Genomic DNA, 72,089 nt, shown 5'->3' on the forward strand with positions numbered 1-72,089 from the left:
TGCAGCATGAAGCTGGTGTTAAACGCCAGTTTGCGTCATCTAAACTCGAATAAAGTATGGACTATTATATATTTCTAGAAAGCCCTGGATGTCTACTTTCCAACACAATTAAGAGCGCGTCATTTGGAGTTCTGTAGCTCCAGAAAATCTATTTCGAGTGCAGGGAGGTCAGAATCCAACAGCATCTGTAGTCCTTTTTCAGCCTCCTATCAGATTTTTGCTCAGGTCCCTCAATTTCAGCCAAAAAATACCTGAAATCACAGAAAAACACACAAACTCATAGTAAAGTATAGAAATGTGAATTTTTCATAAATACTAATAAAAATATCCCTAAAAGTAGCTAGATCCTACTAAAAACTACCTAAAAACAATGCCAAAAAGCGTATAAATTATCTGCTCATCATAACACCAAACTTAAATTGTTGCTTGTCCCCCCGAGCAACTGAAAATTAAATAGGATAAAAAGAAGAAAATATACTATAAATCCCAAAATATCAATGAATATTAGTTCTAATTAGATGAGCGGGACTTGTAGCTTTTTGCTTCTGAACAGTTTTGGCATCTCACTTTATCCTCAGAAGTTTAGAATGATTGGCATCCATAGGAACTCAGAGTTCAGATAGTATTATTGATTCTCCTAGTTAAGTGTGTTGATTCTTGAAGACAGCTACTTTTATGAGTCTTGGCTGTGGCCCTAAGCACTTTGTTTTCCAGTATTACCACCAGATACATAAATGCCACAGACACATGACTGGGTGAACCTTTTCAGATTGTGACTCAGCTTTGCTAAAGTCCCCAGTTAGAGGTTTCCAGAGCTATTAAGCACACTCTTTTTGCTTTGGATCACGACCGTAACCACTCAGTCTCAAGCTTTTCACTTGGACCTTCATGACACAAGCACATGGTTAGGGACAGCTTAATTTAGCCGTTTAGGCCTGGATTTTATTTCCTTGGGACCTCCTATCCATTGATTCTCAAAGCCTTGGATCCTTTTTACCCTTACCTTTTGGTTTTAAGGGCTATTGGCTTTTTCTGCTTGCTTTTTCTCTTTCTTTCTTAAATTTTTTTTCGTAAGCTTTTTCTTCACTGCTTTTTCTTGCTTCAAGAATCAATTTTATGATTTTTCAGATCATCAATAACATTTCTCTTTTTCATCATTCTTTCAAGAGCCAACAATTTTAACATTCATAAATGACAAGATCAAAAATATGCACTGTTCAAGCATTCATTCAGAAAACAAAAAGTATTGTCACCACATCCATATAATTAAACCAATTTCAAGGATGAATTCGAAACTCATGTACTTCTTGTTCTTTTGTATTAAAAACATTTTTCATTTAAGACAGTGAAGGATTCATGGAATTATTCATAGCCTTAAGACATAGTTACTAAGTACTAATGATCATGTAGTAAAGACTCAAAACATAGACAAACATATAGCATAAAACTGAAAAATAGAGAGATAAGAATAAGGAAGTTAAGGAATCAGTCCACCTTAGTGAGGGTGGCCCCTTCTTCTTGAAGGACCAATGGTGTTCTTGAGCTCCTCTATGTCTCTTCCTTGCCTTTGTTGCTCCTCCCTCATAGCTCTTTGATCTTCTCTAATCTCATTGAGAATGATGGAGTACTCTTAGTGTTCCACCCTTAATTGGTTCATGTTATGACTCAATCCTTCTAGAGAAGTGTTGAGTTATTTCCAATAGTTGTTTGGAGAAAAATGCATCCCTTGAGGCATCTCAGGGATTTCTTGATGATGAGCTTCCTCATGCGTCTCTTGAGATCCATGAATGGGCTCTCTTATTTGCTCCATCCTCTTCTTAGTGATGGGCTTGTCCTCTTCAATGAGGATGTCTCCTTTTATGATAACTCCAGCTAAGTTGCATAGATGGCAAATGAGATGAGGAAAAGCTAGCCTTGCCAAGGTGGAGGGCTTTTCGGCTACTTTGCAGAGTTCTAGAGAGATGACTTCATGAACTTCTACTTCCTCTCCAATCATAATGCTATGGATCATGATGGCCCAATCCACAGTTACTTCAGATTGGTTGCTAGTGGGGATGATGGAATGTTGGATGAACTCCAACCATCCTCTAGCCACAGGCTTAAGGTCCAGTCTTCTCAATTGAATCGGCTTGCCTTTTGAGTTTTTTTCCATTGAGCTCCTTCCACACATATGTCCATGAGGACTTGGTCCAACCTTTGATCAAAGTTGACCCTTCTAGTGTAGGGGCGTGCGTCTTCTTGCATCATAGGCAAGTTGAACACCAACCTTACGTTCTCCAGACTGAAATCTAAGCATTTCCCCCGAACCATTGTAAGCCAATTCTTTGGGTTTGGGTTCATACTTTGATCATGGTTCCTAGTGATCCATGCGTTTTCATAGAACTCTTGAACCGTTAAGATTCTGACTTGTTGAATGGGATTGGAGAGAACTTCCCATCCTCTTCTTCTAATCTCTTGTCGGATCTTCGGATATTTGCCCTTTTTGAGTTTAAAAGGGACCTCAGGGATCACCTTTTTCTTGGCCACAACTTCATAGAAGTGGTCTTGATGGGCTTTTGAGATGAATCTCTCTATCTCCCATGACTCAGAGGTGGAAGCAATTGCCTTCCCTTTCCTCTTTCTTGAGGTTTCTCTGGCCTTAGATGCCATCAATGGTTATTAAAAAAACAAAAAAATCTATGCTTTTACCACACCAAACTTAGAATGTTGCTCAACCTCGAGCAAAAGAAGAAAGAATAGAAGAAGAAGAAGATATGGATGAGAGGGAGAGGTGTGGGTTTTGGCCAAGGAGGAGAAGAGAGGATTGTGTTGTGTGAAAATGAAGAAGGATGGAGGGGTTTAAATAGTGGAGGGAAAGGGGTTTGGGTTCGGTCATTTAGGGTGGGTTTGGGTGGAAAAGAGATTTTGAATTTGAAGGTAGGTGGGGTTTATGGGGAAGAGTGGATGGATGTGATTGGTGAAGGGATAATGGGGAAGAGAGATTGAGGTGATTGGTGAAGGGTATAGTGGTATTGGATTGTGTGAAGAAGAGAGAAGTGGGGTAGGTGGGAATCCTGTGGGATCCACAGATCCTGAGGTGATTCTGTGGGATTCACAGATCTTGAGGTGTCAAGGATTTCTCATCCCTGCATCTTTTAGGCGTGTAAAACGCCCTCTATATCCAATCCTGGCATTTAACGCAAGACTGCAGCTTGTTTCTGGCATTAAACGCCCAAATGTAGCCTGTACTAGCCTGATACTTGTTTCTGGTGTTAAACGCCAGATTGGTGCTTGTTTCTGGCGTTAAACGCCAAACAGATGCTTGTTTCTGGCGTTTAAACGCCAGACAGCTCTTCCTCTAGGGTGTGCTTTTTCTTCTGCTATTTTTTATTCTGTTTTTAATTTTTGCAATTATTTTGTGACTCCACATGATCATAAACCTAATAAAACATAAAAGAACAATAGAAATATAGATAAATAAAAATTGGGTTGCCTCCCAATAAGCACTTCTTTAATGTCAATAGCTTGACAGTGAGCTCTCATGGAGCTTCACAGATGATCAGAGCATGATGAGGGCCTCCCAACACCAAACTTAGAGTTTGAGTGTGGGGGTTCAATACCAAACTTAGAGTTTGGTTGTGGCCTCCCAACACCAAACTTATAGTTTGATTGTGGGGGCTTTGTTTGACTCTGTATTGAGAGAAGCTTTTCATGCTTCCTCTCCATGGTTGGAGAGGAAGATCCTTGAGCTTTAAACACAAGGTAGTCCCCATTCAATTGAAGGACTAGCTCTCCTCTGTCAACATCAATCACAGCTCCTGCTGTGGCTAGGAAGGGTCTTCCAAGGATGATGCATTCATCCTCATCCTTCCCAGTGTCTAGGATTATGAAATCAATAGGGATGTAAAGGCCTTTAACCTTCGCTAACACGTCCTCTACCAATCCATAAGCTTATTTTATTGACTTGTCTGCCATCTCTAATGAGATTCTTGCAGCTTGTACCTCAAAGATCCCCAGTTTCTCTATTACGGAAAGTGACATAAGATTTATACCTGGCCCCAGGTCATACAGAGCCTTCTCAAAGGTCATGGTGCCTATGGTACAGGGTATTAAGATTTTACCAGGATCTTGTTTCTTTTGAGGTAGAGTTTGCTGAACCCATGTATTTAGTTCACTAATGAGCAAGTGAGGTTCATCTTCCCAAGTCTCACTACCAAACAACTTGGCATTCAGTTTCATGATGGCTCCTAGATATTGAGGAACGTGCTCTTCAGTTACATCTTCATCCTCTTCAGAGGAAGAATAGTTCTCAGAATTCATGAATGGCAGAAGGAAGTTTAATAGAATCTCTATGGTCTCTATATGAGCTTCAGATTCCTTTAGGTCCTCAATAGGGAACTCCTTTCTGTCTGGAGGACGTCCCATGAGGTCTTCCTCATTGGGATTCACGTCCTCCCCTTCCTCTTTGAATTCGGCCATTTTGATTATATCAATGGCCTTGCACTTTCTTTTTGGATTCTCTTCTGTATTGCTTGGGAGAGTACTAGGAGGAGTTTCAATGATTTTCTTACTCAGCTGACCCACTTGTTCCTCCAAGTTTCTAATAGAGGACCTTGTTTCATTCATGAAACTTAAAGTGGCCTTAGATAGATCAGAGACTATGTTTACTAAGCTAGAGGGGCTCTGCTCAGAATTCTCTGTCTGATGCTGAGAAGATGATGGAAAAGGCTTGCTATTGCTAAACCTGTTTCTTCCACCATTATTAAAGCCTTGTTGAGGCTTCTATTGATCCTTCCATGAGAAATTTAGATGATTTTTCCACTGCCTCCAAGCCCATTGTTCCCAAGCCCACTGCCCCCAGCCCACTGTGACACAGCCCATTGCTCCCAAGCCCATTACCCCCCAGCCCACTGCCTCCAAGCTCATTGTTTCCAAGCCCACTGCCCCTCAACCCACTCCCTCCAATCCCATTCCACGAAAATCAACTGCCTTTAATTTTAATGTCCACAAATCATGTTCACAGGCGAAGTCCCCTAAATCTCTATCCCAACCAAATCCCATTACATCTAAACTCATATCTCAGAAAGTTTTCTCTCAACCCACTCCCTCAACCAACAATGCACAAATAAAAAAAGACATCGCATCAAAGAAACAATCCAAGCCTATTAACTTTAAATTCAACACATCTACAAAAATGCATGGAAGGTATATCACAAGATCACAAGGCTGGAGGAAACAAGCAAGAAAGGAGCCAGTTCACTTGAATGTTGATAGCTCATCTGATTCTTATGAGTCTGCAGAGGACAGTTTATACAAGCCACACATGCCACTTGACTCTGTGGACTCAAACAGTGACAACAATGATGATGTTGGTCCTACCAGCGATAGGAGAAAAAGGAAGACTGGCAGTGACAATGACAAAGGCAAGAAAAATGTTATTAATGATGAAGATACTTCTCGTCCCCCTTCAGTGGATGCATCTGATTATGAGAAGGAGGTAGATGATGATGAGAAAGAAGAAAACTTGCAATGTATGTAACGTATATTACAATTAATGTGCATATGTATTGATTTTATTCTTTTTCTGTTGGTGATGTAATGCATGAATCTGTATGGCAGTGTCTTTTTCTGATGATAGCTGGAAATCTGATGAACTGAAGACTCCACCAGACTCTGAGGATGAAGCAAACCCAGCTGTGAATCCCATCTTCAATGATATTGCCAAGTTTGGACATGTGAGATTAGAGTTAGGTATGGAGTTTACCACTAGGGATGCTTTTAAGAAAGGGGTTAGAAATTATATATTGCAAGAGGGTAGGGGTGTAAGGTACAAGAAAAATGATACTACTAGATGTAGGGTGGTATGCAAGAATGAAGATTGTCCCTGGATAGTGTTTTGTTCTTATAGCAAACCGAATGGATGTTGGCAGATTAAGACCTTTAATGATGATCATACATGTGAGAGAACTTTCAAGAATAGATGTGCAACTAGGTCTTGGGTAACTGATGTACTTGTTAAGAAGGTTAGGAAGCTCCCAACATTTAGATACTGTGAGGTTTTTAATTACTTTAAAGCAAAAACTGGAATACAACTGTCTACGACTACAATTACAAGAGCTTTGGGTGATGCAAAGAAAATAGTGAGGGGTGATAAAGCTGTAGAATATGCTAAACTCGGAGATTATGCAGAGGAGCTGTTGAGATCTAATCCGGGTTCAACTGTCAAGTTACGTGTTAGTCCAATGCCTAACGGAGAAGGTGTATTTGAAAGGTTTTATGTCTGTTTGCATGGATGCAAGAAAGATTTTGTGGGTTACTGTAGATCCTTGATAGGACTTGATGGAGATTTTTTGAAGACCTATTATGGAGGATGGCTGCTGTGCGCCATGGGTCAGGACGCGAATAATCATATGTACCCAATTGCATGGGCAATTGTTCATGTTGAGAATAAAGACAACTGGAAGTGGTTCTTGGAGCTCTTGCATGAAGACATTGGAGATCAGACAAAGCATGGTTGGTGCTTCATCTCTGACATGCAGAAGGTAACCTATATGCTTCAATTAGAGGCACGTTATATGATTTTAAGGACCATTTTGAATTAATGAACAAAATTCGAAGGACTATTTTGTATATTAATAATTGATTCAGAACAATAATTCATTTTAATTTCAATTTGTTTCAAATAGCATTGTACTAGCCTTGCTGGATTTGTACTAGCCTTGCTGGATTTGTATAGTATAGAAATTTGGTTAAAAACTTGATTAGCCTTGCTGGATTTTTTATGCAATAAACTTCATTTAGTCTACTATTGTTATTCCAATTGCAGAATTTAAGAATCCTTAAGCGCATAAGTTCAAATTAGACCCTGTTTTTCAATTTATTATTATATAACTGGTAAAAATCAAGAATTTGTTATTTGCTCATGTTTTTAAGTGACTCTTCTATTATCTTGTAGGGTTTAATTCCAGCATTGCGTGAGGTTATGCTAGGTGCGCATCACCGCTTCTGTGCGTGGCACCTTTGGCAAAACTTTCGAAACAATGGAAGGACTCACACTTGAAGATTTTGCTTTGGAAGTGTGTTAGAGCAATGACTGTCCAGGAATTCAACGGACATATGCAGTCTATAAAGAGGGTGAATGAGAAGGCGTGGGCATATTTAGACAAGTTTTCTAGGCAGGCATGGACCAGGGCTCACTACAAGGACTTTCCAAAGGTTGACAAGTTCTGCAACAACATGTGTGAGGTGTTCAACGTTGTCACCAAACCATATAGATGCAAGCCCGTCTTGACTTTACTGGAGGAGGTTAGGAGGTATGCCATGATTAGCATGGCAAGGAACAAACTGAAACTCTCTAGCCATGTGGGACACTTACCTCTAATTCAACAAAGTAGACTTGCAAAGAAAAGGATTTACAGCAGGTATCATACACCAATGTGGTCTGGAGATGCGGCTGAAGTCATGTTTGAAGTGCATGGTGAACCACATAATGTGGTGGTTGATTTGGGAAACCAAACATGTAGCTGCAGGTCTTGGCAGTTATCGGGTAAGTTATATTTTATTTTATTTTTATTTTTTGTGTAATTGCACGGTAGTATACCCATCAACGGACTTAGTTACTCAAATTTATTATGTGCTAGGGTTACCTTGTCATCATGCAATAGCTGCAATTTCAATCACTACCACCACATTAGAATACCTCCATTGCTTACCACCTGTAAGGAGCAAACCCCGTGGCAGGCCATCACATTATGCAAGAAAAAAAGATGCACATGAGGCACCTTTTCGGGGGAGCCAAGAGCGCACTGCAACAAAATTGAAGAGAAAATATGACAAATTCACCTGCGAGACATGTGGAGATGTTGGTCACACAACAAGGAGTTGTAGAATAGCAAAGAAACAAAAGGCTGATGAGCTAGTAGCTGCTGCAAAGGCTGCTGAAGATGCTGCAAATAAGGGTGACACTGGTTCTAAAGGTAACGAAGGTGAGGTTGTTACTGAAGAATGTGAGGTTGGTGCTGAAGGAGGACAAGAACCTACAACTCAGGTAATAATAGTATTAAAAACATTAATCAAAATCAGAGCTTGAGTTAATAAATCTGGAAACAAACAAATCCATTTTCTTGTTAACTTGAGAGGATATGTTTTTGGTCAGCTAATATGATTATTATTGTTATTGATATCTGATGAGCGGATAATTTGTACGCTTTTTGGCATTGTTTTTAGTATGTTTTTAGTATGATCTAGTTAGTTTTTAGTATATTTTTATTAGTTTTTAGCTAAAATTCACTTTTCTGGACTTTACTATGAGTTTGTGTGTTTTTTTGTGATTTCAGGTATTTTCTAGCTGAAATTGAGGGACCTGAGCAAAAATCTGATTCAGAGACTAAAAAGGACTGCAGATGCTGTTGGATTCTGACCTCCCTGCACTCGAAGTGGATTTTCTGGAGCTACAGAAGCCCAATTGGCGCGCTCTCAACGGCGTTGGAAAGTAGACATCCTGGGCTTTCCAGCAATATATGATAGTCCATACTTTGCCCAAGATTTGATGGCCCAAACCGGCGTACAAAGTCACCCTCAGAAATCCCAGCGTTAAACGCTGGAACTGGCACCCAAATGGGAGTTAAACGCCCAAACTGGCATAAAAGCTGGCGTTTAACTCCAAGAGAAGTCTCTGTACGAAAATGCTTCATTGCTCAGCCCAAGCACACACCAAGTGGGCCCGGAAGTGGATTTTTATGTCATTTACTCATTTCTGTAAACCTTAGGCTACTAGTTTTCTATAAGTAGGACCTTTTACTATTGTATTTTAAATCTTCGGATCTTTGGAATCTTTTGTTCTTGAGATCTTTTGATCACTTTGGGAGGCTGGCCTCACGGCCATGCCTAGACCTTGTTCTTATGTATTTTCAACGGTGGAGTTTCTACACACCATAGATTAAGGTATGGAGCTCTGCTGTACCTCGAGTATTAATGCAATTACTATTGTTCTTCCATTCAATTCCGCTTGTTCTTGTTCTAAGATATCACTTGTTCTTCAACTTGATGAATGTGATGATCCGTGACACTCATCATCATTCTCACCTATGAACGTGTGACTGACAACCACCTCCGTTCTACCTTCGATTGGGTGAATATCTCTTGGATTCCTGATTGCACGATGCATGGTTGATCGCCTGACAACCGAGTGCTCGTCTGACAAACGAGCCAACCATTCCGTGAGATCAGAGTCTTCGCGGTATAGGCAAGAACTGATGGCGGCATTCAAGAGAATTCGGAAGGTCTAACCTTGTCTGTGGTATTCTGAGTAGGATTCAATGATTGAATGACTGTGACGTGCTTCAAACTCCTAGCAGGCGGGGCGTTAGTGACAGATGCAAAAGAATCGCTGGATTCTATTCCGGCCTGACCGAGAACCGACAGATGATTAGCCATGCTGTGACAGAGCATAGGAACATTTTCACTGAGAGGATGGGAGGTAGCCACTGACAACGGTGAAACCCTACATAAGCTTGCCATGGAAAGGAATAAGAAGGATTGGATGAAGACAGTAGGAAAGCAGAGAGACGGAAGGGAATGCATCTTCATGCGCTTATCTGAAGTTCCTACCAATGAATTACATAAGTACCTCTATCTTTATCTTTATGTTTATTTCGTTCATCACCATATCTATTTGAGTTTGCCTGACTAAGATTTACAAGATGACCATAGCTTGCTTCATACTAACAATCTTCGTGGGATCGACCCTTACTCGCGTAAGGTTTATTACTTGGACGACCCAGTGCACTTGCTGGTTAGTTGTGCGAAGTTGTGTAATGCCATGGTATTGAACACCAAGTTTTTGGGGTTCATGACCGGGGATTATGAGAGTTGTGAAAAGTATTGTTCACAATTTCGCGCACCAATATCATAGGCTGCAAAGACTATAAAGAATGCCAAGAAAGGACATCTGAGAACTAAAAGTGAGAGACGCATAGACAAACTCTCTGTCAAGAGGACAACTTCATCCACTGTTGCTACTGCTGCGGCTGCTCCACATCCAACTGAGATTTCAAGAGAGACTATTCAAGGAGCTAGTGCAGCAACCTCTGAAAAATTGGCCTCTTTCTTGAAATTTGTTCCAACTCCAGGATTCAACCCACCAAGACAAAAATGTCTAACTAGCACAAAGTGTAGTGGCTTATTGAGCTTATATTGTTGTAGTTGTATGCTATGGTTAAACAATCCTGTCTTTTTGTAATGTCACCTTTGAAACCTGTATGCATGGCCTTTGAATGTTGTTATGGCCTATGATGTTTTGGATTGTGATAGTATGTTATGCACAATGTGCTTTAGCACAAACAACACTTGTTCCATATTCCAGAATTAGTTATGTTAAATTAATGAAGTTTTTGGTTTAGTTCATGTTATGATTTATCTCTTTCTGGTTTAGTTTAACACAATTTTGTAGAATAAGTGCAGCATCAAGAGTTGAACTCGTGTCAAATTAGTGTTTCATTTCATTTCATTCCATCTTCATCAAGACATTACATACCACTTAAAATTTCATAACATAATCATCATTTGTTGAATATAAACCCCAACAAACTAAAACCTAAACACACACCAAAAGTAACTACAAAAGCCAGCAGCACCATTGTCATCATCTTCACGGTCTTAACACCACTCTCCAAGCTTGTCATCCTCCAACTTAACTCATGCAAAACTTTTAGTGGAATGGGTGTTGCACAAACTTATTCTTCATCCATCAGCCCAGCGAAAAAAATTACAATGAATTCCATACTGCAAAGTAAAAAATGCAGGTGAATCCAAACTCAAACTCAAACCATCTTAACATTTTCTTCATAGCCATAACCTTACCTCATAATTGGGACAACCATAAAATGGTCTACCAGGATTTTCTGCCGTTGTTGAGTATTTCATCACCGTTCAAAGCCCGCAATTACAGAAAACAGCGTTCTTACCTCCCCTATAGTGCATTCCTTTGTTGCCATAAGGTCTGCCTGCATAGTTGTTCCTACTTGAGCTACTTTGGCTTCTCTCGCCACCACCCATCATCACTCACACAGACAAGAAATCAATTTAGGTTTTAGGGCGAAGAAGAGAGGTCGAAGAAGAGAAGGAGACTCGAAGAAGAGAAGGAGAGTCGAAGAACAGAAGAACATAGCATACAGTTTGAAGAAGGGAAGACAATTAGGGTTTTATAATTGAAATGGACTAATTTGGGTAATATTAGGCAATTCCAGATACCAATTTGAATCAAATTCAACCTTGGCACACATCAGCACACACACAGTTGGAATGCTCACATGGCAGTTAACGTTCTACATCAGCAACGTTTAGACGACACTTCTGTGAGGGACTAACGGAGACACACGTTTCGGAATTTAAGGGATTTAGTTGGTCATTTACAAAAATCAAGGACTAAATTGAATACCGATTTGAAATTCAGGGACCATTTTGGGCATTCACTCATTGTAAAATCTTATAAAACAGCTACACTAACTGCACTGACATCTGCTGCATTGACTTACAGTTGTCAACTAACTTAACGCCTTTTTTAACCAACTTGTCAACAGCAGAAACTGCCATTTTCTGCCATTTCTATCCGATAATGTAGGCGGCCTAACCTAACAATTGCGTCAATGGCTGACTTCTCGGCTTGAACTCACGACATTGAAGTTCAACTGTTGCTTCAAGGCTTCCCTTCCAGCTAGGGTGATTATGGAAACTAATTATAATGTTACCAAAGGCACATTTTAGTGCAAAATCTTAGTATTGTCTGTGGGCAATAACTTGTTTATTAAGCTTAGCAAGATGGAAGTTTTTATTTGTGTGACAAACCCTATATGTGATAAGCACTGATAGGAGCAAAGAGAAAATGTAAGCAAACAAAACAAAACTGAATAGAAACTCACCCTTCAAATGAGAGGGTATATGAATCTGTATATCATTTCTCTGTAATCTCTATGGCATGTCTGTGTCATATAATTTGTTAATCAACAATTAAATGAATCTTCTATGTTACCCTGTGGATTTGTAACTCCATGGAATGCATTAACAGTAATTTCTGACACTTAGTAAAGTATACATCTAGTTAAATTAGATCTTCTAAGAACCTATAAGATGTACAATTCATCAATCAAAAGATTCTTTAAGAATGGTTGCTAATATCTGACATGATCAATAAATCAGTAACAGAAATCAGAGTTCTGATCTCTACTTTTGTTCTCATTTTTCTCATGGTCCTCTCATCTTTTCAACAAAGTGACGCCTCTTTTCTTCCAACTTCTCGCTCATCCTCTTTTGCAAATCAAACATCTTTTCCCTCTTCCCAATTTTTTTCCGTTCAGATGGACTAACTTGTTTATCCATAAGCAGAGAATAGAGTGTTTGTGGTTCATAGACGGTAATATCCTCCGTCTTCTCTTCCCGTGTTTCATCTCTATTCTCATTCTCTATGGAAGATGCTGGAAGTTCTTTCAAATCCTCAGTTTTTTGCATTATGTAAGCCTCTAGAAAAGGTGTTGACAGTTGATCAAAACTTTGGCTGCTGCTCTTTAATAGTATTGGACAAGAGGAAGACGATGCTCATCCGAAAGAAAACGATTTCCTAACTGGTTCTACTATAGACTTGGCCCCATGTTGGTTTTGGGGTGTTAGCCACCATCAACTAATATCCTTGTGCTAGTTTTATCATTTGAAGCAGAGGTATCGTGTCCACATTCTTGTTTAACCCACATGTATGGAGCAACAGTCCGAGGAATCCAATTCTCCTTTTCAGCCAGCATGCATTAAATGCTTATGCACTCAGAGTTCGGGAGCACTAAAGTTTCTCGGAATGCTTCCTGTAGAGATACTATAATCTTTTCAGAAAGACATGCAAAGTTGAAGGCTTGTCAGACTATACAAGTTACAACATAGAGAACAAGGAACATGCACCCTCTAAGCAAACTTTAAAAGAGAAAGAAACATAGATATATCTAAAGCATGTAAATTCTGAAAACAGCAGCAGGTTAAACATTGATCTTTAACCAAAATTCATTCATAACTTAACCAAATGGAATGGGGCTATCATACCTTAAGTTGATTGACCAGGAATAGGGCGATGCATGCATTAGTTATTTTGTGATCTCTAACACATGATTCCAGGTTGAAGTCTATATCAGGCATAAATGTGAAACCATACCACAAATTATCAGAAGGAGGGGGTTTTAGTTGTAAACGCATTTGGATACTATCCTTATTGCCAAAGTGAGAGGAACCTTTAGAAAGAAAAAAACCCGTTACTTCGACCATAACAAAGCTATAGCTGTTTATAATTATGATAATGATTCGATGTGTAAACATGTGTATCTATCAACATAAAAATGCTCAAAGACAAGATTTGTAGTGACATAACTTTAAGAGTTTGTCTTATTATAGGTAAAAAAAATTCCAGAGGTAACCGAAATACGGACATGTTAGAATATAATAGAATTAAAGATAATTTACACAATCAGTCATACTAGTTGTTTTTCTCTGTTGTTTATTATTCTTATAAAGATCTCTTGCCCTCATGTACCTATGTATTCTCCCATTTTTTTCAGGTTGAATAAACAGAATTGTGGGAAAAAAAAGTACGGAATAATAGATACTACCTGTGAAACATGCTTGGGAAGAGAATTTAACATAGATTTCCATTTTGATCCATAACATGAGGAAGATGTACTCCTAGAAACTTTAGACACGTCTGCATAGGACAAATTGACATCTTTAACTTTAATGCTTTCCACGGCACTGATTTTGGGGGGGAGGAATAATACAGTAAAAATGTGACAAATCACTACACGAAGAAAATTCAAACTAAGTATTTGATTTAACGGTATTTTTGTGCTTACCAGTGTTCCCATTGACATCTACTTTGGCTCTTGTGAATCATTCACTCCGTCTCCAAGATTCAACTGATTGTTAAGATCTTCAAGATCTGATGGGGCAGCCCCAGCATTGCTTGAGCATTCCGTCCCCTTATCGTTCTGTGGTTCACCAACTTCAAGCCTTGTTTCAATCTCAACTACTGCACCTCCAGAATATTCAATGTCTGCCTCAAAGGTGCATACATCATTCATTTCCATAGGAAGAACCCTCATTGCAACGATAGAGGGTGGAGTAGTCCCCATATTGATGTCTGTACAGATAACTTCACCAAAATAAGTAGGTGTTCTCACATTGGTCAATACCTTCTGTCAAAAAATAGAAAGGGCTAACATTTATCTTATAGAAACCACAATCAAGTGAAGGTTTCAGTGAGGATTTCTCTTTAAAAATAAAATAAAACACCAATGTTTATCTCATGACAACCGCGCAAAGGAATGAAGTCGGTTTTAGTAATTCTACTCAAAAATTGAGGAACTCGGGAGGAAGATCCATCAGGCTTACTGGACTTTTCTAAGGCATCAAAACTTGATCCTGCTGATGGTCTCATGATAAAAGGATGATATTCAATATTTAGTGATGCTAGATATCGATGACACTCTTCGTACAACTGACTAGACCACTTAAGTTTTTCACTCTGAGCGCGTGAAGCCATATGGAGGGACTTACACCATGCTTCTTTTTCCCATGACGTCTCAAGATATATGTAAAGCAATTTGCTTCCATGGTATACCACAGATTTGTTGTTTTCAACTTTTATCGAGTATCTTTTTACCCTACAAAACCCAACATAAAAAAATGACCTTGAAGCGCCATATTTTCTAAGTAAATAAGCAAGAGTACATAACAAAGTGTTTCTTTCCACATCAGATGAAGTATGATACCCATGTTCCAAGCAGCAACAACTTTTTCTTGTTTTTCTCATTAAGATGTATGTGAGATGTAAAGGAAGTGAGATATCCCCATTCGAATTCAAAGTCAGGAAAACTCATAATAAACCCATTTTCAACTTTGTTTTTCTTTCAATGTGAATTATATGTTCAATCAAGATGATATGCATTTTCGTATGCACTGATTTAAAAGGAATGAGAGAATGTATGCTGGTTTTCTGCAGAGAAATACAGCTCACTAAATCAGATTCTAATGAATGTTGTAATATAAATCATTGGCCTAATACTCTATATCAAGCTAGCTCATTAAGCTCTCACATTGTAACATATCCACAAACAATTGAAATTCTTAATTTAAACATTCAAAACCAAGACATCTCAATCCCTCTCTATCTTTTGCTCTTTTTTTGGTCTTCATTTTTAAGATGTTCATATAACTAATTTCTAATAAAGATATTTGTAAAGAGAGAAAGTGAAGAGTTAATTGACTCTTGATTATTCTTCCTAAATTTTGTCTTATATGTAGTTTATATATTTGGGCATTTCATAAAGCTTGAATTCCTGCATAAAGTAATAATGATTTATGGATGTATAGCAGAGTTATCCCTGCGCCAATGTTAGCAAGAATCTTTGGATTCTCACCTGAGATCAAATTTAATGCAATTATCATCCACAAGCTACAACATCAGAGATGAAGAGACATATTTCTTTCCTTTGACTTATACATAATTTCTATTCTTCACTTGGCAAAAGTTGGTTTGCACTTTACACTCCTCAACTATGACTATATTTTCTTTCCTGCTGCCCATGTCTTAATTGAAAAAAAAAACTGTGTTAAGAAGTTGGTAAGAGTTGACAAGCTCCTATTACTCTGCTTGATAATGTCATTCATCAAACAAGTATATAAACTCCTAACTCTTAATAAGTAAAATATTTTATTTAAATGCATTTAATTTTTTAAAATAAACTATTTGACTTCATTAAGTGGAATGGCTATTAGAGAAGAATTTCATCACAAAACATGTTGCACTGTGTTGCCAATGACGACAGATAAGTCTTCTGGGAATCAAGTTGATGTGAGCCAAGATGATGATGCTGATGATCTAGAAACGGAAGGATTCTATGCTTCTCTTGATGCTGAGACCAATGTTATTTCATTTTCTCCAAATGAAGAGACCAAGGAAGCACTAGACTTCATCACCAATAATAATGATGCTTCAGTGTGTTCTTGGATGCTCAACATTGCAGCATCATCAAAACCAGCTTAGATTATCTGTCCAGTTTGTCTGCTAATGATGTTTTATCAGGTGCAATGAGAGCATTGATATCTGAAGCTTCAACTGTGTTTTCACATTGTAGTAGTAGCTACATTGAAGCAAATATGAAAGTTGAGTCCACTTTTTCAGAGCTGTTGAGGGCTGATAACTTAAAATCTGACCTTGAAAATAACAAGAATCAGTTCAATGATATGGTGGCGTCAGAAAAAGAACTGCGGCAAAAGTTGGCACGTTTGGAGGAAATGAAAGAGGAGCTAGAAAAGCAAATCAGAACTACTAATGCTAATATCATCGCTTCTCGAAAAGAACAGAACATGACTTGAAAGAGAAAGAGAGATGTCTACGTGGAAGGAAAGGCACTGAAAGCTCAAATGGATGTGATGAAGGAGAAAGTACCACGTTTGCAACATGAGCATGACTTGGCAAAGGAAAACGAGGAAGAAATCAAAGCTGAGTTTGGAGAAAAATTTAAAAAGATTGTTGTAAAGTCAGCTCTACAAGATTAGCAAGAGGAGTTTGGTTTTGTCCTTAAGTAACAAGTACATGACAAAAGTTTTAATTTCTATTAAGTTCACTATATCATATGTTTTCTTTTCTGATATAGTGCTAAGCCTATAGGATAACAATTTCACAACTTTAAAAACCGAAAAGCAAACTATTTCAAATAAGCTGAACTAGTACTAAACCATTCTTTTGCATCACAGTTTTGAAAATATAAAGAAAAAGAGTACATCCTGTTTTCACTTCAAAAAATAATTTCAGCTCTGCAATTTCTGTCTTATTGGACATTTCATTTCACTGTCCAACCTATAAGTGATAACTACAATAGAACAATTTGCAACTAGTAAAATAAGCAAGATAATCATAGTAAAATATAAAGAAAAATCAAAACGAATAAGAATAGAAATCCAACTTTTGTATTTTAGTTCAAATTTCAAAAAAATTATATTTTTATAAACTGATGGATGTAAAACGTAACATTAAATGATTTCTAAAAGTTTATTAAAAATTATCATTTGACTCGTTAGCATTTAAAAAATTATTATCGGGACTATTGATGTTGAAAAAATTAATATAAAATATAACTTTCTAAAATGGCATAGGAGTTAAAACTATAATTTTTTCAAAGTCAGAAATAACAGATAGTTATACAAGATATAATTGTTGTGAAATAAATAAAAGATATAAAATAGAGATGTATAAATAGAAGACTCTATTATTAATATAATTAGCTCAATAATAATTTATATATATATATATATATATAATAATAATATTATATGTTGTAATGTGTATATATATACAAAGATAGAAAGAAGTATTAAAAATAAAGAGAGAGAGAATTGCATATGTTTATTGTTACTATCTCAATATAATAAAGATGATTAATATTGCTATTAATATTATATGTAAAGAGTAATAGAAAAGAGAATTTAAAATACTAATAAAATAAAAGAAGAGAAGGAATTGTAGTAGAAATATAAAGAGAAGAGTATTTGATTGCAACATAAAGAGAGAATTGATCTTTATTTTGTATTATTGTTGTGTTATACGTAAAGGCTATGAAGCCTTATTTATAGTAGTACAAAATCAACCTTCATTAAAGGTTGGTCTTCAAATTTCTTCCTTGAAAATAAATCTCTTTGCATGGGAAAGATTATTAGCCGCCCAATTGATAAATGGGCATTCATTTCATGTTTATCCCAACATTCCCCCTTGAATGCCCATTAAGGATTATGCCTCGTTAAAACCTTACTAAAGAAAACCCAGTGGGAAAAAATCTTAGTGAAGGAAAAAGAGTACAATATCCTTTGTGATGGGGACTGCCTCATTAAAAACCTTGTCAAGAAAAACCCAATGGGAAAAAAACCTGACCAAGGAAAAAAGAGTACAGTCTCCGCCTCTTGCCGACATCATTTAATGTCTCGAAATCAGTGCATCCCAATCTCATGTACCAATCTTTCAAAGGAGGATCTTGGGAGTGACTTTGTGAATAAATCTGCCAGATTGTCACTTGAACGGATCTGTTGGACATCAATCGTCCCTTGATTTTGAAGATCATGGGTGAAGAAGAATTTGGGAGAAATATGCTTAGTTCTATCACCTTTGATGTATCCGCCTTTAAGTTGAGCAATGCACGCTGTATTATCTTCAAACAAGACAGTTGGAGCTATCTTATGATTAATCAGTCCACATGATGACAGAATATATTGAATCAGACTCCTCAGCCAAAAGCACTCGCGACTAGCTTCATGAATCGCCAGTATTTCGGCATGATTAGAGGATGTTGCAGCAATCGTCTGTTTCGTGGATCTCCATGATATAGCTGTTCCACCATATGTAAACAGGTATCCTGTCTGAGATCTCCCTTTATGTGGATCAGACAAGTATCCAACATCTGCATAACCAACTAATTGTGACTTGGATCCATAGGGATAAAACAATCCCATATCAATCGTCCCATGAAGATATCGAAAGATTTGTTTGATTCCACTCCAATGCCTTCTGGTTGGAGAGGAACTATATCTTGCTAGTAAATTCACAGCAAATGATATATCGGGTCGCGTATTATTAGCAAGATATATTAGCGCTCCAATGGCACTAAGATATGGTACTTCAGGACCAAGGATATCTTCATTTTCTTCTTTAGGATGGAATTGATCCTTTTCCACATCTAAATATCTTACTATCATTGGGGTACTTAATGGATGTGACTTATCCATATAAAATTTTTTCAATATCTTTTCTGTGTATGTTGTTTGATGAATAAAGATCCCACCTTTTATATGCTCGATCTGTAGGCCGAGACAAAACTTAGTCTTTCCAAGATCTTTCATCTCAAACTCTTCTTTTAGAGTTTTTATAATTGTTGGAATCTCTTCAGGAGTCCCAATGATATTTAAATCATCAACGTACACAGTAATTATAATGAACCCAGATGTAGTTTTCTTTATGAAAACACATGGACAGATATCATCATTCTTGAATCCGTTTTTGGCCAGATACTCAGTAAGACGATTATACCACATTCGTCCAGATTGCTTTAGACCATATAAAGATCTTTGCAATTTGACTGAGTATAACCCTTATGAATATTCACTGGATGGTTTAGATATCTTTAGTCCTTCAGGGACTTTCATATATATATCCCGATCTAATGAGCCGTATAAATAGGTTGTTACCACATCCATTAAATGCATATGCAGTTTATGATATGCAGCTAAACTGACCAAATAACGCAATGTTATCGCATCCACTACAGGGGAATACGTTTCTTTATAATCTATACCGGGCCTTTGTGAAAAACCTTGTGCCACAAGTCGGGCTTTATAGCGCACAACTTCATTTTTCTCATTTCGTTTTCTCACAAATACCCATTTGTATCCAACAGGTTTTACATCTGCAGGTGTACGGACTACAGGTCCAAAGACTTCACGTTTTGCAAGTGAGTCTAATTCAGCCTTCATGGCTGCTTCCCATTTTGGCCAATTATTTCTTTGTCGACATTCTTCAACTGATCTTGGCTCAAGATCCTTACTTTCATGCATGATATTTAATGCCACATTATATGCAAATATTTCATTGACAATTGCCTTATTTCGGTTCCATTTCTTTCATGTAAAGACATAATTTATCGAGATCTCGTCATTTTCAAAAATTTCAGGTACCTGAACGTCTTCTGGCGTTAAATCAGAATTTTGGACAACTGCAGGTGTCTCTACTATGTCTTTTTCAACAGGAATAGTATTTACCTCTTTTCTCTTTCGAAGATTTTTGTCTTTAGAACCGACAGGCCTGCCACGCTTCTGGCATGAATTTGCTTCAGTGGCTACTTGTCCTACTGGGACATCAATTCGAATTGGGCCATTTTCCGCTGGTATATAAGATTTAGTTATCCTCTTTGTATCGGAAAATGCATCAGGTAATTCATTAGCTATTCTTTGCAAATGTATAATCTTTTGAACTTCTAGTTCACATTGCCCTGATCGAGGATCTAAATGCATCAACGATGATGCATTCCAATTAAGTTCCTTTTTAGGAAGCTTATTCTCTTCCCCTAATATTGGAAATTTTGATTCATCAAAATGACAATCCGCAAACCGGGCTTTAAATACATCTCCAGTTTGTATCTCAAGATACCTCACTATAGAGGGAGAATCATATCCAACATATATCCCCAATTTTCTTTGGGGTCCCATTTTGGTGCGATTAGGTGGTGCAATAGGAACATATATCGCACACCCAAATATTCTTAAATGGGAAACATTTGGCTGCTGGCCAAAAGCTAATTGTATAGGAGAAAATTGATGATAACTCGTTGGCCTCAAACGAATAAGTGCTGCGGCATGTAAAATAGCATGCCCCCAAACCGAGGTTGGGAAATTTGTTCTCATAAGCAAGGGTCTAGCAATTAATTGGAGACGCTTAATAAGTGATTCTGCTAACCCATTTTGTGTGTGAACATAAGCTACTGGATGTTCAACACTTATTCCATTAGCCATACAATAAGCATCAAAAGCTTGAGAAGTAAATTCACCAGCATTATCAAGACGAATTACTTTAATTGGATTTTCTGGAAATTGTGCTTTTAATCGAATAATTTGAGCCAGTAATCTCGCAAACGCCAGGTTGCGAGAAGATAATAAGCACACATGTGACCATCTCGAAGATGCGTCTATCAGGACCATAAAATATCTAAAAGATCCACATGGTGGATGTATAGGTCCACATATATCACCTTGAATCCTTTCTAGGAATTCAGGGGACTCAAATCCAATCTTTACTGGTGATGGCCTTAAAATTAACTTTCCTCGAGAACATGCAGCACAACAAAATTCACTAGTTTTAAGAATCTTCTGGTTCTTTAGTGAATGTCTATGAGAGTTTTCAATAATTCTTCTCATCATGGTTATTCCCGGATGACCCAAACGGTCGTGCCAAGTTATGAATTCATTTGGGCTAGTAAACTTCTGGTTTACAGTGGCATGTGATTCAATTGCACTAATCTTAGTATAATACAACCCAGATGAAAGAGAGGGCAATTTTTCTAATATAACTTTCTTATTTGAATCATGAGTTGTGATACATAAATACTCATGATTTTCCTCATTCATCGTCTCAACATGATATCCATTTCGGCGAATATCTTTGAAACTCAACAAGTTCCTCAGAGACTTGGTAGATAATAGTGCATTATTTATTATAAATTTTGTTCCTCCAGGAAACAAAATTATAGCTCTTCCGGAGCCTTCTATCACATTGCCTGAGCCAATAATAGTATTAACATATTCCTCTTTTGGCACAAGATGGGTAAAATATATATCACTTTTGAGAATAGTGTGTGAACTTGCACTATCCGCAAGGCATACATCTTCATTACATATCATTGTCATTCTCTTCAAAAACAAATAATAATAAAATGAGTAGTATGCACAGTTAAATTGAATACTTGATCAGAATTATTTTTCTAAGAAACACTGTACATAAAATAATGTCATATACTAAAATTTTATTTTAAAATTTGACACATTTAATAATTTCAAAATTCATAAACATTAATATTTCATTATTTATGTACATCACATTTGAAACTTAAATACATAGAAAATAAAACTTAACAATAAGTTCTTTACATTATTTATTTACATAGATACTTCACAATTCCACATATTAAACTATTCCATCATTAATCAAATGACCAATATTTCCTTCAGGATCCTCAAAGAAATTAGATACATCATAATGAGTGGTGGAGTTCTCAGCATCATTTGAAACAAAATTTGTTTCCTTTTCTTTGTCGTCCTTTTTCAAAGATACCTGGTAAAGATCGACTAGGTGCCTTGGGGTACGACAGGTACGTGACCAATGGCCCTTTCCACCACAACGAAAACACTTATCCTCTGTTGATTTATTCTGCCTGATATTCCTTTCTTTATCCCACTTCTGGTGAGATCCTCTCTTTTGAACATAATTCTTTTTCCTTCCATAATATTTCTTATTATTAAAACCTTGCCATTTACCTCTTCTGGGGTAATTTGCCACATTTACTTCAGGAAATGGGGCAGCGCCAGTAGGGCGCGCTTCATGATTTTTCAATAACAACTCATTGTTGCGTTCAGCAACAAGAAAGCAAGAAATTAACTCAGAATATTTTTTAAACCCTTTCTCTCGATACTGCTGCTGCAGGAGCACATTCGAGGTATGGAAGGTTGAGAAAGTTTTCTCCAACATATCATGATCAGTTATTTTTTCCCCACACAATTTCATTCGTGAGGTGATTCGAAACATTGCAGAATTATATTCATTTATAGATTTAAGATCTTGTAAACGCAAATGCGTCCATTCATATCGGGCTTGAAGAAGTATCACCGTTTTCTGATGATTATACCTTTCTTCAAGGTCTTTCTAAAGATCTGCAGGATCTTTTAATGTGAGATATTCATTTTTCAATCCCTCGTCAAGATGACGACGAAGAAAAATCATGGCTTTGGCTTTATCCTTCTGGGATGCATTATTTTCAGCCTTAATGGTATCTCCAAGATCCATTGAATCAAGATGGATTTCAGCATCTAATATTCATGATAAATAATTGTTTCCAGATATATCAAGAGCATTGAATTCAAGATGAGAGAGCTTCGACATAATAAAAATATTACCTGAGTCTTCCTAAAGATTTGATCAGAGTCTCGTGCTGATAACGTGTTGTGAAATAAATAAAAGATATAAAATAGAGATGTATAAATAGAAGACTCTATTATTAATATAATTAGCTCAATAATAATTTATATATATATAATAATATTATATGTTGTAATGTGTATATATATATACAAAGATAGAAAGAAGTATTAACAATAAAGAGAGAGAGAATTGCATATGTTTATTGTTACTATCTCAATATAATAAAGATGATTAATATTGCTATTAATATTATATGTAAAGAGTAATAGAAAAGAGAATTTAAAATACTAATAAAATAAAAGAAGAGAAGGAATTGTAGTAGAAATATAAAGAGAAGAGTATTTGATTGCAACATAAAGAGAGAATTGATCTTTATTTTGTATTATTGTTGTGTTATACGTAAAGGCTATGAAGCCTTATTTATAGTAGTACAAAATCAACCTTCATTAAAGGTTGGTCTTCAAATTTCTTCCTTGAAAATAAATCTCTTTGCATGGGAAAGATTATTAGCCGCCCAATTGATAAATGGGCATTCATTTCATGTTTATCCCAACAATAATGACCAATTATATTTATATAATATGTAAGTTGAGTAATAATTAAAACACTATATCAATTAAATTATCATTTAATTTGTGAAATTAAATATAAAATTTATTGTTTTAATAACCTTATGCTCTGAAAAATCAAAGCAATAACTTTGTGTTAATACTCAAGATTAAATTTGACTTCCAACTCAATATAGCTCTTTAATTTTTAATTGAGCCAAATTGTACCCTTAAATTTGTAAGTTTTCTTTTCATTCATAAATTTATATAAAAAAGTATTTTCTTTTGGGGAATTTGAGCTAAAATGGTAAAATATAAAAGTTAAATTTCTATTCTTATTCGTTGTGATTTTTTGTATATTTTATTTGAATTGAAATGAGAGTATTTTTTTATTGACAAAAATGTTAATACTATGTAATAGTACTAAATTCAATAAACTAGATTCAATTTATTACATATACAAGTAAATCGAGTCAAGATTGATATAACATATATATAGTAAATTATAAATTTACTTTAATTGATTTACATTGAAAGAGTATAAATTGAATTCAATTGATTCGATTTATATAAATTTATTTTAGAACATACATGTAAGCTAATTCATTTTTTTAGCACATTGGTGTAATTTTAATTATTTTACGGTGTGAACTCTCAATTATATCACACAATCAATTTCAGATATCTGAAGTACTGAAGTAGTAATGAAAACAAATCAGATAATTATCCATTATTTAAATAGCAGTGTGTTCTGCATCACTTAACAGTTTCAAAAAACCCCCTTTACCTATGAAACTTGATTCGAGATTCTACCAATATTGGGTTCTTTACTGAAACCTTAAACATATACCCTTCCATGGTTTCACACACTGCTGAGCATGGGAACACCTTCACTTACCCTTTGCTCCTAAAGGCCTATGCCAAACTTGATTTCATTATTCATGGGACTATGATTCTTTCAATTAAATAAATAGAAAATACATCTCTTTTATTTTTACTTGATTTGATTTGTTATTTTTTCAAATTATATGTTTTGATTTCACTTTCAAATTTTTTTTTTATTTTTTTTCCAACAAAGTAGCACAAATAATGATAAGTAGTTATTTTCGGTCTAGGATACTTATTTCTTTTTAAACCAGTAGAATCTAGTATTATTTAAGAATAAACTAAGCCTAATGAATAATAATTATACATTTATGTTTGTGATTGCAAATACAATTCAAGTACTTACAATTTATATCAGCTTCCTTTTTTTTGTTATTCTATTTAGATTTGCTATATATATTCCCAATCAATCAATTTGATTGGTTTGATGTTTAGTCCTATATATTAGAGATCTTGATTAGGAGAGAAACAAATAGAGCTAGAAAAACGTAATACCATTGAAATTTTTTTAAATTTTATGTTGGAATCTAATTTATTTTTCGTTACATTTTGAAAGACACAGCACAAGCACAAGACCCTAATCTCTGTTTGTTTCCAGCTTTTTTTTTCAATGCAAATGACAAACCATAGCGATCAGATTCCTAATGATCTTGCTCTGGAAATTCTAGCAAAATTACCGGTTAAATCTTTGAAGCGATTTAATTGCGTACGAAAGTCTTGGCTAAATTTACTTGAGAATCCTGATTTTAAGAGCATGTACTACGAGAATTTAAAATCTAAAACTGCCCACTCATCGTCTCTCCTTCTATGGAGATCATTTTACCATGGGGATAAAAATGTCCCTAGTAAAAATAATGTGCATTTACTTTCTGGAGAGAGATATGAAAACATGGTTACATTAGCTTTGCCAACTCTAGTTGAGAGTTATGATCCCGGCGAGCTTCTAGAATGTGTTAATGGCATTATATGTCACTATGAACGAGGTTCTGAGGTAATAGGACTTTGGAACCCCAAAACCGATGAGCGTAAAATTATTCCTCCGGGTATCAATGATGATGAGCCCGGCTTTGATCGACATGTAAGTGTTCATGGATTTGGTTATGATAATGTGAATGATGATTATAAAGTGATTCAATGTGTATATTATAATTATAGTCAAATGTTGTTTGAAGAGCCTGTTCTAAGAATTTGGCAAATTTATAGTCTAAAATTTAATTATTGGAAGAAACTTGATATTGAAATGACTATGAAGGAAAATGTAGATAAAGCTTCTATAGCGTACTTGAATGGAGTATGCCACTGGTGGGGTAGCGAGTTTGCCACGAATGGACTCGAAGAACAAGTACTTGTGTCATTTAACCTCAGTACTGAAACATTTCGAACCACATCAATTGTTTGGGTGCAAGAAAATGATTATAGCTTTACCAGAACTTTGGTAGTGCTCAACGAGTCTGTTACTTTAATTTCCTCTTTTGCTCAGAATAATCTCATTGAAATATCCATTTTGGGTGAAGTTGGTGTGAAGGAATCTTGGGTGAAGCTTTTCACACTTGGACCCTTTCCATCAGAATGGCGTTATCCAATGAGAATGGGCAACAAATGTGATGTAATATTTTATATAAGAGACGACAGTAATGAATTGGCTTCCTTTGATGTCATCACGGGCAAAGTAATTCACAATATTAATATCAAAACAAGAATGTTTGGTACATGGATTTACAAGGAAAGCCTCCTCTCTTTCACAAAAGAAATTAATTGATTAGTAAATATACAAATTTAAATGTAAGATCTACTTAAATAGGGGTATGGGAGGAGTATGTACACTTTCTAAAATGAAAACTAATTTTAATTGAAATTGATTTGTATTTCATTCTAATATTTTGAGCTGATCAATTATGTTTCATATTTTAAAAAATATGACCTATGAAGCACGGACACTTTACTGAGTTGTCGTGTCTACGTGTCGGACACATTTTGGACACAATATTCACCAACACTCGTCTGACAAGCGTGTCTGTCCTTGTGTCCAACCGTGTCTTAATAAAAAATAAAAAATTCTTCTCCAGACACGTTTGGATACACTTAAATATCATCACGTGTCAGCATGTCCAGTCTTATTCTTAATATATATTTTTGAAATAAAGTTAGATATAGTATATATTAGTATTTATTAAAACAATTTTTTTTAAATACTTGATATAATTAAAATAAGACATTAAAAATAAATAAAAAAATAATTTATATTTTAATATCAATAAAATGTCAAAATATTATTGAGATTTATATAAAAAATATTTTATATTTTATATGTATGCGTGTCCCGTATCTTGTAAGATTTTAAAATTTGTGTGTCGACGTGTCCTGTTTCGTATCGTGTCCCGTGTCAGTTACGACTCTTGGTGTTAAAAAAAAAATAAATTATATCACACGAATCAATTTTGGATATCTGAAGTAATAATGAAAACAAATCGGATAATTGTTCATTATTCAAACTTAGACTTGTGTATTCTCAAGTTACTTTTGTACTCAAATGTGGATGCCATAAAGGAGTCTATTGAAAATTTGCTAAAAACTATGTATGCAAAAGTCAGTGACCTTGCCTCTGCTAGAAGCATATTTGATTTGATTATCAAAAAGAGTATTTTCTCATGGACATCAATGATTGCAGGATATCCCCATTCGTATCACCCATTGGAGGCATTGCATTTGTTTAGAAGGTTTGTACGGACAGATTTTAGACCAGATGGACTAATCCCTGCCACTGTTTTATCGGCTTGTATTGATTTAGGATCAATTAGCGTAGCACAAGAGATGGAAGATTATATTTCTCTAAATAGATTGGAATTTGATCTACAAGTCCAAACATCTCTCATACACATGTACTCCAAGTGTGGAAGCATCAAGAAAGCCAAAGAAATATTTGAAAAAGTGGCAGATAAAGATTCAACTGTTTGGTCTTCCATGATAAATAGTACTAGACTTCACCATCAATAATAATGATGCTTCAGTGTTCTTGGATGCTCAACATTGCTGCATCATGAAAACCAGCTTAGATTAGCAAGGGGAGTTTGGTTTTGTCTTAGAGCAATAAGTACATGACATAAATTTTAATTTCTATATTAAGTTCACTAAATCATGTTTTCCTTTCAGACAGTGTTAAGCCTGTAGGATAATCATTTCACAATCCTTGCTGACTGCTCCATGGATCACAAATTGTTGTCTTCTTTGGAGACTATCTAAATCAGTGCATTGAGTCTCATAGAAATTAAGGACATTCTGCTATAGATAATAATGTAATTACCATATAGAAGTTGCTCTTCACATAAAATAATGCAAGTTTTGTTGTTTTATTGATTGAAATCGATCATTATTTAATTGTTATATATAGTAGGAGAATAATGTCGAGTTAATAGTAAGAAATCATCATTCTCATCAATTGTAAAATCTTATAAAACAGCTGCATTAACTGCACTGACATCTGCTGCATTGACTTACAGTTGTCAACTAACTTAACACCTTTTTTAACCAACTTGTCAACAGCAGAAACTGTCATTTTCTGCCATTTCTATCCGATAATGTAGGCGGCCTAACCTAACAATTGCGTCAATGGCTGACTTCACGGCTTGAACTCACGACATTGAAGCTCAACTCAACTGTTGCTTCAAGGCTTCCCTTCCAGCTAGGGTGATTATGGAAACTAATTATAATGTTACCAAAGGCATATTTTAGTGCAAAATCTTAGTATTGTCTGTAGGGCAATAACTTGTTTATGAAGCTTAGCAAGATGGAAGTTTTTATTTGTGTGACAAACCCTATATATGAAAACTCATTACATTAATGGATGGAAAGATAAGCACTGATAGGAGCAAAGAGAAAATGTAAGCAAACAAAACAAAACTGAATAGAAACCCACCCATCAAATGAGAGGGTATATGAATCTGTATATCATTTCTCTGTAATCTCTATAGCATGTCTGTGTCATATAATTTGTTAATCAACAATTAAATGAATCTTCTATCTATGTTACCCTGTGGATTTGTAACTCCATGGTATGCATTAACAGTAATTTCTGTCACACAGTAAGGTATACATCTAGTTAAATTAGATCTTCTAAGAACCTATAAGATGTACAATTCATCAATCAAAAGATTCTTTAAGATGGTTGCTAATATCTGACATGATCAACAAATCAGTAACAGAAATCAGAGTTCTGATCTCTACTTTTGTTCTCATTTTCTCATGGTCCTCTCATCTTTTCAACAAAGTGACGCCTCTTTTCTTCCAACTTCTCGCTCATCCTCTTTTGCAAATCAAACATCTTTTCCCTCTTCCCGATTTTTTTCTGTTCAGATGGACTAACTTGTTTATCCATAAGCAGAGAATAGAGTGTTTGTGGTTCATAGACAGTAATATCCTCCGTCTTCTCTTCCCGTGTTTCATCTCTATTCTCATTCTCTATGGAAGATGCTGGAAGTTCTTTCAAATCCTCAGTTTCTTGCATTATGTAAGCCTCTAGAAAAGGTGTTGACAGTTGGTCAAAACTTTGGCTGCTCTTTAATACTATTGGACAAGAGGAAGACAATGCTCATCCGAAAGAAAACGATTTCCTAACTGGTTCTACTATAGACTTGGCCCCATGTTGGTTTTGGGGTGTTAGCCCCGAACCATCAACTGATATCCTTGCTAGTTTTATCATTTGAAGCAGAGGTATCGTGTCCACATTCTTGTTTAACCCACATGCATGGAGCAACAGTCCGAGGAATCCAATTCTCCTTTTCAGCCAGCATCCATCAAATGCTTATGCACTCAGAGTTCGGGAGCACTAAAGTTTCTCGGAATGCTTCCTGTAGAGATACTATAATCTTTTCAGAAAGACATGCAAAGTTGAAGGCTTGTCGGACTATACAAGTTACAACATAGAGAACAAGGAACATGCACCCTCTAAGCAAACTTTAAAAGAGAAAGAAACATAGATATATCTAAAGCATGTAAATTCTGAAAACAGCAGCAGGTTAAACATTGATCTTTAACCAAAATTCATTCATGACTTAACCAAATGGAAATGGGGCTATCATACCTTAAGTCGATTGACCAGGAATAGGGCAATGCGTGCATTAGTTATTTTGTGATCTCTAACACATGATTCCAGGTTGAAGTCTATATCAGGCATAAATGTGAAACCATACCACAAATTATCAGAAGGAGGGGGTTTTAGTTGTAAACGCATTTGGAGACTATCCTTATTGCCAAAGTGAGAGGAACCTTTAGAAAGAAATAACCCGTTACTTCGACCATAACAAAGCTATAGCTGTTTATAATTTTGATAATGATTAGATGTGTAAACATGTGTATCTATCAACATGAAAATGCTCAAAGACAAGATTTGTAGTGACATAACTTTAAGAGTTTAAGTGTCTTATTATAGGTAAAAAAAAATTCCACAGAGGTAACAGAAATACGGACATGTTAGAATATAATAGAATTAAAGATAATTTACACAATCAGTCATACTAGTTGTTTTTCTCTGTTGTTTATTGTTCTTATAAAGATCTCTTGCCCTCATGTACCTGTGTATTCTCCCATTTTTTTCAGGTTGAATAAACAGAATTGTGGGGGAAAAAAAAGTACGGAATAATAGATACTACCTGTGAAACATGCTTGGCAAGAGAATTTAACAGATTTTCATTTTGATCCCTAAAATGAGGAAGATGTACTCCTAGAAACTTTAGACACGTCTGCATAGGACAAATTGACATCTTTAACTTTAATGCTTTCCACAACACTCTGATTTTTTAGGGAGGGGGTGGGGAGGAATAATACAGTAAAAACGTGACAAATTACTACACGAAGAAAATGCAAACTAAGTATTTGATTTAACGGTATTTTTGTGCTTACCAGTGTTCCCATTGACATCTACTTTGGCTCTTGTGAATCATTCACTCCGTCTCCAAGATTCAACTGATTGCTAAGATCTTCAAGATCTGACGGGGCAGCCCCAGCATTGCTTGAGCATTCCGTCCCCTTATTGTTCTGTGGTTCACCAACTTCAAGCCTTGTTTCAATCTCTACTACTGCACCTCCAGAATATTCAATGTCTGCCTCAAAGGTGCATACATCATTCATTTCCATAGGAAGAACCCTCATTGCAACGATAGAGGGTGGAGTAGTCCCCATATTGATGTCTGTACAGATAACTTCACCAAAATAAGTAGGTGTTCTCACATTGGTCAATACCCTCGGTCAAAAAATAGAAAGGGCTAACATTTATCTTATAGAAACCACAATCAAGTGAAGGTTTCAGTGAGGATTTCTCTTTAAAAATAAAATAAAACACCAATGTTTATCTCATGACAACTGCGCAAAGGAATGAAGTCAGTTTTTTAGTAATTCTACTCAAAAATTGAGGAACTCTGGAGGAAGATCCATCAGGCTTACTGGACTTTTCTAAGGCATCAAAACTTGATCCTGCTGATGGTCTCATGATAAAAGGATGATATTCAATATTTAGTGATGCTAGATATCGATGACACTCTTCGTACAACTGACTAGACCACTTAAGTTTTTCACTCTGAGCGCGTGAAGCCACACGGAGGGACTTACACCATGCTTCTTTTTCCCATGACGTCTCAAGATATATGTAAAGCAATTTGCTTCCATGGTATACCACAGATTTATTGTTTTCAACTTTTATCGGGTATCTTTTTGCCCTGCAAAACCCAACATAAAAAATGACCTTGAAGCGCCGTATTTTTCTAAGTAAATAAGCAAGAGTACATAACAAAGTGTTTCTTTCCACATCAGATGAAATATGATACCCATGTTCCAAGCAGCAACAACTTTTCTTGTTTTTCTCATTAAGATGTATGTGAGATGTAAAGGAAGTGAGATATCCCCATTTGAATTCAAAGTCAGGAAAACTCATAATAAACCCATTTTCAACTTTGTTTTTCTTTCAATGTGAATTATATGTTCAATCAAGATGATATGCATTTTCGTATGCACTGATTTAAAAGGAATGAGAGAATGTATGCTGGTTTTCTGCAGAGAAATACAGCTCACTAAATCAGATTCTAATGAATGTTGTAATATAAATCATTGGCCTAATACTCTATATCAAGCTAGCTCACTAAGCTCTCACATTGTAACATATCCACAAACAAAAGAAAACGATATTGAAATAATGATCTCATCACAAGGTTGTTCGGATATAGGAATGGAAACTATACCCCACGCAATCACGAAAGTGACTTCCTGCATCACATTACCGTTTTTTAGAAGGAAGGCTGGATGATGAAACAGCCTCAACAACACATCCCTTCAGCCAAATGGCTGTCTCCGAACCATCATGCTCTGTGAGAATAAGTGACTCACCCTTGATCTTCCCATGCTTCTTAACAAGGTTAACCTCCAGTACCTCCCTTTTCCTTTTATGATCTTTAGCTTACTTTTCCAGCCAGAACTTTGATACCTTGTATTGTTCTAGAACCCAAATCATACCCTAAAGAAAGAAAATGCCAATGAATCGAAATAATAAAAGTAATTGGTGCTCCAAATGTGCATCAGATATCGAATTTGATATTTTTCACATTAATTTAGTCTTTGAAGGGTATCAAATAACTATCATCATGATAACCAAAATCACCCTTGTTATTTTAAGAACCAACTTGAGGTCTAAATAATGTTCATACCGGAAATGGTAACTACCTTAACTTGAGTGATTACTCCAAGCAATACTAAAATACTAAAGTTACTTAAAAGCTACATAGGTACACAATTCGTTTTAAAATGCAATTCTATACCTTTTTTTATGATTAAATTACAAGTGTTCCTTTAGAAAGAATTCTATAGCAGCAAGTGGTGCGCAAATAAATGAGAGAACACAAGCTAGCTACTACATGAAACACAATGTAAATAACAACAGAATAAAAAAAAATAATAACTAACAGGAATTGTGGAAGCATGAAGCTTACCTCTTTTTCGAAGGTAGAGTCAGGTGATTGATAGGATCATTTTGCGAACTAGTGTCCAATGAGATGGGTGCTGAGATTTTGTCTTTGTCCTTCATGATCTTGCGTTGCAGCCGTTCAATGATCCACAAGATTCCCAAAGCTTCGGCAACCACAACCGTCACCACCCCAACAAAAAAACCGAGGAAGAGAATGAAGATAAAACCCAAAAACATTTTCTTTTCCTTCTTTCAACACCCCAATTGATGGAAAAACTATAAGGACAATTTAAAAAAAGGGAAAAAAAATGGAATACGAGAGAATGAGAGGAATGAGGTGAAAAGGAAGACGAACCCCAGATGAGGAAATTGAGAACGACCCAGATGAGAGATGACGTTAAAATTGGAATCTTTATTTTACATTTGTTCTGAAGAATCGGATGCTAACATTAAAAGCTGCATTTTCTCTCTTTTTTGTTGTTCCTTCTGGATTGTTTGATTCATCATTCTTTATTCATTGTTTGACCGTTGAAGTGTTCGTTAACTTGATGATGAAATGAAATGGAAGGAGGCATTTGGGGTGGGATTAATTCTGAAATGGGAATGGAATTTGAAGGAAAAGATACAAACTTTATGTAGTTATTATTATGAAAACAAAGTGTGTGTGTGTGTCTGCATTGCATGGATGAATTGGAAGGGCAACCTAATGTCTGCATTATTCACATACAAGTACGGTTAACGGGTTAAGTAGTGATTTTCTAAATTTTACATCTTCATACTATAATTAACCTAAATTAAGTTATTTCCAATTTAGGTTCTTTATTGTTTTTTAATTAATAGAATCCAGTATTGTTTAGGAATAAACTAAGCGTAATCACTAATCAGGAATAATTATATATTTATGTTTGTGATTGTAAATACAATTCAAGTGCTTACATGTTGATTTCTTTTTTATTCTATTTAGGTTTGTGATATATATTCCTGATATCAATATAATTGGTTTGATATATAGTCCTATATATTGAAGATCTTGATTAAGAGAAAAATAAATAGAGCCATAAAAATGTAATACCATTAAACTTTTTTTAAATTTGTTTGTTGAAATTTAATTTATTTTTCATTACATTTTATAAGACACAGCATAAACACAATACCTTATTCTCTGTTTGTTTTTATCTTTTTTTTTTCAATGCAAATGACAAATCATAGCAATCAGATTCCTAATGATCTTATACTAAAAATTCTAGCAAAATTATCGGTTAAATCTTTAAAGCGATTTAGTTACGTGCCGAAGTCTTGACTAAATTTACTTGAGAATTCTTATTTTAAGAACATGTACTACCAGAATTTAAAATCTAAAACTGCTCACTAATTATCTCTCCTTCTATGGAAATTATTTTGCCAAAGTGGTGAAAACGTCCATAATAAAAATAATGTGCATTTGCTTTCTGGAGAGAGATATGAAAACATAGTTACATTAGTTTTGCCAACTCTGTTTGAGAGTTATGGTCCCGACGAGATTCTAAAGTGTGTTAATGGTATTATAGGTCACTATGCATGCACGACCATGTCGTGATGTAATAATAAGACTCTAGAACCCCAAAATCAACGAGCGTAAAATTATTCCTCCGGATATTATTGATGATGAGACCGGCTTTGATTGGCATGTAAGTGTTCATGGATTTGGTTATGATAATGTGAATAATGACTATAAAGTGATTCAATGTGTATATTACATTGATTATGAATTTCACTTAGCTGTGCCTTCTCCAATTTGGCAAATTTATAGTCTAAAAAGTAATTGTTGAAAAACAACTTGAGCTTGAAATGACTAAGAAGAAAAATGTAGATAAAACTTCTGTAGTGTACTTGAATCCACTGGTGGAGTAGCGAGTATGCCACTAATGAACTTGAAGAACAAGTATTTGTGTCATTTAACTTCAGCAATGAAACGTTTTGAGCCACATCAATTATTTGGCTGCAAGAAAATGATGATAGCCCTACCAAAACTTTGGTAGTGCTTAACGAGTCTGTTATTACTCTGATTTCTTCTTTTGCTAAAAATAATCGCATTGAAATATCCATTTTGGAAGAAGTTGGTGGGAAGGAATCTTGAGAGAAGCTTTACACATTTAGACTTGGACCTTCTCCAAAATTTTGTAAACTACAAGTGAGAATGGACAACAAATGTGATGTAATATTTTATATCAGAAACTCAATTCATATATCATATTAACAAACAACAACAAATAAACATCATTCACAACCACAATTCAATAAATTCGCATCAATTAGTAATATTAGACTCTCGTAAATTATTTGTAATTATTCAATAAGTTTTTTAAGCATTCTTAAATTAAAACATTAACTTTAAAAACAAATCTCCTACTTCCGTATGAAATCAAAATCAACGAAAATTTTAGAGAAACTTTCTGACCGAACTGCTGAAAAGGAAAGCGTCAAAAATCATTTATATCTTTTAGAACTCCAATTGGCTGAACTCGAAAAAGGTTTCTACAATCACATACGCCCATTTCTCTCCGAGTAGCTCTTTACTCCTAGATAGGGAAAAGAGCGATATTGGCGTTAATCCCCGGAAAGAATCCGGTCAATATGGGAGGGGTGTAATAGCCCCGCAGGATAAGTCAAGTGAGGGAATTCTGGGTGGGATTTTTGAGCGATAGACCTTCCTCTAGTGAGGGAATCCCGGGTAATAGAGGTTAAGTTCTTTTCTTGACTTGACTTGACTACATAACTCTTGAAAGTAAGGCACTTTCTTACGGGTGTGGAGAAATGCCGATTGTAGCTCCTTCATTCTAGTAGTGGAGCCGCCCCGAAATACCTAAAAAGCGTAGGGGGCGCAGCGGCTCTCCCTTTTCTTTAGGGGGAAGAGGACTTACATCACTGTCAACTTCCATCGAACAAAAGTGATGTTATCCTATAAAATAGGAGGATACAAACATTTTTATCGGATTAAATTTTTTATTGGAGTTACGGATCACAAAAAAATCGAAGCTTTACGGTGCCATTGTTTTCTTGTTCTCTCTCACTCACGACATTCTCTTTATTTTCTCAAAGAAAATGGTTCAGTATTGCTTGGAGAAGGAATGGTTAATGAAAAAAGAATAGATAATTAGTGTTAGAGCGACAGATAAAAGACTTATATAGTTATATGTCATAATTATAAATGTCTATATGTATACCTGATAGCCACGTTTGGCTTTGTTTCTTAATCTTTACTTCCTTAAGGCCAAGAAGAAAAGAAATAATAATAATAATAATAATAATAATAATAATAATAATAATAATAATAATAATAATAATAATAATAATAATAATAATAATAATAATAATAATAATAATAATAATAATATTTATAAAAAATTAATTTAAATTTTGTTTATCAAAATAGTATTTAATAAATAATTTAAATTAATAAATTAAATCATAATTAAATTAAATTTTAATAATAATAAAATTCTATTTAATTATTTTTGTTAAAAATAATTTTTTTAAAAATAAAATCTCAATATAATATAATAATTCATAAATAACTAATTATTTAATTTTAAAAAATTTAGGGTGTTCCATTACATTAGCTCTATTATTAAGTAAACATAATTTTTATATAATAGAATAGATTTTTTACGAATCTTTATTGCTTGTTCGTTGCTAATTATTTTTATGTTATTACTTAATAATTTTCACTTATAAAACTATTGACTACCTAATATTATGGTTTAGTTAATAAGAATGATGACGTTAATATTTTTTCATAAGTCTTGTTATGATTTATAAATACGAAAGAGTCATAAATAAATTTATTTTCTTAATGAATGTTATTTTTGTTGTGAAATTTTATATTATCTTTACAATTTTAGCATAATTGAGTCTAATTTTTACATTTTAAAATGAATTTATTAAAAAAAAATAAAATATAAATCACATTATTACTACAAGATTACTTTATTAATATAATTAGTGGTACTTATTACTTGAATAATTAAATTTAGCTTCTAATGATATTAAAGTCAACCTATTCTATTGTCTTGTGCATTCAAAGAATTCACAAGATTGACATAAAAATCTAACAATTGAGAAATAAAATTCATTACAATGGTATATTCATTTTAATAAATATTCTTCTATCAAATACCTATAAAAAATACACTGGCCATGGTAAAATGCCTAAATTGAGATATTTTCGGGCTATAGTACTCGTCAAACAAACAAGCAATGAAATACTCACCCATGCCTTCTCATTTTGAGTACATTTATACATAAAAGAAATTTTACATAAGGAAAAAAAATTAAAATAGCAATAGCAATAAAAATGACTATTCTTGTAATTTTGTACGTCAATCTATATACAGTAAAAAAAGACCATGATTATCTAACAAAATTAATTTATATTTATTAAATTCAATTTGAATGAGTAAAAGATTATTTTATTTTAATTTAATTCTTAATTCACATTATTTGAATTTGGTTCAATATATATAATTTGATTTAATTTGATTTAATTATTAATTAAAAATATTCTGGTTATCTATTTTATTTATAAATTTATTGTTTTAATGATTAATAAATTAATCAAATTAATTAATAAATAAATTTAGTTTAACAAATTAAAAGAAATAAATTAAAAAATACTAACAGAATATTAAAAGAATAAATTATAATAAATTATGTGATATTTAAATATCTAATAAAATCAATTAGTTAATATAGTTAGTTTATTGTAATAACTTATATTTAATGAGTTAAAAGAAATAAATCAAAAAACACTCTCAGAAGCATGTCACGTCAACTCCATTATTAAATGCAAAAACTCAATTTTTATATAATAGAATAGATAAATTTAAAGGCTATCTTTAACTATCTTTTAATATATTATTAATAAATTTTATTGTATTTGCACTATTTCACATTTTCACTTCAATTCAAGGAAGATGGTGGTAAAGTGGTCACAAACTAGAAGATCAATCCAATAGTCACAATTTTCTTCTTTTTTTTTTCTCTTTTAGGAAAATTATAAATTATAAATATAAAAAAGATTGAGAAATTTGGTACATAAATTTTTTGGTCTAAACTGTCTTCTACTTCCATGAAATAAAATACTTATTATTTTGATTAATTTCATATGTATTACTATTACTATAATATACATTTAATAAATTTTAATAACGATACATGATACATATACAACTTGTTATATAAGAACATAACAACACCTTTGATTCTTGACGATTCTCACATGTTTTTTTTAGTATATTTTTGTGTCTAACATTTTTTAAATTGTATAAAAAAAATTTAATAGTTAATATGATTGAATTTTATTTTGAATGTTTAAAATAAGTTTTAATTATAAGTTGATTGTTAATTTTGTTGTGAGAAGTAATCATGTACTATGGTGGTTTATAGCCGAGGTTATAAGAGTGAGGTTGGTTTACCACTCGATTGTTTCAAGAATTTAAACTTGATGGAGATGCATTTAGAATTAATCATCCTGAAGTATTGGTGTTTCTTAACAATTGTAATGTTATTCTTAGGATAAGAATTGATCACAAGTCTCAATATCCTCTGTTTAACGTTTTTTTATTTATGAATGCAGGATTACACCTCCTTTGGAAGGGTGTTATAGTAAAAAATTTGACTGATAGAGATATATATTTATTCAATTATGTATGAAGAAGTAATAGCAAAATTTAATAGCACAGTAAATTGACAAATTGCTAAATGATGTGATAACAACAAATGAAATAATAAAAGAATTTTAGATAATCAAAAAGGGAATAGGAAGGAAAAGAATACAAATCATCATAAACGCCTAAAGAGCATAGATCAACTGAGTACAAGCATATTTATTTATGGGAAATCAATATTGATCCCAATTTTTCACACTTAATAATAATAATAATATTTGGATTCAAACAGACATTACACAGATCAACTGAATACAAGCATATTTATTTATGGGGAATCAATAATTGATCCCAATTTTTCACACATAATAATAATAATAATAATAATAATAATAATAATAATAATAATAATAATAATATTTGGATTCAAACAAACATTACACAGGTATTATAATGGAATTGGACTTTGTTTTGCATAAATTAACACCTTTGGATTTATTAATAGGACATTGAATAATTTCAACTAAGTCCGCATCAAAGCACACGCGAATCTCCCACAATAACGCATTACCGTTATCTGGGAAGCACACAAGTTCGGGCTCAACTTGAAGAGTCTTGGTCTTTTTTATTGCATTGACAATGGCACTGCGACTATAAGTTTTAATTCTATCGGGAATTATTCCAACCTTCTTCAATTCGCCATCAATGTCCAAATTATGTCTATGAAATAAAGCCTTTTCAAAATATTCAGATTGAGCAAACCTTTCAGCGCTACACGATCCGTGTTTTTCCCATTGCGCCGTCCAAAAATCCATATTCGATTGTCCTGGAAGTAGACTTGGCCAATCAGGGGCTAAGTGACCTTGCAATGTCGCTGTCTACGAAAATAAATCATAAAAATAATTAATAATTAATTTATTATGTAACAAGATAAATGAAAATAGATAAAAGTCTAATTAATTAACTCACCATCAAACTTTTGTCAAAATGATACTTCGGCTGGTTATTAGCACAATTTGCTGGCCAAGGAAGCGAGAAATTTGTAGGCCAAAGACCGTGTATTGTGAAATGCTGTGGGATCTTTGGCTTCGTCATTCCAGATGCATGGATACGAGTAAAGGTTGTTGGCCAAACAAGGGCAAGTTTAAAATATTCATAAGAGGCAGCATTAGTGAGATGAACCGAGGATGCAAGCAGGATAACGTGAAAAACAATGAAAAGTGAGTTCATATAGTTTAGAGGGTTTTGGAGGGAAGGGAGCGAGTTGGAGAAAGCGATGGTTGTTCTCCTCCCTCCCTCCCTCCCTCTTATAAATCAGAAATGAGAACTGAATAGCCAAACAGTATATTTCATTGTACATCAATGATACACATGCATAAAGGAGAAAAGCTACTACTAGCAGTATGGGTCACTCAACTGGAAATCAAAACATGACATGTTTCAAAACAAACTAAATTTCAATTCATACTTCCGGAGCCGAACCGGTTATCTAATCGGTCAGAACTCACCAGATTCTGGTTGCGCGAAGGTAGCTGATGGCGAGAGTCGAAGCAAGAAGTCGACAACCACAACCAGCTGAGGAGAGAGGCGAGAGAGCTGGGGGAACTGGGGATGGGCTCAGGAAGGACTAAGCTAGGCTTCTTTTATTTTTTTGACGACGTCCTTTTGCCTTTGGGGCTTGGGTTTTTTTTTTTTTTTACCGATCCAAATTTTTTAAATCTGTTCGGTTCATTGCTTTTTCTAAACCGGCCAGGTCTAATCAATTTTTACGGTTTTTTACCAATTCCTTTCTTTGTCCAGTTTCTTACACTATTTGGACGGTTTTAATAATTATGTTGTAATTAAATGTTGTTACCTTAAATGGATTTTTAAATTTAATTCAATTCCATTCCATGTTTCTTTATGATAAATATTATTTTCATACTAGAATTTTTTTTAACAACTGTACATAGATTTTTTAATTTGTTAACTAAAAAATAATTTAAATAAGTGATTAATTTATAACAACCGTATTTTTATATAAATGTCAAAAATATTTAGTGTAAATAGTAATTTTTCTAATTTAATAAAGTTTGATACAAATGGTATGACAAAGAATTAAAATACCTCTTTGCATTTCCATTAGCATACATGGCATGTGTGTTGTAGTTACCGGTTACCATTATTAATATCTTATTTAAAGAATTATTCCATATATATAATTGGTTAAGACATGGTCTTTTAATTATTGTATTTATATCTCTATATATAGAAGTTGTCATATGACATGTTCAGGCATTACAATTTGCTTCATCAATCATGATGGATTTTAGTTTATTTATTATTTTTATTATTATTACTATCAATAGTCAATAATAATGAAGATAGCACATTTCACTTTACTCGGTGAAATTTTTTTATATCAGCCTATTTCAACAATTTGGTAAATTTACAGTATAAAAAATAATTATTCACAGAAATTTAAGCTTGAAATGATTAAAAAAGATGTATATAAAGTTTCTGTAGCGTACTAATATACTATATCACTGATGGAATATGGGAACTGGGAAGAGTATGTAAACTTTTCAACATGAAAACTTATTTTAATATTTATATGTGAGAATAATATTTATGGTAGTTTATGTGAAAGTTGGCCATGTTGTGGAAGCGTTTAATTTATTCAACCAAATGCAGCATCAAAGTACTGACTACTGACATAGAATTTATTGTATTTCTAAATCTTATATCTAGTTGTATACAAGTAGGAGAACTCTTATTAAAGAGGAGTACATTGAAAATTTGCTAATAACCATGTACGCAAAATGCAGTCACCTTGCATCTGCTAGAAGGGTATTTGATTTGTAGAGGTTGCCAATGAAATATTAACAGAGACCGAATTGAATATGAACTTATTTGAAAAATATAGAAACGGATACTAGGAAATTATTTGAGAAATTAGAGTTTGCATAATTTTAGAATAATCAACAATGTTAGATAATCTTTTAATTTGTCATGTCATCATTTTTGTTAGCTAATTAAGTGTTTTCTGTCAACAAAAACAGCAGTAGTTGACATTGATTATTTCTGTTACAACTTAATAATTTTTTAAAATTATTTTTCTCAACATTAGAATGTTTTGATTTTGAGTATCATTTTTGAAATTTATTCTTTAAAACTATATAAGGTCATTGGTTTCATCTAATGGTGTAAGAATTCATCAAATCCCGTTTTTCAATCTCATCAAGTTTGAGTCATGAAAATAAAAAGTAAGGAAAAAAAAAACTAATGTACAAAACATTATCATAATTTAGTTATTACCTACAACTACAAACTGCTACCTTCTTAGAAAATAGCAAAAGAAACTGAAATTGATTGGTAAAAAAATAAATAAATAAAAAAACTACCCCCTTCTTTCTATCTCTCTGGTTAACTACAAAACTTTACATTTCTCAGAATTTGGACCCAAGGGAACTGAAATATTTTGTTATTATGCCGGAGTCAGAAGTTGAAAGCTAACCAAAAGGGTAGTTAATTTAGTTAACGAAGCGGATTTACTACAAGGTTGTTGGTGTAGGGTGTTGTGTGAAGAAGTTGAAGTCATGGTGATAAACATTGAGCTGTTTCAACCATGAATCTGCAGCACTGTACAGATATGATATCCTTTCATATTCACATGGCTCTGGATTCAGCCATAGATCTTCTTGCATCTTGTAGGTAGCTAGACCGAAAGGCGGCAGAGAAATGCCGCCGCCACCACTGTTTCCGTTCTTTTTCTTGCATTTGTTTCCTTCAGTGCTTCCCCAACCACACCACCAATATATGTCTTTCTCTGTGTCAATGTTGTCACTTTCTGTTTCACAATCTGCAGACACATGTAAAAAATTGTGTTCAGATTTCGGCGAGCATTCGATCATGCCTGGTTTCGCAACAATTGCGTAGGAGCGAGTCTCCATTAGTGTAAATCAAACTAATGAACATTCACTCAATTATGTAAGTACACAACTCTAAGGACCAAAATAAACGTTCACTCAATTATGTAAATCAAACTAAATAACTTGTGTCACTCTTGATCCAAAAGTCCAAAACAATGCATGGACACAATAAACATGTCTAGTATCATAATTTTCATTTGTGTAAAAAGTTCCTCGATTCTTCCTATTTGGCAGTTGAGAAAACATGAAAGAAGCAATCTACCACCTATTCCCAAGTGTTACCTTGAAAAGATGAGGACAATGTGTGATAAGTGAGGAAGCATGCTTCTAAGTCCTTGTCATTTTTTCGACTCGGAATGGTGTAAATTGGGTACCTATTCAACATAGATTTAACTTCTTATCGAAAATAATAGTGTTAAGAAGACGATGTAGAAATCACAACTATAAAAATCATTATAATTTATAAACAGAGCATTTTTTTTATCGACACTAAGAAATAAAATGGCCTGATGGGAAAATCACAATGAATGATGCTAACCATGAAACTGCCATCCAACTTGCTGGCGAAAGCTCAACACTTTTGAATGTCATTAGTGCCGGATGGGTTCTAGCTAACTCGGGAATCTGAAACAAGAAACAATTACAAGTTATGCATTGTGTAATGTATCATACAAATCTCTCTATCTATCTATCTATCTTCACTTGAGAACAAAAGGCTACCTTCTCCATAAGCGGAACCCTTGCATAAGGCGAAGCCATCTCCGTGTATTGCAAGTAAAGGTAGCCAAGCTTGTCCCTTGTCGGCCACGAGCCGTCGTGGTCAGAGCTCGAATCCTCAGAAACAGCATCCCATGCTTTGCTGGAATTGTTACTTAAGGATCTAGAAAGGTTATCGCTGCCACTATCATCGCTCCACGAATCGCTTTCGAACTCAACTCCATCGCTGTCCTCTCTTCTAGACCTAGAGGCCTGGACAGACTTGTTGGTGTAGATTTGGATGGCGGAAAGGTACGGAACATAATACTGAATCACGGTGTCACCGCTCTCCAACATCACGGGAGCACTAGCACCATATGCACTCCATTCATAGTAGCAATCCCAGAGATCCTTCAAAGTGAAGTATTCAATTGAATCCTTATTACCATGAGGTTGCCACAGGCTATTTAGATCACTCAAGCAACTCTGCCAAAACCGTCATAAAATCAAAAAAAGGTTTAATGCAACGGTTGAAATCCGCCGTAAAAACAAACAGCTGTAAAGAAATGAGAAAAAAGCTACAAGTCAAGATTACTAAATTTAGAATCTTATCCATTATATAAGCATGCGATAGTAATCAACTACCAACTAATTCTTAACTAACTACTAATTACAATAATTGTCTCTAATAGCAACAGACCATATATCTTTATAAATTTGAATTGTAAATTTCAATTAGAAGAGGAAAATGAGTCACATTCAATCTAATCACACAAGCTCCAACAATAGGGATAAAAAATGTGAAGAGTATATAAAATAAGCAAAACTCGAAATTTTATATAATCAAAAGAATAAATTAAACATGGAAAACATAAAACCTACACTATAATTTGAATAGTAAAATCATCTAATTTAATAGAAATTTTCAGAATCAATTGATCTATTCAAAATTGTAATATCAAAAAAAGTTTTGACTACCATTAAGGGCATCACCCCTTTAGAACTCTACAACATTTGGGTCAAATATTGCAAAATGGATTCACTAAGAATGGATTCATAAAATGCAAGGGGGGAAAAACACATTTTTACTTCACCCATTATTGGTCCACTTTTCATTGGCCAGCAACATTGACCAAATTCTCAACATTACAATTTTACCACCTAGAACTAGAAACAAATCAAGTGGGAAAACCCAGTGGGGACAATTTTTATTCTTATCAAAGTAACAGGTTGCAATAAAACTTAAAAGATGTCAACACTAGCCTACTAGGACTAGGAACATAACATTACTGTGTATTGGTCCCCTCATTGAAATTTTGAGCCCACATGTGTAAATCAGATGTGCTAGTCATTTGACACATGGGGTAGGGTGGATCCACAACAAACACGTGGCAATTATCCTAGACCACATTTTAGGTTTTTTCTTTTTTCTTTTTTCTTTTTGAACTTTTTTGGTTGACAGAGGTTTATCTTTAAAATTAGGCATTTGTCCTCCAATAAGAACTAAGAAGCTTTGTTTCCGCTCCAAAATCCAAATCAAAATCAAGTGTAAACAGAATTAATCACTTTTGACTTATTACAACTACTTATCTTTTAATTTTTTTGTTAAAAAAATTACAAATACTAGTGCCTTTATTGAAAAGGACCAGAGGAAAAAAAATACTTGTTTCTTTAATTATTTATAGACTATCTACAAAAATAGAAAAAAATACTTATGGTAACTGAAATTAAATGTAAATCCTAGAAACAGAACATCAGATCATAGCTGTCCTCCCACCCCTCTGTTTGTTTTTTACTTTTTTGGAAGGAAAAAATAATTAAAAAAATGATGACACCCATTAAGTTGGTCATTACCATACTTCGGAAAACATGAGGAGAATATTCAGTATATAATTTCAAAAATGGAACTTCTATTATTTTTGTTTTTAATTTTATCTGTGTATTAGGGAGATTCGTTGCACATTTCCTTATGTAGGATATAAACTTGAAATATGCTTTCTGGTTTCTATTAATAAAATGAAATAAAAATTAAAATATGCCACATGGCTAAAGATATTTTTCCCAAGGGAATCCAAGGGAATATTCCCATCTTAATACACTGTTTGGCCCACTCAGCCACTCGGACTAATCATTAATTTGAGTTTTGTTATATTAAAAGGGTTAATATAGTCTATATAACAGTTTTGCCCCCACCATCACAATGCACAAGGGTGAAAAAGGAAGAGGACAAGCACAATAATTAAGTAAATTAAATTGTTATTTTATAATAAATTTTAAAATTCTACTAATAAATGTATTTTTATAATCTATAAATTACATTGAAAATTTTAACTATCTAACTTTTCTAATAAAATTTTTATATTAAGAATTTTAATAAAAATTTATAAGATATTTTTTTATCTAAATCCTAAATTTAAAAATAAAAAATTAATCTATTTAGTTATTAGTTATATATTTACAGAGCCTCAAAAAAAAAAAAGAATTACTGCTAGTACTAGGACCTTAGGGCATGTTTGGTACTTTGGTTTAATAATGTTTCTGTTTATGGAATTTTTGAAAAAACAAGAAAAAAAGGGTAAAAACAGGATACAATTTTTTTATTTATTTATAAAAAACAAACAAGCACTTTTTAAGTGTTTTTTCATGACTCCAAGTTTAATTTTATATTATCTACTATTATTTATATGAATAGTATAAAAATTATAAATTTAAATTATTTCACAAAGATTTAAGTTTATAGTTAAATTAAATCATGGTCAAATGCATTAATTTTTTAATTTGACTAAAAAATATTCAATTTCTTTCTCATTTGGAAATTAGGAGAACTAGAAAGTGAAAATAAAAACTTCATACATATAACTATTTTAAAAGTTAAAACCACCTGGAAAAAAGATCATAAAGTGCTTGAAAATCTGTAAAACAGAGATTAAATTGCAAATGAAACAGATTCCCTACACCATCATGAAACCTGACCCACCTTTACATTTTCTAATCCAGTTTAATTTCCGCAGGTTAGTATATTAGGTGCTTATTATAAATTATGAATAACTGGATTAGGCATAAAGATTATAGCTACCAAACTATGGAGAAGAATTCATATATGTTTCATAATATGAAAACATAATTACATAATAATAAAAAATGAAAGAGTGTATATCTATGTCTATATTTATGTGATGCCAGTATATATACTTATATATAATATAATTTCAATATATGTTTCATATCCACACATTTATTAACAGATACCTTCAATAACATAGACACAATCATTCATGCTCGAATTATAATTATTTTTAATCATTCATGCCCGAATTATAATTATTTTTTTATTTATTGGATCATATATACATCTTGATAAAATAAAATACACAACAAACAAATGCGACTAAACAAACTCTACATATTTATAATTTATAAATATTTTAAAATTTTACTTTAATATATCATTAACTTAAAAAAAGAAAAAAAAAAGGCTCAATACTCAATAGGCACTTTGGAGTTTGGACCATAGTATATATAAAGTGAATCTATCTTCTTTAGCTTTTTTTTTAAGGATATATGCTGTATACACAGCATTAATTGCATAAATTTAAATCAATATTTCATTCTAATATTATTAAAATATATATTTGACTTTGTTTCATAATTATTACAGAAAATAAGGAATATTATCCGACTGAATTTATTATTAAAAAATCAGTGTATATTACTTTAGTTTTAAAAGAAAGGTCAATATACTTTGGAAATATTATTTATACACTAAAATTAACTACAAAAATTAATTACTATATATTTATATCTAATTTTAATAACTGATTATCTCATTTTAGTGTATACATAATATTCTTGTATTTTTTTATCAAAAATAGAAGATTCGAATCCGCAACTTTTTAATTGAGTATGAAGAGACTATGCCATTTGAGCTATTACTCATTGGCTAATATTCTCGTATTTTACAAAATAGAAACGCTAATATAATATCGTACAGCGTTGATAGAAGAGTAATTTACTATAGGAAAGTGCTAGGGGACAATGAAAATTTTGAACAATATGAACAACCACTAATCAAATGAAAATACACTACACCCTAATTTAATGCTACTAATTAAATTTACTCTTTTAACCTTATTAATTCACATTATTTGCACATTGTTCAAAAATCTTGTTTGTTACCTATACTTTTCCTTTACTATATAATTAAGATATGAATTGAAAACGTTTCATAATGAAAAAAATATTAAACAAAACATCTTCCTAAAACTAACAATAATATGCAAATAGCAAGCCCATAAAAACAATCACAAGATTCTAGAAGGATAAGAACGACACAAAATATTTTATATAATCAATTAGGTAACATTCCTTTAAAATTCTCATTAACGTTATGAGTGTGGAAAAAATATTTATTATCAACAAAATCAAATTTAATTTTTATATTTTGTTAAAAAAAATTTATACAAACATTTAATTATAAATTTATAATTTAAGAAATCATCTAAATAAATAAATATATAAATTTAATTCAGGATTCGTATAAAAATATTTATTCTATTAACACATTAGGATTAAATTCATAATTACAGAAACATATAAAACTGTTTTATGATTAAATCACATAAAAATTAAATCCTGAAGCTCTCAAATCTTACACATGGTTATGCAGAGATGTGTTGTGTGTGTCATGTCAATTAAGGTCCTTTTTGGTAATTTTGCCTCACCAACTTTCCTTCTTAGCTCGCCTTTGATCAAAGGAAGCCTCAATCAACCTTGTTATATATAGAGAGAAATTTCTTTATTCTTTCAAATTTGTCAAGAAAAAAAAATATCACTTTCCTTATAAGAAGAGATTTGCATTATTGCACCATTCTCACTACTAAACGTTGACATAAATTAATTTTTTTAAGGAGAAAAAAAAAAGGAGGATATAATTAAATGTGATGATGTATTGAGGAAGTAGTAGTAATTGCAATGGATAGGGAGGAGAAGAAAATAAGGAACCAAAGTAAGAAGAGAGAGAAATTGGACTAATTATAGCAAAAGACAAATTGCACCCCCACTAAAAAAATGTTACCTCTACTATAAATGTTTACTTAAACCAAAATAATAATAACAACAAAAATAATAATAGTGTCTTTTTCTGGGTTTTATTTTGGTTCAATGCCCTTCAATTTATTAAAGGTTGAAGATTGAAGACCCCAATTGAAAAATATATGGAGGAGGAGGAGGGTAATAAAGAGTGTGTGTAAGTGTGTAACGTTTTGAAGTTGTTGTATGTTTTATTTTTTGGATGAAAAAAAAGAGAGAGAATGAAGGGGTAAGTTAATTGTTTTATTAATTGTAGGCACAAAAGAGACGTTTTTTGGGGACTTTTTTTTGTAAGGAGTGATTGTGAAAAAGAAGAAGAAGAAGAAGAGAGGTGGTGGTGAAGCTATGCGGTGGAGAGAGAGAGAGAGAGAGAACGCTTCGCCGCGTGTGAAGTGAGGTTTTAACTTTTAAGTGTTGTGTTGTAGTGAGTGTGGGTACCTACTTTGTTTTGTTGTGTTTTGGGGATGATGGTCCTTATCCCTACTCCCTCCTTTATTTTGTTCTTTTCTTCTTCTAATTTTTGAATCATGTATTTTTTCTTTTCATTTTTTCCATTTAAATGATAAACTAGTGATTTTCTTTTTTATTCAGAAAATATATTTTTTTCTATCTAATATTTGTAATTTTTTTTAAATACTTGTAACGTTTAGTTATATTTAATTTTATTTTTAATATTTTTTATTTATGTTAAAATTATTCTAAATATTAATTTTATATAAAATTTTAGAGATATATTAAAAAAGTTTTAAAAATAATTTTAAGTAAAAATTCAGGTACAATCAATTTTACGTGAAATTGATAATTTAAAGTCGTTAAATAATTTAAATGATTTGACTAAATTTTTATCTAACGACTCTTAATTATTAACTTTATATAAAATTAATTTTACCTGAATTTTTACCTTAATATAAATAAAAATGGCGGTTTGAAAAAAAATTGGTATGAATTTGAGTTCTAACATGGAACACGTGTTAATATGTAGGAGAACAAAATGTTTTATTTTAACTGAATAAATGTTTAATTTAATTTCTAAAATTTTAAATGTAAGGGTCGTTTTCTAAATGTCACTTTGGTTGGTCCCATTGTTTTATAAGGGAATAGCTATATGAAATTAATTTTTAATTAGTTACTTTTTTATTATAAAATTATTTTTTTAATTTAGAATTTAAAATTAAGATTTAAAATTTATAAATTAAAGTCTAAAATTTAGTGTTTAAAATTTTAGATAAAATAATAATTTTAAAGTCTAAAATTTAGGTCAAATGATTTTGGTGGAAAATGTTTGTGAGTTCTCATCCCAATTAGCAATAATTGCGATTAAATCTAAGTTTAATTTGATTTAATTGAGTGAAAAATGAGTTCCATGAGATCAGTTTTCTTTTATTAAACACAACAATAAAATAACTTCAGTTTGATGTTATAGTTGGTACTCAACCATTCAAATTACGTTGTTTAATATCCTTTTTAACGTTAAAATATATATGATGTGGTTTTAATATGTATAACGTGATAAATTTTGAAATACGTGACTAAAAGTATTAAATTTTAGTGATAGAAAATATATAAAAAATTATATTAATACATTTTTAAAATTTAAAAATTTAAATTATAATAATTAAAAAATGAGAGACTAATCCAAAAATTAGAATTGGACTAAACTCAAGATTCACCTCTTATCCAGAAACTAAATTGATTTCAAAATTGAAAGAAAAGTAAATTAGTTGGCGTCTAAATTTGATTAATCAATTTGATTATTATTATTATTATTATTATTATTATTATTATTATTATTATTATTATTATTATTATTATTATTATTATTATTATTATAGTTTATATTTTATTTTTACCATTATCAAATACAGGGACAGATTTAGAAATGTTGTTATGAGGGGACAATAACATATATAATATTAAAAATTATGTAAAAAAATTATATAATATAAGATGTATTACAAAAATATACCAATAAAAAATATATTTTAAAGTACAAAAAATGTGTGTACTTTTTACTAACGAAATGGTCAATTCTTCGTATCATAAAATTCATCGATAATAGAATTTGCATCAAATTTTTCAATAATTTTCTTTTTAATATAATTAAAAGATAATTAACAAAAAATTCATCATTTATTTTGTTTCTAAATTATTTTTCACAATATTCATAGTTAAAAAGATCTCTTAGTTATAGCAGTTAAAATAAAAAAAGTTAATACCAAATAAATTAAAAAAGATGATCACCAAAAAAAAAATTCATTTTATAAGATTTAAAAATTTTATTTAATTAAAAAATATTAATAATAATATCTTTTTTAAATTTTTTTAATATTATTATTTACTTTTAAATATTAAAATTTATTAATATTTAAATTAAATTAAATTTTTATTTATATTAAAATAAATATTAAATAAATTTTTTTAAATTAAATTATACCTAATAACTTATTACTATTAATTTAAAAAAAAAAAGTTGGCGCCACTTCCTCTATATATCAAATGTTTCAAACGATCTCTCCATAGATAGAGGGATCATGACTCATGAGTCAAGCGGTATATATATACATTATTTTGGAATTTTTTCCCTGAAGATTAAAATTTGATAAAAAAAAAAATAGAGATTTTTACTTAATTTTAAAAAAATATGTGTATTGTACGTGATAATTTTTTGGATACATTATTTAAAACGTGTATTGTCAAACATTTGTATTTTGAGCGAGTATAATTAAATGTACGAAAATATTACATGTACATTTAAAATTAACCATTAAACTAATTATTATGTATCTATAATATATTTATATATATTTAAACATATTAATTTACATAATTTTTAATTAATTAAGTAGTTATTAAAATAATCAAATATGTATAAATAAGTAATTAAATTATTAATTGATGATTGATTTTTAAAATACACTTAGTATGATTATCAAATATACTTTTTTATAATATTACTCTTTTTATATTTATAATCTTCTTCGTTGAACATTTTTTACTTGAAATAAAATAAATAGTTACTATAATGCAGTGAATTAGTAATTGATGAATACTAATGTATATAGTAGAAGTATAAAATGGATTACAGTAGGTAATACTAGATAGATAGATGGATTACAGTTGGTGATGCTACATAATATATTAATATTGGTTGGTCTTCCTTAAATCCTTATCTTCATGGTAAGGAACTTGGGTTTGATGGAATAGTTAATGATTTTTTGGTTAAATATTTTTTAATTAAGTCCAATCAATTATGATTTTTTGGCCACATTCATCTTCAGGTTATTCTAATTATTTTAGTTTCATGATCTCATTATTAGTAAAGTGTATAAGAGGCAAATTGATAAGATCCGGATGAAAGCAACAACACAAGGTGATACTAGAAGAGACATGAAGCAATTCTTGCAAGTGAAGTGTAGTGACTGATAGAATTTTAATTTTATAAAATTATAGGTGATACGTGAATGAATTATTGTTTGTTTTATTTTGTATGTAGACAATTTTTATGTCTTTTAGTTGTTGAATTTTGGTGGTGTTATTGATGTGTTAATGAAACAAGTTTGTTATTGTTGTGGAGAGGACAATATCATCATAATATATGCTCAAACATATATTTTAACAGTATTTTTACTCGCATTGGTAGGATGTACTTAAGGCTGCATTTATTTTTAGAATAAAATAAGATATAAAAAATAGAGATATAGAATTTAATATTTTTATATTTTATTTGATGATAATATAATATAAATTATAAAATTTTAATTTATTTTTATTTTTATTTATTCAAAAAAATTAAAAAAATATAATAATAAAAAATATAATTATAAAAATTAATAAAAATAATAAAAAATATAAAAAATAAATTATGTCTCTTATTAATATTTATATATTTTTTTTATTAGAATAAATACAAAAATACTAATTTAATATCTCTAAACACAATATTTTTATTTATATATCATATATCAAATACAATTTTGTATCTTAATATTCTGTCTCTACAAATAAATACAGCTTAAATCTATTTTAAAATAGAGACACCAAAAATGTGCCATCAAAATAGCTATCTCTGGATGGCCTTAATACAACGAGTCAATTACATTACACTATAATATTTTTGTAAGCAATATGCTATACAAATTAATTTAATTACAACAATCATTGAAACTATAACAAACTTGTTTCATTCAACCATTTAATTTAAAAACCTAACTAGCAACAAATTCTTTTTAATCACAAAAAAACACATCTTACAAAAAAAAATATATCATACAACAAATTAGGTGGTAACCTCATGATAAGAATAATAATATTTAAAGTGGATAATAATATTTATAACAATTCTAGACTTATCTATATCAATTTACCCTTATTTATAAAAAAAATCTAGTCCGACATTTAACAAACCGTAATTTTATTTATAGCCATATCAATAACTTTATACAACGTATACCATATATCCTGATTTAGCGTTATCTAATATCTTTAACTACATCAATACCATCATAATCATTCTAAGATTAATGAATTTAAGAGTTTAATTTTACTCTAATATAAAATCAATAAAAATTTTATATATTAACTTCTTTATTTATGTATTTTGCAATACAAAAGAGCTACACATACAAGTTATTTTGGTTTATAAGTTATACAAGTTAAGCCAAACCCAACAAAAAGGACACTCACCCATACGAGCATGTTAACATGCGCTACTCAACGATTTTCATAGCGCGCTCACTTACCATTATGAAAGACGCTTCTTCTTCTTCCTCAATCAAAACTACAACCGTCGTTTTTTCTTCGCGTTCCTCCTCCTCCTCCTCTTTCTTTTTCTTCTCCTTCTTATTTGCGTTTTTCCTCTTTTTTCTTCGCGTGTTTTATCTTCATCGTCATTTTTTATTATTGTTGTTGTTGCTACATTTTTTTCCTCCTTCTCTTTCTATTGATTTTGTAACATTATGTATTTTTTCTTCTTTATTTGATTTTTTCCTCTCAAGAAAAATTATGAGAATATGAAATAAGAAAATGAAGAAGAAGCATCAGCAGAAGATGAGGAGAAGAAAGATAAAAAGTTTTGAATTATGCAAAACTTATCAGCACACATACACCGAAAATTCTTAAACAATACACCGCTACAAATATAGAAAAATATTTTTTCTAATGCTGCATTTTTTTCTTCTTTTTTTTCCTTATTTCTTTCTTTCTTTTAGTTGAACGAATGTAAGTTTATCATCTTCCAAGTAATTTTCTTTTAGTTATTCCTGTATATATCGTTGTGAACTTGTGATTTAGAATAATTTACTATATTGGAAAAGTTCTGCATCCATGTATTTTTTACATGGTTATTAATCAAGTAATTTCTTCCACACGCGTTTTCCACTTCTCACTCGTTTGTCATACATGCGCTACATATAACGTGCTGCAACCTAAAGCTTTACTCAACGTAAACCTTCTACTGTAACGTAAACCTCCTCCTCCTTCTTCTTCTTCTCTGCTCGCGTTCTTTCTTATTAATCTGCATTGCCTTCGTCGTTCTTCTCTGGTCGCGTTTATCTTCTCGTTTTCTTATTTCGATCTGGTTACGTTGCATTTATCTTCTTCTTATTCTTCTTCGTTTTCTTCTTTGATCTGCACTTCTGAATCGAAACAATAAATGACTCAACTTCAAATCAGGAGAGCGATTTGGATTACTCTTCTGAAACGAATCAAACTGACAAAGTTTGGATTATTCAATTTTGAATCGAATTGAATGGAATGTAATTGTTAATTTGAATTGAATTAAATGGACGATGTACTGAATTGAATTGAATTGATAATATGTAAATTGTAGGCAGAGTTATTTGAATTTGATTTTATATAATAGATTATGTTTCGTTCACTCAGTATTATACAATTGTTTCACCATGAGTACTGTGTTCGGTTCATTCTGCAGAAAACTGTTTGAATTTGATTTTATATAATGGATTATGTTTCGTTCACTCAGTACTATACAATTGTATTGTGTTCGGTTCACCATGAGTACTGTGTTCGATTCATTCTGCACTATTCAAAATGTTTTCTTTCTCACCTTCTACTGCTTCTTCACGAGAGAGAAGGAGAAAAAGACAAAAAACATATAGCAGCAACAAAAACAAAAGAATGACGATAAGGAAAAAACACGTGAAGAAGAAGAAATGCGAAAAAGGAGGAGAAGAAGAAGACGCTCCGTGCGTAAACGAATGTGAAAAGAAAAAAAAAAGAAAAAGAAAAAGAAAAAACACGAGAGAAGAAGAAAAAGAAAAAAAAAGTGTTAACTAAAAACAATTTTATATATATTAAGTACGTATATTTTACATTTCATTTAATGGTATTAAATTTTTTTAGTATCAAACCAATTTGATTACATATTTATATGGATATATAGCATCTCGAAACGTAGCTTCTGGCAGCAGCCATATGCCAGCTAATTACTTCCATAGCACAAAGAAAAATATTTACTTGCCGAGAATGGATGTTAAAATAAATAATAAAATAGAAATTATATTATATGAATTTTTGAATAGGGTGCATGCAATTGGTGAAAAAAATTTGGGTTAATAATTTTGTTATTCTTTATAATTTTACTAAATTTATAATTAAATTTTTGTATTTTTTAATTAAAGTTTTATATTATGTCTAATTCTATAATTAAATTCTTTTTAACGTAATAATATTAAAGCTAACTCATTATTTTTCTATAAATTAAAATATTTATTATAAAAAATTTTAATTAGATTCTTTGACTATATTTTTTAAAAAAAATATTTTATTAAGTTTAATATTTTTATATAAAATAATTTAATTATAAAATTAAAAATAATATAAAATTTAATTAAAAATATGAAAATTTAATATAAATTTAATAAAATTATAAAAATCAATACAATAATTAAACCAAAAAAATTTGAAGTTAATATGTAGCGGTGTATCCACAGCACACAAGTTCTCTTTCTAATTTCCTTTGTTTTCAAATATAATAATATTTCCAGATTTTGTCTTCATATTCAACGCCAAATCTTTCCATTCATCTTTAACTGTCATTTTATGCATGAGTCTATCTGCCATTTTTATATTCTTTTCAATGCCAATCCGAATCATTATTATTCTATTGACACTTTTTTTTTCTTTTCTTTATCAATAAATCTATTTATCATTATTGCATCATGTAATATACAAATAAAGGTGTAAATGAGCTTATAAATTTTGTATTTTAATTATTATAAAACCAATTAATAAAATTTAACATCACCCTTAAATAACTAATTATACAAACAAAATTAGTGTATATATCTTTGCGATACACATAAAATATTTATTTTTTATATTTATGTTTAAAATATATTTAAAAAAATTATGAACATATTTAATTTATTTAACATATTTTTTATTTATATAATTATACATATACTTAATAAATTATTTCATAAAATTCTTATAAAATGTGAATCTCAACTTAGATCTATCTTTATAACATATTAAAATAAATTTAAAAGAATTTTTTACATTTAACTTAAAAATATTTTCATAACTATTTTATTTCGTCACAACTCATTTAATTCTAGCACAACAAAAATATTTTATTATTAAATTTAGGTTTAATTACTCTGTTAGTCATTATAGTTTTGCAAAATTTTCAATTAGGTCCCTATACTTTTTTTCCTTTTAATTGGGTCGCTGCACCAAATTTTTTTTTGCAATTAGGTCCCTATTGACAGTAAACGTTACAAAAAAACATTAAGAATGGGTAGTTTGACCATTATAACCCTCGTCTACCCCTTACAAATCAAGGAGAATCAGTAAGGTTCTGAGTTCTCACTCTCTTCTCTTCGCCTCTTCCTCAAACTTCTCCTTCTCTATTTGCTTCTCTTACTCTGTCAATACTTATGGATCAAAATCAGTTATCTTTAGGAGTCTCTAGTTTCAGAACCCTCGTGAAGAAGAGACATCTTTAATTTTGTAGTGAGGCAGTTGCTGTGATGTCTTCTTCGGCAGTAGCAAGCCATGGAAGAAGGTATGTTGGTTGTGGGAGAATGCCGAAATGCAAGTTCTTCGAGTGGATTGATGATGAAGAAGATGAGAAGAGTAGATGGTTGAAGCAAAAGGAAAGGAAGGTTCGTTGCTTTTGCGGAGACACTCTGATTCTTCGGAGTTCAAGTACGTCCAAAAATCCAAACAGAATATTCATTTCTTGCCCTAACAGGAGATGCAATTTTTTTGAGTGAGTTGATGAGAAAGAAAAAAAAGTTATCTGCGGAAGATGTAGTAAAAAGTTCACAGCAAGAACGTAGATGGGTTAGAAAATTGGAGGCACATGAAAGGAAGATAGACAGATTAAGTATGGATCTAGAGAGATTAATTGCAGAGGTTGGAGACATAGATGCCTGCGTAGAAAGGTTATGTGGTGAGCTGAGTTCAGTGGAAGAGCAATTTGCTAAAATAAAAGATAGTATTGAAAAGCAAAACAAGATGCTAATTATGCTGATTTTGATATTTGATGTTTTAATTGTTGCAGTATTATATGTAAAGATGTAGAAAATATGGCTATTATGATAATGTAATAGTCTATATAAGTAAAAAATGTACTGTTTATTTTGAGTGCAATAAAGATATATGAAATTTTATTTAATTTCTCTAAATGAAAGTTGTTCCTTTGTTATTTAATATGCATAGAAGTATGATACAAAGAAAAAAGTAGGTAAAACAAAAGATGCATTGAATTATAATAGATACTATTGTTTTTTACATTATATAATGTAGGACACCTAGATAACCACAAAATAAATGTGACACCCTCTCATAATAGTTTTTCATCCACATAACAAAAGTGGTCCACAACACATGATAAAAGTGATCTAAACCATAAAGAAAGCAGAGTCACAGGTGAACACTAAAAGTCCTACATAACACAATAGATATCAAAAGAAAACCCTAAACTGTCTTCAGCATCAATCAAGTGTGAGGTCAACATGTTCATGCGACTGACTTATTGCCTTCCTAACTCCAATCTTGAGTCTTCCACTTCTTCTGACACCAAAGATTTTGGTCTTGGGTAAAGGTTGAGATGCTGGTGCAGTGGGCAGTGATGCTGGTGTAGGCAAGGTGGTGGGCAGTGATGCTGGTACAAGGGTGTTTGAAGGCTGTGATGGTGGTGCAGGGGTGTGTGGAGACTGTGAGGATGGTACAGGAGTGTGTGGAGGCTGTGAGGGTAGTGCAGGGCTGTTTGAAGGCTGTGAAGCTGGTGCAAGGGTGTTTGAAGGTCTTGATGGTGGTGGAGTCATAAGTGCAGCCCTCTTTCTACCCCTTCCTCTGCCCATCCCTACTACTGCTCTTCCTCTGCCTCTCCTTCTAACAATCCTGGATCTAGCAGTAGGAGCAGATGCAGATCCATTTGCTTCAACAGCAGCACCAAGTTCATTAGCAGCAGCATCACCTCCTCCAGTTCCAGCAGCAGCTGATGCGGTATTTTACAACCCACAAACTTACCGGCAAGTGCACCGGGTCGTACCAAGTAATACCTTACGTGAGTAAGGGTCAATCCCACGAGGATTGATGGATCAAGCAACAATGATTAATTGATTGGCTTAGTTAGGCAAGCAGAAATTGGTTTTGATATTGAGATGTTTAAAAGGTTAAGTTGAAAATATCATAAGGCATGTACGCAAGTAATTAAGTTAAAAATAAAATATGGGAAAACAGTTAAGGCTTCAGATTTATCTATTTTTCTGGATTAACTTTTCCTACTAACTATTTTAATTATGTAGGATTTAATTTATGGCAAACTATATGTGACTAGACCCTAATTCCTTAGACCTTCCTAGTCTCCTCTAAAATTCATTAATTGCCAATTCCTTGGTCAATTAATTCCAATTAAAGGGTACATGATCAAATTCCAGTTTGCATGCCACAAAAACTCTAATTACCCAAAGAATAAAAGGATTATATGTCACGTATCCCGTTAAATCCAGATAATTAGAATTTAGGAGAATATGTTTTCAAGCTGTTGTTCAAGTATAGAGCTTTTCCAAGTTATACAAGAACTCAAATAGAAAGAGGGTCATACTTCCATTCCACCCAAATTCATAAGATAAAGAACGAAAACAATTCTTAAATATAAATCCAAAACATAAATTAAAATAGAAAAAGTAATAAAATCAATCCATACAAATAGACAGAGCTCCTAACCTTAACTGTGGAGGTTTAGTTGCTCATGGAATGTAGAATGTAAATTTGTATAGAATTTCCTAATGGAATCCCTCTGATGTAATGTACCTAATAGAAGAGAAGTCTTCCCTTTTTATAACTAATCCTAATTAATTTAAAATCTAATATTTTAAATTAAGATAATATCTTTTCCTATTTTAAAATCAAATTTGAATTTAAATCAGAATTAACTAACTACTCCGTGTCTTGTAACGTGGGGACCACTTGGCTTCACTGGATCTGCGCCTAACTTGGGTGCTAAAATGGGGCCCAGAAATCACTCCCCAGCGGTTTCTACGTTTTCTGCACGTGGCGCATGTCACGTATACATGTCAGTCACGCGTACGCGTCGATAGTCTCTTCCGTAAGTCACGCGGACGCATTGGTCATGCGTCCGCATCGCTGAGCAAATCTTCAAATCACGCGTACGCGTCAGTCACGCGCACGCGTCGCCATGGAAAGCTCCAAATCACGCGTACGCGTCAGTCACGCGTACGCGTTGCTCCTCGCTGAAATCTCTTTTGATTCTTGAGCTGCAGAAACTCCATCAAATCCAGTCAAATGCTATCTAAAAGAAACAAAATTGCAAAAGACTCAAAGTAGCATCCATATTGGCTAAAAGATAATTAATTCTTTATTAAACTCAACAATTTAGATGTAAATTCACTAGGAAAAGATAGGAAAGATGCTCACGCATCACAACACCAAACTTAAACTGTTGCTTTTCCTCAAGCAACCAAAACTAATATAAGCTTAGGATGTGAATTTGCATGAGAATGAGAGTTCGATTAAGCTCATGTCTCTTCTCATAATGGGGTTTACAACTGCAATCCTGAATAGTTTTGGAAACTCACTCTCCTTTGAATCAGAAGAATGTTAATGTCATTCGGATTTAGAATCCGGATAATATTATGAATTCTCTAATCTTTTATATTTCAGTTTAATCCTTGAACACAGCAAAATTTACTTTAATTTTTATTTATTTATTTATTTATTCATTTTTTTTCTTTGGTGCTTTGCACCTTGAGCCTAGCCGTGACTTTAAATGTTGTCTCAAGAGTTACTTGACACCGAAACACTACAAGCACTTAACTGGGGAACTCTCTTTGAGTTCTGATTTTTCTTTCAATTACTCCCAGACAGTGGTGCTCAAAGCCTTTGGCATACTCTGTTAAACGCACTTGGTCTCGACTCTAAGTGTTCTGTCTTAAGGATTACTTGACACAATCACACCACAAGCATATGACTAGAGAAACAATTCTTTGAGCTTTTAATCATGTCTGACCTCCCGGTCATTGATGCTCAGAGACTTGGACCTTGCTTTTATTATTATTTATTTATTTATATAATGATTTTTTTTTGCTATTTCTTTTGCTTCAAGGATTAAATTTTTGTTTATTTCAGAGAAGTAATAATAATTCTCTAAATTCCTGTTCCTTATACATCAACATCCCTTGATTCAAATTCAAATATGCACTGGATCATGCATTCAAAAATCATAGAAAATACCACCACATTTAAGTAAATAAGACTATTCTTAGAATTAAACTCAATTTCTCATGCAATACATCACTTCTTTTTCTTTTCTTTTTGGATTCAAGTTCAGTGAGTGGTACATGAAACATCTTTTCAGCATAAAAAAAAAAGAAACTAAACTAGTCCTAGGATTCTAACAAATAAAGGATCATGCAACAAACAAAACAAAATAGCAGAAAACCGGAATATAACATAGAAAAAGAAGGGAGGAATAAAAAATATGAAAGGAACTCAACCACCTTAGTTATCCTAGCGGTCGTTTTATTCTTCAGGTTGTGCTCCTCAGTGAAGATGATTCGCCTCCCTCTTTGGTGCCATAGGAATAAATAGAAAAACCCTTAAGCAAAGCGTCAACACCAAACTTAAAGGTTTGCTTGTCCTCAAGCAAAGAAGTACTGAAAATAGAAAGAGATAAATATTATGAGGAAAGAAAAAGAAAAATAAAAGGATAAAAGAACAAGAGATGATTAGGATTGTGAGAGAGGAGAGAGAAAACTGGGCGGCGAACTAGTGTGGCGCAAGCGACGCAAACGCGTGGGTCGCGAAATTTCCATAATGACGCGTAAGCGTCAAGCACGCGTCCGCGTGCCCTGGGTTTTGTGCGATTCACGCGAAGCCAGCCGCGTGCCCGCGCGACTTTCTGTTTGCATGGCTTAGGAACCAATATTTCATATGACGCGTTCGCGTCATGCACACGAACGCGTGGATGGCCATATGTGCAATTGACGCGGACGCGTCAGTCACGCGTCCGCGTGACCAAATTTGTGCTTTTAACACACTTCTTGCCCCAAGCCAGCACAACTCTCTGCCCAAACACTCTTTTACATCGATTTTGCAGGTCACGCATTCGTGTCAGTGGCACGCCCGCGTGGATGACGAAAATCACAAAAGACGCGAATGCGTGGGGTACGCGATCGCGTGGGCTTGTTTGTGCGAAAGGCTCCATTCTTGTGCCACTCCCGCACAACTCTCTGTTCATTTTTATTTTTCACGCACACCCCTCTAACACGTACGCGTCAGCGACGCTTGCGCGTCGTGTGCACGTTTTTTTATTTTTTATTTTATTTTTTTTTATAGCTTGAGGTGTTCGGTTTCTGTGATAAAAATAGCTGCATGATCAGAAAATTAGTAAGAACTCAATAAAAATAAAATAAATGAGAAAATAACTAAGGATACGAAAAAGAACGATCATACCACGGTGGGTTGTCTCCCATGAAACACTTTTAGTTAAAGTTCTTAAGTTGGACATGTGGTGAGCTCCTTGTCATGGTGGCTTGTGCTTGTACTGATTCAGGAATCTCCACCAATGTTTGTAATTCCAATGGTCACCGGGATCCCAAACTAGGCGCCTAACGCCTTTGAGCAAGTTGAAGCAAGTGACAAGGCCCAATGGGTGTTGGTTGTGGGAATGAATTCCAGGGTCCCAAATCTTGCTTTTACACCCGTCTTCTTGTGTATCACTATTGTTCTCACCGGGTAGCAAGCGGTCTGAATTCTCACAGAGGCATCCAAACAACCTTCTAGATATTCAATTGAGCTCTACACCAATCATTGCACTTCAATTTGGAGCATGCAACTATATTGAACCTTGCTTGACAACTCTTGCCACTAACCATCTTCCTCTTACTCTTAATGCCACAAAGAGTTTTAAGTTGACCATCCGTCGCTAGTAACCCATATTCAAGTGGGAAAGTAAAGGTTAAGGGTAGGAATTTTACCCACTTGAATGTTGTATTGGATGGTGATGGCTTTGGGAGAGGTCTTGCAAGCTCCACTTCCTTGTGTTCTTCTTTGAATTCTTCCACTTCTTTGTAAGCTTCCTCAATTTCAACCTCTTCCTCTTGGTAGTTTTCTTCTAATTCAATCTCTTTTTCATTGCTTACAAAGGGCATAGAAGGTTGTGCATCTTCCTCCTTTGTGGGTGCATCTTCCTCTTTTGTTTTTGCATCTTCCTTTTCTTCCATGTATGAGGATGAAAAGTTCTCTAGTTCACTGGAGTATAAACTCCTTTGATTGATTTCCTCACTTTCTTCCATAGGATCTTGCATTATATCTCTTGGGAAGGAATTTACTTGCTCCTCTTCCTGTGACTTGATAATTGACTGCACATGTTTCTCTATATTTTTGACACTTGTCTTTATATCATGTAGGCATTCTTTCATGAGAAGCTCAAGATCTGATGGTATTTGAGATGAATAGGAAGATGGTGTCTTTTGATATGGGTAGAAGGATGATGGTTCTTGATATGGATAGAAAGGTGGTGGTTCTTGGTATGAATATGGAGGTGGTGGCTCTTGATAGTTGGAACATGGAGCATTGAAGTTCCTTTGGTTTTGACTTTGCCAACCAGAATTTGGATAGTTCCTCCATCCACCATAATATGAATTAGTACTCGGGTTTGAGTAGCAACCCATGTGATCTCTCTCCATTATGTTTTCTTAGCACAAAACACCAAAAAGGATTAAACGCACCATGTGGTAAATAGAAAAACAAAGAAGAAAGAACAGAATTCTAAGAATTAAAATAAAACTAACTAGGAAACACCAAACTTAATTTCAAAAATTAAGAAAAATATTGGTGCTATTTATTTATTTAATTTTTTTCTTTTTTTTATAAAATAATTCAAAAAAATTTTTAAAATTTAATTAAAAAAATCTTTTTTTTGAAAATCAAGTAATAAAAGAAAAAAATTAAAACGAAACAAGGGAGGGGAAAGAAAGTAAACGAAAAGGAAAAGAGAAAACACAAATAACGTAAACGAAAGGAAAAAGGAAAAAAATTAAGGTAAAGAAAGGAAAAAAGAAAAGTTAACGTAAGAAAAAAAAATTTAAAGCAAAATCTGGGAAGAAAGAAAAAAAATAAATAGTGAAATAAAGAGAATTAAAATTATTTTTTTTAATTTAAAGCAAAATTTTTAAATAAAATTAAAACAAAAACGCCTAATCTAAGCAGTCAAACAACTAATAGTTGTTAATCACAATCAATTTCCGATAACGGCGCCAAAAACTTGATGCGGTATTTTACAACCACAAGCTTACCGGCAAGTGCACCGGATTGTACCAAGTAATACCTTACGTGAGTAAGGATCGATCCCACGAGGATTGATAGATCAAGCAACAATGATTGATTGATTGGCTTAGTTAGGCAAGCAGAAATTGATTTTGATATTGAGATGTTTAAAAGGTTAAGTTGAAAATATCATAAGGCAGGTACGCAAGTAATTAAGTTAAAAATAAAATATGGGAAAACAGTTAAGACTTCAGAGTTATCTATTTTTTCGAATTAACTTTTCTTACTAACTATTTTAATTATGTAAGATTTAATTTATGGCAAACTATATGTGACTAGACCCTAATTCCTTAGACCTTCCTAGTCTCCTCTAAAATTCATTAACTGCCAATTCCTTGGTCAATTAATTCCAATTAAAGGGTACATGATCAAATTCCAGTTTGCATGCCACAAAAACTCTAATTACCCAAAGAATAAAATGATTATATGTCACGTATCCCATTAAATCCAGATAATTAGAATTTAGGAGAATATGTTTTCAAGCTGTTGTTCAAGTATAGAGTTTTTCCAAGTTATACAAGAACTCAAATAGAAAGAGGGTCATACTTCCGTTACACCCAAATTCATAAGATAAAGAATGAAAACAATTCTTAAATATAAATCTAAAACATAAATTAAAATAGAAAGGGTAATAAAATCAATCCATACAAATAGACAGAGCTCCTAACCTTAACTGTGGAGGTTTAGTTGCTCATGGAATATAGAATGTAAATTTGTATAGAATTCCCTAATGGAATCCCTCTGATGTAATGTACCTAATAGAAGAGAAGTCTTTCCTTTTTATAACTAATCCTAATTAATTTAAAATCTAATATTTTAAATTAAGATAATATCTTTTCCTATTTTAAAATCAATTTGAATTTAAATCAGAATTAACTAACTACTCCGCGTCTTGTAACATGGGGACCATTTGGCTTCACTGGATCTGCGCCTAACTTGGGTGCTAAAATGGGGCTCAGAAATCACCCCAGCGGTTTCTACGTTTTCTGCACATGGCGCATGTCAATCGTACGCGTCAGTCACGCGTACACGTCGATAGTCTCTTCCGCAAGTCACGCGGACGCGTCGGTCATACGTCCGCGTCACTGAGCAAATCTTCAAATCACGCGTACGCGTCAGTCACGCGCATGCGTCGCCATGGAAAGCTCCAAATCACGCGTACGCGTCAGTCACGCGTACGCATCGCTCCTCGCTGAAATCTCTTTTGATTCTTGAGCTGCAGAAACTCCATCAAATCCAGTCGAATGCTACCTGAAATAAATAAAATTGCAAAAGACTCAAAGTAGCATCCATATTGGCTAAAAGATAATTAATTCTTTATTAAACTCAACAATTTAGATGCAAATTCACTAGGAAAAGATAGGAAAGATGCTCACGCATCAGCAGCATCAGATCATTGGGTGCCTTCAGGAGCTACAACATGAAAGAGCAATTAATAATAGTTCCTCAACACATGAACAAAATAAAGGAGCAACCAATACCTGTCACTATAGGGTTTGGACAGAGTCTTCTATTGTGTCCATATTGCCCACAATTACTGCAGGTAACAGAAGTTCCAGTTTTTCTATATTTTGTTTGTGTTCTGTTTTCATCGGGTTCCCTTATCCTAACCATCATTGGCCTTCCTGGTTTAACTCTAAAAATTGGAGGGATGATGGTATCACATTGTATCTTTGGCCACATATTTTCTCTATTGATTGGTGATAATTATTGACTGCCCAAATGTAGCAAGGTATGTTGCCTTGCTGTAGTAGTTACTAGGGGTGTTCACGGTGCGGTTTGGTTCGGTTTTAAGGAAAAAAGTCATCCAATCCAAACATTTAATTTATGTGCGGTACGGTTTGGATTGGATAAATTTTTTTTTGGAAATCCGATCCGATCCGATCCGATTACAAGCGGTTTGGATCGGTTTGGATTTACGGTTTTTTAAATAAAAAAAATTAAATACATATAACAAGTCTCAACATCAAATTTTAAATAATCAACAATGATATAACAAGTCTTAACAATATCTTAAAAAGCCAACGATAACATAACAATAGAAATAAAATTATAGGTTAGTTAAAATAAATAAATAAATAACATTTTGAACATAAAATATTTATTAAATAATAATAATACATATATAATAGAAAAATGTATAACAAATTGAACATGTTATAAGTATAATTGTAAATATAATAATAAAATAATAATATTATAGCACATTGTACAATTTGGATTGGATTAAATCGGTTGTGAAAAGTAGATCCGAAATCCGATCCGATCCAGCAGTTTGCAAAAAATATAATCCAATCAAATTCGAATTAGTGCGATTTTAATCGGTTTTCAGTTTGGATCGGATTAGATGAGCGGTTTAATTTAGATCGGTTTAGATTTGAACATCCCTAGTAGTTACTACAATAATCTTCCGGGTTATCACCCTTCTCAAAAATAGCACGGCAAGCATGTGGACAGGACATACCACACAAGCTCCAAAACCTACAACTACACCTTCCAGCCATCAAATCGACCACAAATAAACTCACTTGCACTTTTTCTTTCTTCCTTTGCAAACAACTCTACACCTTATCTTATCATTTTTTCGAAACCTAATGTTCCTACCATTCAATAGGGCATGCTCCTTAACAGCATCTTTAAATTGAATTACTAATTTAAATTCCATTCCCACCTGAAATTCATACTCTTTGTTCATCTCTGCCTCATTGTATTTGGAAAACCTCCTCTTTTTTATCATATCATCAGAGTCTCCCTCATAACTATCTATATCCTCAGTTTCATATCCATCAGATATGCCCCCAACTTGCTCATCACCCTCTCTTAAACCTTCAACACCTTCAGCTGTTTTAGCTGTTGCAGTTCCCTCATTATTTAGTGGGCTAGTAAATCCACCAAATGCATTTGATTGTGGATCATTATCCTCCACCTCAAACCCAAAGTGATCCTCATGGTCACCATCATCAGCACTGTCATCAAATACCTCTTCATCAGTAGAAGGCTCTGACTCAGTATCCACTTCAACCTCCATCAACCCAGACTCAGAGTCACTGTCTTCACCTTCCTCTGACACATAATCAGCATTACTTGAAGTGATTTCAATCCCGTTACCTTCTTTGTCTCCATCGACAACGTATACCTTGCAATGTTTGCAGGAACTTGACACCAGTGACCTCACCATTCTCATCGCATCTCCATCGGACTTCATCTCTCTAAGACATGACTTCAAATCCATCCTAGGTTCTTTATACCATATCCTGGCGAAATCCTTATACCCTAGTTGCTTTAGCTGACTGACAATCTCTTACAATGACCATTCATCAACGTCAAAATGTATATCCTCCACAACCATTCCTCCTAAATACTCTAATTGGTGTCCACTGTCAACAAATTTGCCACCATGGTGGACTTCAATAGTGAAATATGAATCACCCATAACTACATACCAAAAACAAGAAAATACAATACCATAAATCCCTTTTCAACCATTTTCAGAAACAAAAGAAAGCTCTAATAAACAATGTGACAAATTTTTCCAGGAGAAGAAAAGAAAAACCTTTCAACGACTGACAATGTTAAGAGTTGTCTTATCTAGAAGCAGCACCAATGCCTACGATAACGGCAGTGACACCGAAGAAGCGAAACCCTCCAGCAGTATTCCAGTGGAGTTGATCTCGATAACTGACGGACTGTGCAACCAACAAATGAATAAGAGGAGGAACGTGAATGAGATTTTTCTCTAAGTTTGGGAGAACGAACAGTTTTTTTCTAAGTGTGGGAGGGTTATTTTGGTATTTCAGAAAATAGGAGTGAAAGAGAATTAGGGATTTAAGAAAAAGTTAGAGAATCTTTAATTTAGGAACGGAATATTCTGTTAAATCTAACTGTTTGGTCATGGTAGGGACCTAATTGCAAAAAAAAAGGTGCAGGGACTCAATTAAAAGAAAAAAATATAGGAACCTAATTGAAAATTTCGCAAAACTATAAGGACTAATAGAATAATTAAACCTTAAATTTATTATAAATTTTTAAATTTTTTTTCTAGTTAAAAGTCTTATTGTATTTATGAATTACAAGTATAAAATTTTATTTTGAAAAAATTTATCAAAATATATTTAAACCAACTAATTTAAATATAAATAGTATAATTTTTACTTATCAAGTATAAGTTATCTCTTTTCTCTTAGAAAATTTTTTCGTTTAGTTCAAAGCAAAAAAGAATTTATCGGGATTGAAGAGTCTTTAAGTGAGTACAAAATTGTATGTTAATTTTTTTAAGTAAAATCTATATTGATGGTTAAATTGGTTTGAAACTAATCTTATTTTGACTGACGCTAAAGTTAATCATATCATAAACTCTTTTTTAAGATATATTTTTTTTCAAATAGAGATATATTTAGATTTTTATTTGTGCACTATATAAGACACCCTTATAAAATAATATCAAAACAAAGAATAATTAAGAATTGTACGAAATATATAATTAATTTATTATTTATATATAAATTACAATTATTTCTTCATTATTTAAAACTATTTTGATTAGATTTCTATGTATGTTTTTCAAATTGTTGTACACTCCACAGTCAAAGTATTCTAATTTTAAATTTTTAAACTTTATGTTCGAACATTATCTTGACATTTTTAATAAGATCATATTTACGAAAAAAATAAAAATAAATATAAAAATTTTAGATAATATTTCATTTAACAATATATTAAACTAAAAATTAGAACATAATCTAATATTATGATAATTGTTATTTAATAATTTAATTATAATTTAATAGTTAATTAATGATATAATAATTTAGTCCTCTAATTTAAAAAATTATATATAATTGTAGTATAATTTATATAAATAACATATAATGTATATAATTAGTAATAAATTAAAATATTTTTTTAATAATATAAAAAAATATTTTTCTTCCTTAATTAATTTAAAACATTCATGGACGCATCATAATTTTAATAATATATAATTCTTACCATTTGTATATATACTAATATATTAAAATACACGTTCTAGCTATTTTATTATATAATAAATTTATATATTATATTCATTTAGTATTATTTAAAATATTTTTTTATTATAAAAAATTTAAACAGAAAAATTTTGTTAACAGATTATAATTCCAATTATTAGGTTCCAATTGATTAAGTTTCAATTATTGATGTTTTAAGGAGTATAATTATTAGATATTAATAATTTAAAAGTGTCATATAATTTGTGAAAATACAATCGACATTTGATTATTTTTTTCTCATGTATTTAGTACAATAATAAATCTAATGATCAGTTTAATTGGTATTAAATTAGGATATTAGGAATCTCATAATTATATATTAATTATGCTTCTATTTATACTAATTTTTTATTAAGTATAATAATTTAATTAATAAATGTTATATTTAATGACTATTTTATCCTATATTTTTTTAATTATAATCATTGTGATCAATTATTCTATTTATGATTTTTTATAAAATATATCTTAAAAATATTTAATATAATTTAAAATATTTCTTTTTTTAATAGCTATATATTCTTAGAACGTTCATGCGTAGATAGAAAAAAATAAAAAAATAAAAAAAAATCATACCTAATATATCAGGAAACAAAATCTTAAAATATTGTGTAAAATAAATTAGTTACAAGATTTTCAACAGAAAAAACGAAAATTATTATTTTATTATCAAAATTTAATTTAAAATTCTGTTTAAAAAATTAATATATTTACTCCTTAATTCGAGGTTATACATTTATTTATCATATTAGAAAATAAATTATTAATTAATGATATAATAATAATTTAATTTTCTAATTTAAGAACAAATAATTATGTATAATTGTAGTATATAATTTGTGTAATTTATGTTTAGTGTAATTAGTAATAAATTAGAATATTATCTTTTTCATAATAATATAATTATATATATCTCTACCATTAATTAATTTAAAATATTAATGCACACATTTTAACTTTAATAATATATAAATATTTTATTTTTCGTAATCATATATTAATATACATCCTCTTTCCATTAGTATAATGCTTTTAAAATTAAAAAAAAATTATTAATCAATGATACAAAAATAAAGAACATCAAATAAAATCATACTCAATACATTAGAAAACAAAATATCAAATTATCTAAAACAAACTATGAATTTCGAACAAAGAAAAATTTAAAATATTATTTTATTTTTAAAATTAAAATTTTATTTAATAAACTAATATATTTATTCTTCACTCAGAATCTATACATTTAATTATAATGATTTTAAAATTATAAAAAAACTCATAATTAATGATAATAATATAATAATTGAATTCTTTTATTTAATATTATGTTTAATTTTAATAATTTATGTTCCGCATAATTTAAAATAAATTAGAGTATTATCACTATTCTAATAATATAATCACATACGTTGCTATCATTAAATAATTTAAAATATTAATATACATGCATATTCTAACTTTAATAAATATAAATATTATTTTTTTTATAATTATGTATTAATATCCATGGTTTTTTATAATATTTGTCATTAATATTATATAATATGTTAATATATATAAAGTATTATATATGTAAAATATGTATTTTAAGTATTTTTTGATATACATTTAGTATTATTATAAAGAAATACTATTATTATTTTAAAAAATTTATTTTTTGTTGTATTGATAGCTTGAAAATATATTAAAATTATTATATGGCATATTATCGTGCTTTTTAAATAAATAATTTGAATATTTTATTTATGAATATAAGTAATTTGTAGGGTATTTATTGATTTATATTATTTTATTTATCTCGTTTACTTCTAAACGATTTGAGATTGTTTACACTAAGCCACGTTTGTTGTTATACGTATCACGTTTGCATATATATTGTGAAATAGGGCTTATTTCGTTTACAATGTGAACAAGATCGATATGGTTAATTTCAAAGCGTTTATATTGTAAACGAGATAAGTAAGATCTGTGCCTATATAAGGAAGTCGTTTATAGCGTGACTGTTGTCACTTTTCCTCTATTTTTTTGTTTTCTTTTTCCCTCTTTTGGACATTTTTGTCGATATTATATATTGACGTACTCAGATATTATGGCGGGTGCAGATGCACAAGATAATGACATCAACCGCTTGAATAAACGTGGTATATCGCTGGAGCGATATACTTTTAGATTAGTATTGTTATTTTCTTATTTTAGTTAAATAAACATATAGTTATAGTTAGCATACTTTTATAAATTTAGAATATGTTATATACGACTATAATGGATGTTGTTTCAGTAACTAAAATAGATTGATAGGGATATTATTAGCATTTGTTAGGTGGTGAAATATTTTCTTAGTAAATGTTAATTAATTAATTAAATTTATTAATTTATTCATTAATTTAATTTATTTAGTAAATGTTTATTATATATTTTTATTTCTTCAATTCAAATTTTTAATTTTTAATTTTTAATTTTAATTTTAAATATGCTAGATAATTTGTTTTATTGAATATTTGTTACAATGTTGTTCGATAATGTTTTTAAATGTTTGATTTTTAAAGTTAATTATTTTGCTAAATTATGAAATGTGAAATAATTATTTATTATAATTTTTATTTCGAAATATAAAATTTTACTTTTGAAAAAAATTTGTTATTGAAATATTTTATATTTTAACAGAGACCTCACCTACTACTCCTTAAGCGAGTGAACCACACTCTCGCACCATTGGACGTCATTTTCCTATACTTGAGGGAAGTTGGGTTTGGTGACATGGTGCAGCTCAAGAACTCTGTGTTTGGCAATTCCCTGATTATTGTATTTGTGGAGCGTTGACGTCCAGAGATTCACACTTTCCACCTGTTTTGTGGGTGAGTGCACCAACACCATGCATGATGTTGCATACCACCTTGGATTACGCACGCACAGAAAACTAGTGGATGAGTGATTGCGTGACTTCCAGACATGGTACCAGCACTTGACTTGAGAGTGGGTAGAGGAGCTCTGATAAAGAAATAAAAGATAAACAAAAAGATAGGATTCAAAATGAATAAAAAAGATACATTAAAATTGAAATAGAAATAAAAATGATAGATTGAAATTGAGGACAAAGAGAATCATTCTACTTTCTACCCAATTTTTTGACGCAACAAGAAAGGGACTCCTCAACCTAACTTGTCAACGTCATAGTTTGGGAATTGAATCGAAGGGACTCCTCAACCTTCTACTCAATTTCCCGATGCAACAAGAGAGGGACTCCTCAACCTCAATTGTCCACACCATGATTTCATCACGAAACCAAAAGGAGTTTAATTTTGAAACCTCTAAATCATTATATATTACGACTACCCTAGTTTATGAGGTATTTATAACCTCTTATTTGGTTAAAATATAGAAAACCCTAAGCTCATAAAACATAAGGCCTAATCTAGTAATTAAATAAACAAAATTAAAATACATCAAATTAAATTAAAATATTCTAAAAATGTAAATTAATATCTTCTAAATAATACTTGAACTCTTCATATCTCGAACATTTGAAACACGTATCATTCTCCTCCTCTTAAAAAAGATTTGTCCTCGAATCTTGTAGGTGGAAAAATAGTATATGAAAAGCACAATAATTACAAGGAAGATCCTTTTTTTCTTTTTTTTTGTATATATTTCTTTTTTTCTCTTTTTTTTGTGCATTGTATGTTTTTTTTATTTTTTTAAACAATAAAATCAACAATGATGACAAAACAATAATGAAACACAAACGAAAAACAAAAACACAAGAACTTAAAGAGACATGCGACATACCTGAAATCTGATATCAAATGATAAAGAAATAAAAGATAAACAAAAAGATAGGATTCAAACTGAATAAAAAAGATACATTAAAATTGAAATAGAAACAAAAATGATAGATTGAAATTGAGGACAAAGAGAATCACTTTACTTTCTACCCAATTTATTGACGCAACAAGAAAGGGACTCCTCAACCTAACTTGTCAACGCCATAGTTTGGGAATTGAATCGAAGGGACTCCTCAACCTTTTACTCAATTCCCCGATGCAACAAGAGAGTGACTTCTCAATCTCAATTGTCCACACCATGGTTTCATCACGAAACCAAAAAGGGGTTTTCAAACCTCTAAATCATTCTATACTATGACTACCCTAGTTTATGAGGTATTTATAACCTCTTATTAGGTTAAAATATAGAAATTCCTAAACTCATAAACATAAGGCCCAATCTAGTAATTAAATAAACAAAATCAAAATACATCAAATTAAATTAAAATATTTTAAAAATATAAATTAATATCTTCTAAATAATACTTGAACTCTTCATATCTCGAACATCTGAAGCACGTATCAAGCTCCTTAGTGTCAGGCCTCCTCATACTCAATAGCAGGGGGCATAGAGGAAGGAGTCATTTTCCATCAAATATAATTTCAGTATCATTATTTTTCATATGACAATTGGGATACATACTTACAATAACATATTCACTAACACTTGCCATTTTAACTAAATTTATTAAAGAAATGGAAGAGAAGAAGAAGTAAAATATTTGTAGAGAATACCAATGATTGCAGATTCTTTTATAGTTGTTCGAAATGTATTGTACTTTATATTGTTTATAGTACAAACGAGTTAACTTCATTAATATCTCATTTATACTGTTAACGAATTGATGTTGACCGTACATGTTGATCACTCTATTCCATGTTGTTAATGTTGCAAGTGTGAGGAGTATATGAAGTTAGTCCCACATCAAAGAAAGCAAGGAAGAGTGAGGAATTCATAA

General features: G+C 32.0%; 4 protein-coding genes across 11 annotated transcripts; 1 reads left to right on the top strand and 3 right to left on the bottom strand.

The window, feature by feature from the left end:
* Window positions 1–13,600: 13,600 nt before the first annotated feature.
* Window positions 13,601–14,781, bottom strand: LOC112799733 (uncharacterized). Its single transcript, XM_072196002.1, has 4 exons — window positions 14,759–14,781; window positions 14,297–14,669; window positions 13,860–14,201; window positions 13,601–13,711 (listed from the first exon to the last, which is right to left on the bottom strand). The coding sequence occupies exons 1-3, from the start codon at window positions 14,779–14,781 to the stop codon at window positions 13,878–13,880; spliced, it is 720 nt and encodes a 239-aa protein (XP_072052103.1). The 3' UTR covers window positions 13,601–13,711; window positions 13,860–13,877.
* A 10,009-nt stretch (window positions 14,782–24,790) lies between these two features.
* LOC140173223 (F-box/kelch-repeat protein At3g06240-like) lies at window positions 24,791–27,168 on the top strand. The gene is made up of 2 exons (XM_072196003.1): window positions 24,791–25,843; window positions 26,689–27,168. The coding sequence occupies exons 1-2, from the start codon at window positions 24,791–24,793 to the stop codon at window positions 27,166–27,168; spliced, it is 1,533 nt and encodes a 510-aa protein (XP_072052104.1).
* An 887-nt stretch (window positions 27,169–28,055) lies between these two features.
* LOC112801740 (uncharacterized) lies at window positions 28,056–32,836 on the bottom strand. Of its 8 annotated transcripts, none has more exons than XR_011882196.1 (6): window positions 32,145–32,813; window positions 31,440–31,672; window positions 30,775–30,881; window positions 30,070–30,356; window positions 29,252–29,436; window positions 28,056–29,018 (listed from the first exon to the last, which is right to left on the bottom strand). XR_011882196.1 is itself a non-coding variant. In XM_072237352.1 (4 exons), the coding sequence occupies exons 1-3, from the start codon at window positions 32,354–32,356 to the stop codon at window positions 30,088–30,090; spliced, it is 588 nt and encodes a 195-aa protein (XP_072093453.1). In that variant the 5' UTR covers window positions 32,357–32,483; the 3' UTR covers window positions 28,056–29,018; window positions 30,070–30,087. The 8 variants fall into 8 exon arrangements, 2 of the variants coding, with proteins under 2 accessions (XP_072093453.1, XP_072093452.1); XR_011882197.1 differs by lacking the exon at window positions 28,056–29,018 and adding an exon at window positions 29,820–29,909 and having other exon boundaries at window positions 29,305–29,436; window positions 32,145–32,836; XR_011882194.1 differs by lacking the exon at window positions 31,440–31,672 and having other exon boundaries at window positions 32,145–32,483.
* An 8,120-nt stretch (window positions 32,837–40,956) lies between these two features.
* On the bottom strand, window positions 40,957–44,379 carry LOC112803652 (uncharacterized). Its single transcript, XM_025847136.3, has 5 exons — window positions 43,350–44,379; window positions 42,396–42,857; window positions 42,214–42,299; window positions 41,958–42,049; window positions 40,957–41,605 (listed from the first exon to the last, which is right to left on the bottom strand). The coding sequence occupies exons 1-5, from the start codon at window positions 43,359–43,361 to the stop codon at window positions 41,298–41,300; spliced, it is 960 nt and encodes a 319-aa protein (XP_025702921.1). The 5' UTR covers window positions 43,362–44,379; the 3' UTR covers window positions 40,957–41,297.
* Window positions 44,380–72,089: the final 27,710 nt, after the last annotated feature.

The sequence above is a fragment of the Arachis hypogaea genome, chromosome 5, assembly GCF_003086295.3.
Source record: "Arachis hypogaea cultivar Tifrunner chromosome 5, arahy.Tifrunner.gnm2.J5K5, whole genome shotgun sequence".
Classification (NCBI taxonomy): Eukaryota; Viridiplantae; Streptophyta; class Magnoliopsida; order Fabales; family Fabaceae; genus Arachis; species Arachis hypogaea.

What these genes read in the sequence shown, in the direction of transcription:
- LOC112799733 (XM_072196002.1), bottom strand. Translation starts at nt 14,781, where the DNA reads ATGGGTATCATACTTCATCTGAT. An exon ending in GGTATCATACTTCATCTGAT is followed by an intron (nt 14,670 to 14,758) that starts GTGGAAAGAAAC and finishes TGGGTTTTGTAG; the next exon opens with GGTAAAAAGATACTCGATAA. An exon ending in GTCATGAGATAAACATTGGT is followed by an intron (nt 14,202 to 14,296) that starts GTTTTATTTTAT and finishes ATTTTTTGACAG; the next exon opens with AAGGTATTGACCAATGTGAG.
- LOC140173223 (XM_072196003.1), top strand. Translation starts at nt 24,791, where the DNA reads ATGACAAACCATAGCGATCAGATTCCTAATGATCTTGCTCTGGAAATT. An exon ending in TTGATGTCATCACGGGCAAA is followed by an intron (nt 25,844 to 26,688) that starts GTAATTCACAAT and finishes TGTATTCTCAAG; the next exon opens with TTACTTTTGTACTCAAATGT.
- LOC112803652 (XM_025847136.3), bottom strand. An exon ending in GGGTTCCGCTTATGGAGAAG is followed by an intron (nt 42,300 to 42,395) that starts GTAGCCTTTTGT and finishes TTCTTGTTTCAG; the next exon opens with ATTCCCGAGTTAGCTAGAAC. An exon ending in ATTGTCCTCATCTTTTCAAG is followed by an intron (nt 41,606 to 41,957) that starts GTAACACTTGGG and finishes ATGTGTCTGCAG; the next exon opens with ATTGTGAAACAGAAAGTGAC.
- LOC112801740 (XM_072237352.1), bottom strand. Translation starts at nt 32,356, where the DNA reads ATGTTTTTGGGTTTTATCTTCATTCTCTTCCTCGGTTTTTTTGTTGGG. An exon ending in ACTCTACCTTCGAAAAAGAG is followed by an intron (nt 30,882 to 32,144) that starts GTAAGCTTCATG and finishes TGGGTTTTGCAG; the next exon opens with GGCAAAAAGATACCCGATAA. An exon ending in ATGGGAAAAAGAAGCATGGT is followed by an intron (nt 30,357 to 30,774) that starts GTAAGTCCCTCC and finishes TTATCTGTACAG; the next exon opens with ACATCAATATGGGGACTACT.